Source organism: Lactuca saligna, chromosome 1 (assembly GCF_052625555.1).
Source record: "Lactuca saligna cultivar CGN05327 chromosome 1, ASM5262555v1, whole genome shotgun sequence".
Classification (NCBI taxonomy): domain Eukaryota; kingdom Viridiplantae; phylum Streptophyta; class Magnoliopsida; order Asterales; family Asteraceae; genus Lactuca; species Lactuca saligna.
This window is the reverse complement of record NC_136417.1, coordinates 76,851,986-76,924,074: the sequence shown is the minus strand read 5'-3', so window position 1 is coordinate 76,924,074 and position 72,089 is coordinate 76,851,986. Positions and strand designations below refer to the sequence as shown.

Here is a 72,089-nt window from a genome sequence, read left to right as displayed (position 1 = left end):
TAGGTCGGAGAATTGAGCGCGAGTGATTATCCGACATCTTCGAGGTGAGTTTTCTCACTATGCCTTACCCGATGGGGTGATTATGTGTGACCGGAAGGTCTTATGTGTATGATGAAAATGTGATGTATGTTGTATATGTAATATGTTATGATATGAGTATGATGATATGGACCGGAAGGTCAACAGAGCATGGACCAGAAGGTCAATAGAGTTATGGGATGGAAATCCCCTGAGACACTTGGATCGGAAGATCCCATAGAGCTATGGCTTGGAAAGGCGTATGTGATGTACATGGTATTTTGGGGAACTCACTAAGCATTCTTGCTTACCGTTTGCGTGTTATGTGTTTCAGGTACTAGTGATGATCGTGGGAAGGCGCCGGCATGATCAGTACACACTTATGGTGGAGATGTTTTGAGATTCTAGGGATTTTGATATGCACTTATGTTATGTGAAAACAATTGATACACGTTTTTGAGAATTGTGATTGGAGTATTTTTATTAATTTAAAATGAAAATTTGTTTTGAAATTTCACGATGTTACCATAAAAATATTTTTAGTACAAAACTTTCAACAAGGTATAAAACAAAATACAAACTTGATATTTTACTAAAAAAGATTTTATTCGTAAAATAGTAGTAAACTTGTATTCATTATTCTTGATGGCTGAAAACCGGAGATACTATGCTATTTTTCACAACTTATGATACAACTAGATATGTTTACTAAAGATTATTTATAAAAACTATTATAAATAATTTAACCAAAATGGTATACAAAATAGAATTTCGTGCCAGAAAGATTCACGTGTCATAAACTATCTATCATAAAGTTGTTAAAGCATGAGCAATAAGTTGTATGTCATAAAGCTGTAAAACGCGTGTCATAAAACGTCAGTCATAAATTTGCGCTAGTAAGGTCATTTTCATTATTTAATAATGGGAGTCAAAGTTCGCGTAAATTTGTTAAGGCTCTTGTGAGACATTCCTTCATCGTACCTACCTAGCGTATACCGTAAGTCTTGTAGTTATAACCAGAGTCTCCTGGAGGGAGAGCGAGGTAATTGTGTATAGATTTATACGGGGTTGATACCCCCACACCTGAGTTGTTTGCTACAGCTACACGGGGCGAGTCTTGGGTGACAAATATCTTACCGAAACTGATGCCTAAAGAACGTCATGACATACATATCAGTCATATCAAATATGGTTATAGCGACTCACATAGGGAATAACAATATGATTTTGGTTTAGGGAAACTTACACTTCATAGGTTTTCTTAAACTATAAAACTGCAAATTAATCATTATTCAAGTATTCAGTCTCTTACACTTCTGGTCTTAGGGTTTAAGACTACAGTTTTTCTTACATCAGAAAATATTGGATTATCTGGGAACGTTCGCTTTAATTTTACAAACAAAAGACAACAAAGGACATGCATGCACATATTCACAGTTTTGGAACGAGACTCACAAATCCTTTTCATAGAAAATATCAGATTTTCTGCAAGTACTACGAGAACTATTATAAACAACTGCAAAACCATTTTTATACAAAAATGCTTATGAACTCACCAACTTTTTAGTTGACGTTTTTCAAAACGACTTGTATTCTCAGGGAACTAATGAACAAGTAAAAAATGTAAACTATGTAAGTGTGTATTTTGAATGTATGTCGCTTGGAATGATATGTTTCATTCATATTCAATTGTTATGATGTACAATGAAATCATTTGTCCACGGATGTTTCCACTGTCTTGGTTCGGGGGTGTGACATGGTCATAGTATTCATCAATGAGCATTGGAATCTTCGTAGATGATCCAAGCAATTATGAAAAACTTGACATCGTGTTCATGTTAAAGTTCACCATTTTTGTATGAATAAACATGATATTCGATTTCAAAAAGAGATTTGAAAGGAGAATCAAATAGAAATTGACTAGTAAACACTCGATCAAACAAACATGGTGCATAATCGAAACAAAACAATAAACTGAAACAAGTTTTCTGTTTCAATATTGCGGAAAACTTTGAATCGGAAAGAGCGATTCAAAAATATTGAAAAACATGAGAAAACTGAAATTGGTTGAATGAATCCTGTCTGATACCAATTGAAGAGTATTAAAAATCAAGTAATGAATACGAAATCAATCACAAAAATCAAAAATAACACGTCAAGTAAATAAGATGTGATTGACTCATTTATGTCTGTCAAAAGTACAATTGTTTGAGAGTGTTTACAATAACGAACACCCTAAAAGATACCCTCGAAACTAATACTTACCTTATTTATAGGGTGTTACAGACGCACAAAAAATACAAGAACTAAACGTTCAATCTCGAATTCAACATGTGCCTTGTAAATACCTATATTTCGAAATCAATCTGTTCGCACCCTAACAAATTTAGACCAATTTAGCCTTCTCACTATACATTTCGAACCCTACAACAAGAAACACAAGGAAGCCTCAATTTAGGTGTGAACTCACTCTATCTTGTTCCGTAGTGGACAATATATTTTCATCATCTTCTGGGAACGCTTCTTCTATGTTGTTGATCTGTAAACATTTACAACGAAGGTACATAAGTTATTTATAACAATTGTAATAAGTGAATATTTAGAATTTACTCTATAATATTAGAAAACTAGTTTTTTTCTATCCAGTAGGTCTTCTTGGCTTGTTGTTAGGGCAATCAATTTTTTACCACTGAAAACCAATCCACATGCCACCAACTGAACCAAGAAAGTTGGTAACAAAAATATGTTTGATATCCTACATGTTTTGTTGGTAGTAACGTACAATTAAGTATTCGTTCAATAAAACTTCAAAAACCATGGTAATACCATACCAAAAAAGTTCATTTCTTTTATATATATATACACACACACACACTAAGCGAATGCTCATGCGTTGCGCGGAAACACCTATATAGTTGAAGTCTTAATTTTTTTAAATATAACAATAACGTTGTTGTTAAATTTGATATAATAATTCGTATACTAATTGATATAATATATTGATTATTTTGAATTATATTATAATATATATATATATATATATATATATATATATATATATATATATATATATATATATATATATTATAACTGCATAATCTCAATCATTTGAATGATTTTTACTCGTAAGTTAGACATGAATAAAATTAAATATAATGTATGGTTTAATGTTATTTATAATTGTTGTTATTGTTAATTAATTTTTTGAAATTTATTTGCTTGATGTTTTAATTTTTAATATTATAATTATTTAAACATCAAACATTGTTTTTTTAATTTTAAACGTAACAATATAATCATTTATATAGAGTTATTTTTAACTATTGTTATTGTAAATTCTTTTAAGCTACCTATTTAAAAACTTTAACAATTATAAAAATATCTTAAACCATTATCATAATTTGATACATCCAACAATATACTAAACCTAATAAATTAAGTATAATGTGTTATAAGTTAAAAACATAACTTTATTAGTAGAAGTAAACATATTATTTTAATACTGAAATTTAGTTTATATATGATTACATTTTAAGTTTAATATTTAATTTACCTAATTAACCAACTTATAATTATTATTAGAAAGAAATTGAAAAGTCATGGCAGTTTCAAATTAATGTGGTAAAAGGAAAAATAGATGAGAGTTTCAAATAATGTGGTGCAATGAAAAATGTTTCCTTTATAAGTATATATATATATATATATATATATATATATATATATATATATATATATATATATATATATATATAAAGCTAGGTTCAAATGTGCATTGGCATCTATTGTGCAGACGTGTGGACAGTGTTATTATGTGAGAATGACAAAGAAAATATGTTGCTTAGTAATATAAATACATTCAATCTTACATAACTATTGTCATTCTCACGCATTCTCACTAATTAAATCATCTATAAGGTTATTATAGACTTATTATTATTATTATTATTATTATTATTATTATTATTATTATTATTATTATTATTATTATCGTTCTGTTAGAATGTTTTCAGAATGTTTATTTAGTTGTATTCTGTAAGAATGAAAATGAGGGAAAAACGATGTGTAGGAACAAAAATGAATAAGAATTAGTGAGAATGCAAAAAAATGATGATAGTTGTAGAAGATTGAACGTAGTCAAATTACTAAACAACCTATTCTCTTAGTAATTTTCATGGAATAACACTGTCCACACATCTGTATAATAATTGTCTATCCACATTATAACCTAGCCCTATATCTACACTAATAAATTCTACTCTAATAAATGAGGGTTTTTTTTATCACATATCACACTCTTATTTAATTTGTCAAATGTCATTTTATGGTTATTTTGAATTAATTTTTTTTCCACATGTCATTTTATAGATTTTTATATTTTAATAAATTCCACATAATAATTGAATGTAATAATTACAATAAATATAGTAATAAATGAATAGCAATTTCATTAATGGACTTTATCTTTTTATTTCAAAATTCTTAAATTAAAGTTCATTAGTTTATTTTGTTTATTTGTTTAAATTTAAAAGATAAAAAAAATTAATTTTATTAATTCATTATTTTTCTTATTTTTTTATAAATTCAAAGTTCTTAAATATTTAGACGTTTAATTTTTTTTTTTAATTAACACATGTAATAAATGGGTCTTACACCTACTATATATATATATATATATATATATATATATATATATATATATATATATATATATATATATATATATATATATATATATATATACACACACACACACAACAACAACAACAACAACAACAAAACCCCAAATCCTAGAGGGAGGTATTATGGTTGACAACTTTAGTTGTTTCCAAAAAAAAAAAAACTCCACTCAAGAAAAATAAATAAATAAATAAAAAGTTATACAACATAGGGCTGTCAAATATGTATCATGGAGAACCAACCAACATGTTGTCAATCGAACCAAGAAAGTTGGTTACCAATATATTTGATAGCCATCATGTTTGGTTGGTAGTACCGTACTAATTCAATAAACTTGGTACAGTAATGGTATTAAATTTTAAATACCATGATATTACCGTACCAACCCATTCATATATATATATATATATATATATATATATATATATATATATATATATATATATATATATATATATATATATATATATATATATATCGAAATTTTAAATGTCAAACGTTTACTGTTTACGATTTTAAAAAGTATGATATTAGACATCAGACTTTGTCAATAGTTATTACCACATTAGATTAAAAAACCGAAATGTTACTTATTAAAATTTTTTAGTAACTAGAATAGTTAATTTACTAATTTATATTACTAGACGATAAAAGTGTCTCATATCGTTATTAGTCTTTAACTATTACAATGGCAAATTAGAAAAAAGTTGGTAATATACCATTAATAATTTGTACCAACCAAACTTATTGGTAGGCAAACACGTTGGTACCAAGTATAGTTGGTACGGTACTGGTAGTAAAAAATTTATACCAATTATAGTAGGTATGGTAGACGGTTTGAGTAAAAATCAATTGGTACCGTACCATGTTCAGCCCTAATACAACATAGTGGAAACCGCGTAGAACATGCATATTGCAATAATCATCCCTTCAATATCAAACAATACATAAAAAGAAATTGATATACTAAATTAAATAGATCGAGGATCAATAGTTAAATCTTAAAGGAAGATATGAATAAATAGTGAGATTGAGAAATAGATAGTGCTATAAGAATCATACATACTAACAAAGTAATAAAATAGTTACAATATGGAAGGAATCATACCTTAAGGAGCAAATACCCATGGTAGACTCATAGGGGTAAAATACCCATGGTAGACTCATAGGGGTACAGGCAACGAAAATCAACTCGAAAAGACAACAAAATCAAGTAAAGTATGCTAAAATTGACAATAAAGCATGGAACAATCTTTGAAAAAATACTATGAGGGGAAAAACTAGGGGATACATGAACATAATAAGATGGGGAGAAACGTTAGGAAACAAGTAGAGCCAATGGTTACACATATAGGACTACTCAATCGCTACACCACTACCTTAATCCTATGCCTTTATCATATCCTCTGAAAGACCAAATTCAATCAATTCTAACATCGCACTATCAATATACTTCCTTCATGGCGACCTATCCTCCTCACACCATCGAAAATATTAGTCTCCACCCTCCTAAGCACAACATTTTGTTGTCTCTGACGCACATCTCCTCACCATCACATCTTTTTCCCCTTAATTACCCGGTGATTGCCACCACTCCTAACAATTTAATTGGGATTTAGTTAATGTGTGATTGTGTGTGTGTGTGTGTGTGTGTGTGTGTGTGTGTGTGTATATATATATATGAGTAGGATAAAAAAAACACCTAAAAGGTTGAGAACGCGAGAATAATTTAGGACGCTTAAATTTTCAAAATCTATGGTTGATGTTAATTGAGTAATTATTTAATTTTCCAATTAATTTAAACCTTTTCTATGTTGAAAATATACCAAAAGGATATAAAAGTAATTCCATCCTCAAACTTATTCCTTAAAATTAGCCAACGTTATCTCTCTTTACATACATTCCAACACTCCTTTCGAGAAAGAAAAAGAACCCTAATTGGCTAATTGTGCATTTTTCTCTATCCAGCATCTTCGTGTTCGGAAAAAATGGCGGACCACCACCATCAATGTCCACAACTAACATCATCATCGTACTAACTCACCACGACTAGCACTAACCGTCTGTCAACAACCACCACCACTCAAGACACCATCGTTCACGTCCGTCGTACCCATCGTCCCCTTCTCTTCTGCCCATATTGATATTCAGAACCATCACCGACGTCCCATTTCTTATTTTGTTTTCAAGCAAATGCATCAAGAATTTAAGTTATAGGTTTTCGTTGTGTACCCTTCCCCTTTCTCTTCATATGTATGACGTTTAGTTGCTTTAATTGATGATTATGAATCTCCTGATGGATTAGCAGATGCATCAACATTTTAAATTCTAGGTTTTGATTGATGGTTATAGAAAGTAATCTCTATTCTTGGTTTTAGAATCATGCATGCATTGACTCAAAAAGAAAAAAAATGATTCGGTAACATTGTCCAACACTTAAAACCTAACAATTTATCCTCATTTTTACTTATATTTGCTCTGAATATCTTATAGTACAGTTGTAACTGGAAAAGAATCATAAAGGTGAGTGTTGAAAGTAAAACCAAGTAAAAGTAGGAAATGTGATGCGCGATAATGATGGTTTATTCACTGATGATTCTGATTCTCTTCTCTCATAAGTCATACCTATGTGACTTTACCCGAAACCCCAAAATAAAGTATTTATTTATGGTTTTTATGAATTTTTGTTTAATGAATACATATTGTTTATATTTGAAACAAGACGTATCTTTATTGATGTTACTGTGAATATTAGTCCATAGTGAAGAATGATTATATTATTGTCGTGTGCTAAAATATATTATTCATCAATGAATTAGTATTGTTATTTATATATTTGAAGTATTTGGAGGAGTTTCAACCCATTAACCATTTAAGAATAGAATTGTCATCAATTTATAAATTTAGCTTTGTTCATTGATGAATATAAATTTGAACACATTAATCATCTTTGCATGAAATTGCATCATTAATTTATAAATTTAGTTTTATTCATTTGTGAATAAAGCTTTATTCATTTACGAATAAAGGTGTATGAATACATATATGAATATCATTTTATTATTGGTCTCAAAAATAACTTTGTCAAAGAAATTTTGTTGATGCTATATCGGTCAATGAATATTGCATTGTCTAAATATTTTTCTGCTAAATATTTTTTTTACAATTTTTGTTAACCTTGTTTTATATTGAAATGTTATTTTCGTTTTGTAGAAATTGAAGATGGTAATTGATGATGATAGTAGAACATGAATGATGGTCTAAGTATTATTTCGATCCGTATATATTAGTACCAAGAGTCCAATCATCGTAGTTGTAATCTTATACATGTGTATTAAGGAAATTTTTAATTGTGATCATAGATGAATAGATACTGATTGTATTATACTGAATGAAAAATCCAATCATCATTAAATATTAAGGAAAAATTGAACTTCTTATTCATTCGTAAATATAATTGTATCTAATAAAAATAGAATATAATTAAACATAAATACATTATGTTTTTATATCTTATCCCTAAAAAAGAACAAATTAACTTGTATGAAACGAATAACATAAATACTCTAATAACCATGATAATTTATACATATGTTCTCAAAGATTTTATATAATTGGTGAGAATATATTTTATCTTTTTATATTCAAATAAATAGAAACAGATGATAGTTTAAATCTTATTTGAACACGATCAAACAGAATAGAAAGGAAATGATGATCTTACTTTTTGGAATAAATAAGAAATTAAGAAGATATACTAAGCAATTCAACATACGAGATAAAGATGCGAATTGATTTTTTTGAATGTGATTTCGATAATTATGGAAACTAGATGATAATATCCCATGATTATAGGCAAAAAATAATTATGTTTAGTTATTATTAATTAATTAAATTAAACAATTACTAATGAATCATAATAATCAATTCTTTTGATCTTAAGGATCAAATATGTTCTCATATTCTCTCTTAATTTGGTCTCACATGAGGCATCATATATATATATATATATATATATATATATATATATATATATATATATATATATATATATATATATATATATATATATAACTTAGGTGTAATATTAGAGTTTTAATGTTGGTTCAAAGATTTTCTTAGAGTTACAAGAAACACAAGGAAGCTTCAATTTAGGCGTGAGCTCACTGTATCTTGTTCCGCAGTGGACTATATATTTCCACGATCTTCCGGGAATACTTCTTCTGTGTTGTTGATCTGTAAACATTTACAGTAAAGGAACATAAGTTATATATATATATATATATATATATATATATATATATATATATATATATATATATATATATATATAGAGAGAGAGAGAGAGAGAGAGCTAAGTTCAAATGTAGATTCACATCTATTGTGCGGACGTGTGGAGAATGTTATTCTGTGAGAATGACAAAGAAAATATTTTGTTTGATAATATAAATATGTTCAATCTTACATAACTATTGTCATTAACACACATTTTCACTAATTAAATCATCTATAAAGTTATGATAGACTTTTTATTATTATTCTCATTCTGTCATAATGTTGTCAGAATGTTTATTTATTGAGTCGTATTCTCTCATAATGAAAGTGAGTGAAAAACGATGTATGAAAACAAAAATGAATATGAATTACTAAGAATGCATGAAAATGATAATATTTATGTAAGGTTAAACGTATTCCCATTACTAAACAACTTATTATCTTAGTAATTATCATAGAATAACACTGTCCACACGTCTGCACAATAATTGTTCATCCACATTATAACCTAACCCTATATATATATATATATATATATATATATATATATATATATATATATATATTGTAATACGTGAATATTTAGAATTTAGTCTATGTATATTAGAAAACTAGTTTGTTTGTGTCCAATAGGTCTTGTTAGCATGTTGGTAGAATGAAAACCAACCAACATACTACCAAGTTAACCAAGAAAGTTGGTAGTAAATATGTTTGGTAGTCCATATGTTTGTTTGGTAGTAACATACTAATTGAAAAATCATGGTACAATAATGGTATAAAACTTCAAACATCATGGTAATACCGTACAAACCATTTAATTTCTTTTATATATATATATATATATATATATATATATATATATATATATATATATATATATATATATATATAATATGTTTGGTGTTTAAAATTTACAGAGCATGCTATTAGTTAGTTATTTAGCCATAGTCAATAGTTATTAACATATAAAATTAAAAAAGTGAAAAGTTATTTCAATAGAATTATTTAATAAACTGAAAGTATTACTTCACAAATTTCTTTACTAAACGACAAAATTGTCTCATGCATTCGTTGTTCTTTTATTTATTATAATTGAAAATTAAAAGAAATTTATGTATTAAATATCATTACCAAATTTGTACCAACTAAACTTGTTGGTAGCTAAAAAAATCCGTACACTTGGTACGATATGTTTTGATAACAAGAGGTGCAATTCAAATTCATCCGTTACAAGTTATTGCAAAAGGATATATAAGTATTTAAATTTGGCTAATGTAAAAATAAAAGGAACATTTATATTTTGTTTCTTCTTTACTTATATCATAGACTTATATCATAGTTACAAGAAGCACAAGAAAGAGTTGTAGTAAGTGAAAAGAACTCACCGTATCCGTTAAGTCTCTGCCGTGGTTCAACTGTAAACACCAAAGGCACGTGAGACATACATAGTACTGACATATAGAGCTTTTCAAAATGGAAAATCTTTGAAAAAAATTATCACTTATTGTAGGAGCTTTTTTTAACGAGTTTTCTCAAATAAGCTTTTTTACAATGAATTGTAAAATCGTTACAACTTACAAGTCCTTGTAGAGAGTTTTTTTTAATCATTTTTATGGGCCCATATATAACTTTCAACCAATTGTTTTATAAATTGTAGCCAACTTATATAAAAACAAATGATATAAAAACTAATTAGTGCGCCCCATAAACAATCCAACTATGGCAATTTCCTTAAAATTGATTAAATAAAAGACTTACTTGAATACTTAACGCTTTCTCAATCTTGGCAATGATCTTATCCATCGTAGGACGTTTCTTCGACTCCAAGTTAATGCACTGGTGTGCAATATCGTTAAACATATGAAAAGAATCCATATCAATACGATCTTTAATAACCGGATCAACTAGCTTCTTGAATACACCCGATTCGTCTTCATCATAGTAGCTTCGAACAAGGTCCAGTAGATATTGTTCCTTATCGTCTACAAAGCACCTTGCACGATAAGCTGGCATCCCACTTGAAATTTCAAAGAGTACCACTCCAAATGAGTATACGTCTGATTCTTTCAAGACTTCGTCTCTTTCATTGTAAATGGGATCAAGGTAAAACATCTTACCCGAAACCTCTGTAACAAGATGGGTATATGGCCGATTTCTTGTACCAAATCTTGACAAACCAAAATTAGAAATTTTGGCTTGCAGAATCTCATCCAATAATATATTTGCACTCTTCACGTCTCCATGAATTACTGTGTTGTTCTTCCCTAGAGCCGAATGAAGGTACTTGAGTCCTCTTGCTGCTCCTAAGCAAATCCTTAATCTTTGTGTCCATGTTATGCAACGCCACTTATTCGGGTCTTGGAGATGGCTATCAAGGCTTCCATGGATAGCATACTCATAAACTATGATCTTTTCATTGGCATCATCAGAGTAACCAATGAAGGGAATGATGTTTGGATGGTGGAAACTAGAAACCATGTTGAGTTCCTTATAGAACTCACTGTTTCCTTGATTCCCATTAAAGCGTTTGATGGCTACTGTGTGGTTTTTCCGGTGTTCAGAAAGTTGTCCTTTGTAGATCATACCAAATCCACCATCTCCGATCTGAGTTTCTGAGCTGAAGTTTTTTGTGGCCCGAATAATCTCCTCTAGTGGAATTCGATAGTTTTCTAAGTCTACCCTTGAAGAAGACATTGCTTTTCGATATATTTGATGATTAGGTATGTATGGAAAAAGCAGCTTTGTGATTCTGTTTATATAAACGAGACCAAGTTATCGCTTTGAAGCGCCTACCTGTATTGCACTAGGCTTAAAGAATATAATTATAAACCTTTGACCATAACCGTGTCCATGGTGGAACACGTATATTTGTTCATATTCCTGCCAACCATGTAAATTACAATTCGCATGTCAACTTTGAACAAATAACAAAGAATTAACAAACCATACACATGTAAATCAACAATAAAAAATATATTAAACTTCTTTTATCGAGAAAAGAGACAGAAATTGCAGAACAATCGGCCACTTCTAGACTTCTAGTTGAGTTTTTTTCTAAAATATATTCGACTGAAAATATAACAGAAATGACCTTAATATTTTTTCCCTCGAATTTACACTTTCAGCCCTTTAAGTTTTATTATTTTCACTGATATACCTGTGACCAAAAGTATGCCAACAGGAAGTTGTACACTTGTCCTTGACATCTTTTTCTTCAATTTTCATCACCTCAGTCTCAGCTGCATCACTTCCATTTATTAATATTCCAAAATCCAAACAAAACAATTAACCAACAGCCATAACTTTTTTTTCCGAAATTATTCAACACAAGCTAGAGTTTGAGTGCACAATTTTTAACAATCCTTTAATACTAAAATCCCCTTAATGCAGTCTTGCACATGATATTTCTTTTTTATGCAAGAGTTGTTTCTGGACCTGGTAGATGACTAGATGTGCCCTCGTCCAGAATAAGCAGGTTGTTCGTGTGCAAAGGCCCGGCTAAAATACAACTTGGTCCGACATACATATCCTCCTTTAGTAAACCACCTTGGACCACAATTCTCAACTACACAAGAGTTCCAATCTAGGCTTATGTAACATCTGGTATTGGGATATTTCTTATTTCAAAATGACAAACTTTAATTTGATCAAGAGAAGGGCTTTTAAGGTTAAATTTTGGACCTTTAAGAATAATGTTTTTTGGGTAAGGGTATAAGACTTTAAGACTTAAAGGGTTAGTTTTGGCTAGGAGTGATTTAGGCCTATGTTGTTTTGGGCCATGCTGGATCAAGCTATTCACGGCGCAAATGTTGGTGCATCCTAAACCCATGTACTTAGGGTTTTATCCTGTAATTAAAGGTGTTACCTCTGTATTTTTGGACATTTGCAACCCACATTCATATCAAAGAGCCTCTTTGGAGTACACCTAGCATCCATATTGTCCATCCTCCGTTCCCTTGCAAGTTTTTATGATCTTGGTGCTTTGTTTTTAAGATTGAAAAAGAAGAATGATCTCTTGGTGTTAGAGAGTTGTTTACCTTGGAGTCCATCTTCATCCAACCACTTATGGACTTTGGTATGATACAAAGCTTAGAACTTTATGCTTATTTCTTGCTAGATTTAGGTTTTTGGGTTGTTTTGTAGTATCTTCTTGGTCCTTTTTATGGTGTTCTTGGAGTTTGGAGAACTTCAAAAACATATGAATGAATAAATGGACTTCTAGACTTGCTTAGTGATGGAAAAATGATTGTTCTTGCTTGTCCTTAGGCCATGCATTGAGTTTTGTCATTATAAGTGGACTTTTGGACTAATGGCTTGAGATTTAGAGTTATTAAGCCATTGATATAGAAACGTTGAAAATTTTATCCATTAACTCTGTAACACCCATAAAATTCAAGCAAATTTAAAACTTTTTAAAACATCTAAAACCATTAAGTTATTACTGTTTATTTTCAAAATAGTTTAAACATCAGAGTATCACCAGAGTCAAATCATGAAAAATATAAAGAGGTACATGATCACGCCTTCACTTTCCCGCGATCATCAGAAGTACCTGAAACATAATAAAAAAACTGTAAGCCCGAAACTTAGCGAGTTCCCCCAAAATACCAACGACATACAAATATAATCATATCATATAAACAAACACAACATGCATGATGAGCCATCAGTTTGACTGGACCACCTCACAGGCCATCAGTCTCTCTGTACCACTCTCCGAGCCTTCGGCACGTCTGGACCGCCTCTCAGGGCCTTCAGCCTATCCGGACCACTCGTCGGGCCTTCGGCCTGACTATATGCCCTCTCAAGTATGCAGTTTATCCGGTCCGCCCTAGGTATTTTGGCATATAGCACGAAGCGGGACCTGCCTCAACCCAATCCCCCAAACCAACAAACATGTGCACATACATATAAATGAATAGTCATGCAGATCTAGCAGATCACTAATCATGGAAACCATCCTATAACTAGGATACCGATCTAGCCAATCACTAACATATCAACCATCCTATAACCAGGATATTAATCTAACCGATCTCTAACATAGCAACCATCCTATAACCATGATACTAATCTAACTGATCACTAACATAGTAACCATCCTATAACCAGTATACTGATCTAACCGATCTCTAACATAGAAACCATCCTATAACAGGGATACATATCATAAAGCATAACGTGCAATAAACCTGGATACAAATCTGAAAAGGACCGACATTGGTGCCTTTGACCCTGTTATTATAGTGAGGACAACTCACCTGGCACCGCTGTTGACAGATTTCCGAACTGTCAACATCAAACAATACCCAATTAATAATTGAGTTCCAAGCCCAAGGTACAACTCACACTCCAAATGCCCAATAGTCAAGTAATAAGCCAAATCCCAACATATAGCCTAACTTTCCAAATTAGGCCGAACCCTCTACATGGTATTACCTTAAACCCATCCATTTATTCTAGTCCAAACTCTTGGTATTCTAATGGCCCAATATCTCGTAATCATAAAGGCCTAATTATGGCCTATCTACGGCCTAATTTTCCAAATTAGGCCCAACTCCTTCACATGGGCCTTATCCTAAAGCCCATCCAATTATTTTAGTCTATTTACTTGTTCTTGGATAGCCTATCAATAGTCCAATCACCAAAGCCCAATAGGAAGGCCCAACTCAAGGCCCAAGTAAAATTAGGGTTTTCACATGAAATGATGATTAGGGTTAAGTGTTCCTACTTAACCCATTAAGTCCAATATTGCCTTAAGTTAATTGCAAAGGATTATTAATTAATATTTTAAGTTTATTAAATTATTCTAGTGTGGGTCCCGATCAAATCCCCAAAATTAGGGTTTCATGACATTAGGTTTTTCCAAACCCTAAGTAGGGTTTCCAACCTAAATATTAGCCTATTAGTCACATTGTTAGGCTTTTAGGTCAATTAGGGTTCATTGGGCTCATTAGGGTTAAACAAGTCAGGCACCACCCACTACCACCTCGGGTAGTGGTGATCAACGGCGGCTCACGGTGGCAGCCACCACCTCACGGTGGTGGTTATGGTTTTAGTCCAATTAAGTCCAAGCATCACAAAAGCAAACTAATCACGAGCAAAAGCACACCGCCACCCAACACGGCGGCTAGTGGCGGCAGCTACCACCCCACGATGGTGGTTAAGAGTTTTCTTTTTATTATACTAGCACCGATTACAATTTACAACACAAATCCCAATATCACACACATACACACTAATATAAACACACACAAACACAACCGCCCTGTAGTGGCAGGCGGTGGTCGGAGGTGGCAGCCACCACCTCACGGTGGTGGTAATGGCCCTCTTGTGATTTCCGACCAACTAGCCACGCACACCCACACTTCTTTTGTTCATAAAAGGAGTCCACCCACCTACCTGAAGGCGTAACGAAGCGATGATGGCATGAAATGGCAGCATCAACGGAGTTGACGGCGACGACCATAGCAACACTAACATCCACAATCAACGTTATCGGCGTCGGATGGAACGAAAGGAAGAAAGAGAAGGATGGTGACGGATGAAACAATGGAATGGTGGTGCATCGTCAACCGATGGCAGGGGCTCCTCCACGGTTTACTTTTCCAACATAGAGAGTCGCGGCGTTCGATGGTGGATGCATCTTCGATCGGTGTCAACCGCAGTGGCATGGCGGCTATGACGTGTTCTTCCTCACTCACGACTGATATGGCAGCATCCTACGTTGGTCTCTATCTTCAGCAACCATGGAATGGTAGCAGCAACACCACTCGACATGGTGACGGTTTTTCCGACACCTACAGCTGTGGCAGTGCCGATGGTGAAGGGTGGCGTAAGGGTGGTGCGGTGTCGGGAGTTGAAGAGGTGAGGATGGCGGCTGAAAGATTATACCCAGCGGCTGCTCCTTAGGGTTAGGGTTTGGACAAGGGGATGACAGGTTATATACCCGGCTCTCATAAACTTCTCCCCATAATGACACCTTTAGTCCCTCGTTCCCTCTTTCTTTCAATTTAAATCCTTAATTTACCATTTAAACCACTCCTTCTGAAAATCATTACAAATCAAGTCTGAAATATTTACCAAGCAGCCCCTAGTTGACAAATTCTTTTCAACTTAGGTACATAATTTACCCATTTAGCCATAGCCATCCAAAATCCTTTCATATTAATTCCAAATGATACCCAACACCCCCTGACTACTAAATTTTTTTTACAAAATAAGTCCTGAAATTACACTTTAACCCCCGGAGATTCAAATCTTGTCATTTGGCTCCTCGAAACCAACACCCTGCTAATTATTATTTTATTTTGGGCTGTAATAATATAAAATAATAATAATAAATACCTCTCGAGGTTCCGGGTTTATTATTTAATTATTTTATTTTAAATGGAATGTTACAAACTCATTGTAGGGTACTAGATCTGAGAATTGGAACCTCTGTAATTAAGTATTTAGAGCTTAATGAGTTAATTTGTTTTGATGAAAATCACGGTAAAACTTGTTTAGGGTTACACGAAAATTTTGAAGTGTTCCCAACTATTTTGTCATTTAGTGGATCACGACATGGCCAGTCAAGGGTTGTGGCATGCAGGTCGTTGATCGTTGACTTTGACCTTGTCTGTTGACTTTTTTTACCAATTTGACTTTTAGGTCAAACTTGTAGGTTTTGAACTATAGACCGTGGTTTAGCCTGTGTTTGGTTTAGGTAGTTCGTATAACTGATCTTTTGGGACTATGAGTAGTCGGATTCAGCTATGAGACACAGGTAATTTTTCTCACTATACTATGTAGGACACTAGGTGTCATGGTATGATTTTTGTACTTGTTACTCTTGCATGTATGATTATATGCTTATTGGGTTGGGCCCGCTTGGTTGTAATAGGTCGTTGGGTTGGTCCCGCTTAGTTGAAAAAGACCGTTGGGTTGAGCCCGCTTGGTTCAAACAAACCGTTAGGATGACCTTGTTATTTTTTGTTGTATGTGTCATCTTGGGAAACTCACTAAGCCTTGTGCTTATGGTTTAAATTTAAAGTGTTTTGGGTTGTTCCGATTGTAAAGGAAAGGACGCAGCTTGATTTCATTGCATCCATTGAAAATTTCCGCACTATATAATTTTATAATTTGATACTGTGATATTGGTTTTTGAATTGTCAAACTTATACCTTGGTAGTTATCTATCTTTGGAATGAAATTGGGATGGTTTCCTTTATATTATAAATGAGAATTATGACATGAAATTTTGGACATTACAGCTTACATTATATATCAACCAGACAAATTATACCATTAGTAAGAGATCTTTGGTACTAGAGAAATCTCTGTAACAAGATGACTCAATGATCTCAATGATCATCCAACACTCACATATAGATATATTACTCTAATAAAAAAATAAAGATATGTGGTTAATCTTATACTATCACTAACACACATTCATTTTTATTAGTGCATGTGTAGTGTATGTATATTCCAACTTGTATTGCTTGGCCCATTTTCAAACCTTATATGTGTAGTCGTTTGGTACAATATATGTAATTATTAGGAATAAACGAGAATAAATTACACAAAACGGAAATATTTAACATGGTTTGATCAATGTACCTATGTCCACAAAGCATGATGGAATATTCTTATTCACGATTTTCAAAACGATAGTAAAATAAACTCCTAGCTATCAATCGTATTATATAGGAAAAGTACAAAAGGTGGCCTTAATTAGAATATAGTCAGACTTAACAGCCCTCAACCTTCTTCAAGCAATACTTACATTGTTGATATCAAGCGTTGGGTTTCTTTACTTTACTTGGGTGGGTCGAATACATATTCATGTCGTTAATTCTCAATCCACGTTTAACAATATCCACCTTAACTTGAGTATACTCCAGACTCTAGAAGCTAAGAACTCTCATTCCTTCCATCCATTATTACATTGAACATATTCCAAGTCTAAGTAATGATTGAACTTCTATATGGGCAATGAATTTGTCAACATATCATCCAAGTTCTCCTTAACATCTATCTTTTGAATAGACAACCTTTCTTCTTCTAAAACATCCCAAACGAAATTAATCCTTACACCAATATATTTTGTCTTCACATGATAGACCAGATGTGTTGCAAGACACAAAACACTCTGATTTTCAAAAACAATATAGGCTTCTCATCTTTCAACCTAAGACACTCGACAAGACTGTGTAACCATATACACTCCTTTATTCCTTCAGTCAATGACATGTACTCTGCTTCAATTGTAGACAACACAACAAGTTATAATGTTGACTTCCAACTTATAATACATCTGCTAGAGTAAAAATGTATCACTTAAGTAATCTTCTTTTCACTATATCTCCATAATGGTTTGAGTTTCATAACTTACCAAATCATTATTTTAAGTATTAGCACCATAACCTAGAAAAATGTTAGACGTTTCCTTCAAGTATCACATATGTAGGTTGTTCGTGCGTAAAGGCCCGACTCAAATACAACTTGATCCAAGATATATATCATCCTTTAGGAAACTACCATGGACCACACATCTTAACTACACAAGAGTTTCCAATCTAAGCATATCCACAAGATAAATTATACCATTAGTAAGAGATGTTTGGTACTACATAAATCGTTCCGACAAGAAACCCAATGATCAAAATGATCATCCAACTCTCATACTCCCGATAAATATATTACTATAGTTACGAAAAAAAGAGACTTAATACACTTGTATGCTATCACTAACACACATTAGTTCTTATTAGTATATGCATGTTGTATGTATATCCCATCTTATTTAACTTGGTCTATGTCCAAACCTAGGTCAGTACAATGTAAATATTAAATTAGCAAAATAGATCAACTCATGGGAAATTATTAATTATCATGGTATAAAAGCCTTGCCATATCTCCTAAAAAATATACAATATCATTTTGGGAAATTATATATATGAAAAATCAAAATCTTATTAAAATTTATAACAAAGTATGTGAAATATCAATAAAAAGATACATGTCCAAAGTGGACCTAGTTTGACCGAATTCCATGTTATTTGTACTAGTTAGCTTAACTTGCCTCAGTAAGTGACCTCGCCCGAGTTGAACGAGTTTTACAACACTGCATGTACCTTTCTCTATCAAGTTGGACCCCTTCATTTCCTAAAGTCATTAATACCTTGTCATTTTTTTCCAAAGCACATGTCATTATTTGTTCTCATGAAAATTGAAAAACAACAACAAACCTTGAGAATCCCACTAAAATAGGGTATGGGAGAAGTAGATGTCAATAATTATGCCTCTATAGGGTGTAAAGCGGCTGCATCACAAAGATGATCTTCGACTTATGCAATCGGTACCTATAAAATATGAAAAAAAAAGGAAAGTCATTAAGTGAATCAAAGTTAACAACAGGACATAAACATGAGAGAATGAAATTTAGAGCATATATATGCGATAACCGGTAAAAAAATGCAAACAAAGGGGAGTAAGTCAATGTGCATAGAAAAAAATACATGGATAAATCAATATACCAGACATATGAGCATGAAACATGTATAAAAAATAGAATTAAAAAAAATACAAAGGGGGTGATGCTACCCATTTACCCTGATGCGTAGTCTCCACACCATCCTATTTGAGTTCAACTTCTCAAAAAAAGCAAGTTCTTTCGTGTATAACATCACACTATCCTCCCACTTTCTTTTAGTACATCTCCTCCTCCACTTATCCTTAATAATCATTGAGTTTACCATCTTTATAGTTATTGATGGAAGCCTCATTTGGATATTCCCATACCACCATAATTATTATTCCATCAAAATTTTAGTGATCCAACCACTTGTAATGATTAATTCCTTATAGCAAAATTTCATCCAGAACCATATCTAACAAATTTTTACTGCATTTCCACCTCGACATCCTCATTTATGTTACTTTTATATTTCTATCATTGTCCCTCTTGGTCGGCCCTTGGTCGGCCACCATTCTAATCCTTATATCATGGCAACTCGTAGCAACTACACATATAAAGTTTATCGTTTAGTTTCAATTGGAACCTTTTGTTGGTGATTTTAGTGTTACAAGGACATTTTGTGTAATCGAAACTTACAAGTGAGCTAAATGGCTTCATAATTTGTACTATAATATATGTTTGGGTATAAGATCGAATTAGAAGTCATTTCTGTAACACCCATAAAAAATCATGCCAAATTTAAACTTTTAAAAACATTTCAAGCACGTGATCATTACAAAACTTGTTTTCAAAATAGTATATTGTTAGAGTATCCCAAAACCAAATCATAAATCATAAAATGTGAGGAGTGGTACGATCACACCTTCGCCTTTCCGCGATCATCAGAAGTACTTGAAACAAAATCAACAACTGTAAGCTTGAAGCTTACTGAGTTTCTGTAACATCTCGGAAATTCAGAAGTAAAGTTGAAGGGCTAAAAGTGTAAATAAGAAGGTCGACTCGGCGAGTCGATGGATAGACTCGGCGAGTCAAGTTGCGATTCAGGTCGCGTGTTAAGTGACCAACTCGGCGAGTTGCATGGGTGGACTCGGCGAGTTGGTGCTGTGTGGAGAAAACCCTAATCCCGGGGGTTGAGCCCTATATAAAGAACATAATACCCTCTCCTCAGCCTCTTTACTCTCCCTTAAAGTCCAGAAACCCTAACATTCGTTTGTGAGAGAATTAGAGAGCATTTGGACCTTGAAGGAGTGTTTGTTGAAGAGATCCTTGAAGACTAAGAGGCTTGGAGAAAGGGGATTTGCAAAGTTTTGGCTTATTCTTCTGTTGTAGTTCTCTCTTGAGGTAATGATTCGTTGCTTGAGTTGTTATCCATCTAGATCTATCATTTTGTGGGATTTTTGGGAGTATATATAGTGCTATCTTGAGTTTGGAAGTTGGATCTGAGGTTGCTACCTCAGATCTAGTGTAGTGATGATCCAAAGGAGCATAAATTCCCTGTTTAAGAGCTGTTGATGGAGCCTTTTAGTCCCAAACCCTAGACCTAGAGTATATTATGCTTAGATCTCCTTGGATTCATGTAAAGTTTGCCACTTTACATGATGGATGGCTTGTAGAAGAGTAGATCAATGGGTTTGAGATCCTGCATGGCTTGGAAAGCCTCTGTATGGGTTAAGAGCTAGTGGTACTCGGTGAGTCACATGGGTGTACTCGGCGAGTTGCTTGAAGATAGGCAGCAACTCGACGAGTTGGAAGAACAACTCGACGAGTTGGTTGAAGATAGCCTTAGACTCGGCGAGTCTGTTCTTTGACTCGACGAGTGTGGTTGTGAGGTCCTAACCTTTCCTGGTTGAGCTGTGAATCGGTGAGTCAAGGGATGACTCGGTGAGTTGAGCAAGAAGTGACTCAGAGTTCATGGGACTCAACGAGTCTTGGGGCGACTCGGCAAGTTGGGTCGCGATATGGGAGTGTTCAGAATTGAGGGACTCGACGAGTCAGCGGGCTGACTCGGTGAGTAGGGTCAGTCAGGAAGTTTGACTTTGACTGAGGACTTTGACTTTGACCAAGAGTTGACCAGTTGACTTTTAGGGGTAATTTGGTAACATTTGGTATTTATTGAGTTCGGTCTTCTGGTATTGTCAGTGGTGGAGTTCGTGTCAGAAGTTGGAGCAGCATGATCTTATCTTTTCAGTCAGCAGTTGCAAGGTGAGTTATCCTCACTATATCAACAGGGTCTAAGGCACCAAGGCTGACCCTTTATCGGATTGTGATTCGGGTATCGTTTCTATGTTGGCATCCTGGTAGTTAGGATGGTATATGTTAGAGACCTGGTTAAGGTCGGTATCCTGGTATAGGATGATGCTATGCTAGTGACCGGTTAGGTCGGTGTCCTGTTTTATGTTATGTGATCTGCTAGATTGGTTTGATTGGATGTGAATTGTTATATGATTGTATGCTTATGTGCACATGGGTGTTTGAATGGGGTTAGGTTGAGGCGGGTCCTGCTTTGTGCTGTAGGCCAACATACCCAGGGCGGACCGATTATCCTGAAGGCCCAGCGAGCGGTCCGGATAGGCTGTAGGCCCCACGAGGGCGAACCAGACGTGCCGAGGCTTGGAGAGTGGACCAGGCCGACTGAAGGCCCAATGCGGGCAGACCAGTCATACTGTAGACTCGGAGGGTGGACCAAGTGGACTGAAGGCCCGATGCAGCGGACCAGTCACACAGTAGACCCGAAGTGCATGGCTGTTATGTTCGGTTATTATGTATTATGGGTGGTATATGTGGTTGGTATTTTGGGGGTATCTCACTAAGATTTCGGGCTTACAGTTCTGGTTTAATGTTTTTCAGGTACTTCAGGAGACCGTGACAAGGCAAAGGCGTGATCGTACCGCTCCTCATGTTTATGTTTTACGATATGGTTCTAGGAAGACTCTGATAATAAATGTATTGAAAACCTTTTTGTGATAATTTAACGAAACTGGGTTGTTTTTGAAAAGTTAAAATTGGTTTGAATTTTTAGAGTGTTACAGTTTCCCCAAAATACCAACGCCATAAAGATATAACCATATTAGCCAAACATATAACAACAATACAGCATGCATGATTAGCCATCATCCTGACTGGACCGACTCCCGATCCTCAATCTATCTGGACCACTCTCCGAGCCTTCAACACGTCTAGACCGCCCTCCTTGGGGCCTTCATCCTATCCGGACCGCTCGCTAGGCCTTCGGCCTGACTATGTTTGCCCAGCCCGAGCTTGCAGTCTACCCAGTCCGCCTAGGGTGTCTTGGCACTACTGCACACAACAATCCTGCCTCAACCCTTCCCCAAACCAATAAACATGTGCACATAAATATCATACGCTAGCATGAAATAACAGAGTCACACAGATCTAACTGATCTCTAGCTTAGATTCCATCCTAAAAACAGGATATCAATTAAACAGATTACTAGCATAGCAACCATCCTAAAACCAGGATGAAATATAACATGGCAACCATCCTAGAACCGGAATGTAAATCATAAAGGGCCGACCTTTGTGCCGTAGACCCTGTTGATATAGTGAGGAGAAATCACCTTTCAAGTGTCACACTGAAGTGATAAGCTCGACTCTCGGATCCCCAACACGAACTCTCCTACCTACAGTTACCACAAAATCCTTTTTATAAATTTTCAATCATTGAAAAACATCCCATAGGTCAACTGGTCAACCCTTTGTCAAGTTCCACGTCCACAGTCAAAGTCCATGTTGACCCAACTCATCGAGTGCGTTCCACCGACTCGCCGAGTTCCTCCCAGACTTGCGAAGTCATAAGATCTGAGGTTCACTCGTCGAGTTCTCCTATAACATGTCGATTTTATATGTGTTCAAAGGTTGAAATGACCATAGCTGACTAACCGAGTCTTCGACTTACTCGTCGAGTTCCAGGCAATCTTCAACGGACTCGCCGAGTTGTTCATCCAACTCGTCGAGTACATGGCCATCTTCAAGCGGCTCGCCAAGTTGTCTATGCAACTTGCCAAATCCTTTCAGAACTACATCCATGCAGACACTTTTTAAGTCATGCAAAGGTTCCAGATTATAGATCCAAGCTTCTAAGGCATGATAATCACATAAAGTTGAAAACTTTACATGTGTGCAAGGCCTTAGATGCTCTAAATGACCAATCTAAGCTTTTAATGGGGCTTTACACCTTAGGAGAGTTTCATCCTTGCAAGACCTGGAAGCTTTATTGGCTTAGAAGCCTAGGGGAGTTCAGTTCTGAAGTTACAACTTCAGATCTTAGTTTATACACAAGAAAAAGTTTCCAAACATACTAGGAAAGCCCTAAAATTTTCCCCCAAGGGGTCTAGAATGAAATGGGTTCAGGATAGCGATTTGATACCTTCCATAAGATGCTAAATACAATAGATTTTAGATCCCTCAAGCTCCTTGCTTCCGAATACTTGATCTCCAAGCTCTTTTCTCTAAAAAAAAAATCCTCTTCCAAGCTTAAGAATGCACAAAAGGAGCACACACACACGATTAGGGCTTTAGAGGGACAAGAAGCAGAGAAGGGGAGGCTGGGGAAGGCCAATGATCCTTTAAATAGGGTGAAATACCCTGAAATTTAGGGTTTCATTTGCTAGCTCCTACTCGTCGATTCCCTTTATGGACTCGGCGAGTAGGCCACTAAATGCGCGATGCCACCTCGCTGCTACTCGACGAGTAGGGCAACCAACTCGTCGAGTAGATCTTGCAACCAAATAAACTTTCATTTAATTCCGTACCTAAGAATCGGGGTGTTACAATTCTCCCCCACTTGGACTAGACTTCGCCCTCGAAGTATGCTGGAGCAAACAATGTCGGGTAATGCTCGCGCATCTCCGCCTTCGGCTCCCATGTCCATTCGGATCCCCTATGATGTTCCCACTGCTCCTTCACCAAAGGTATTTCCTTGTTTCGTCAAATTTTCTTCTTCTCCAAGATGGCGACAGGCCTCTCCACATAATTCAGGCGCTCATCGACCTGAATATCATCCAGTGAGACTACCGCCTCCTGGTCCATAACGTACTTTCGCAATTGTGAAACATGGAACATGCTGTGAATTTGGCTGAGCTCCTCCAGTAGCTCTAGCCTATAAGCCACTTTGCCAACCTTGGCAAAGATCTTGAATGGCCCAATATAACGGGGACCTAATTTTCCCCTCTTCCTGAAACGGATCACACCCTTTCAGGGCGAGACTTTCAAAAGTACCATGTCACTGACCTGAAACTCCAAATCTGATCGACGTCCATCAATGTAACTCTTTTGCCGACTGTGAGCGATCTGCAGCCGCTGTCTGATCTGTTGGATCATTTCGGTAGTCTGCAAGACTACCTCCGTCCGACTCATCACTCTGTGTCCAACCTCACCCCAGCAAACTGGGGTTCTACATCTCTTACCATACAACAACTCAAAAGGCGGGGGGCTAGTACTGGAATGATAGATGTTGTTGTAGGTGAACTCTGCAAGCGGTAGGTAGGAATCCCAACTCCCACCAAAGTCAATGACTCATGCCCTCAACATATCTCCGAGGGTCTGAATGGTTTGCTCACTTTGTCCATCGGTCTGTGGATGGAACGTTGTGCTGAAGTGCAACCATGTGCCGAGTTCCTCGTGGAACTTCTGCCAGAATAGGAGGTAAACCTAACATCCCGATCGGAGACAATTGAGACCGGAACCCCATGGCGAGCCACAATCTCGCGGACGTACACGTCGGCCAACTTCTCGGCCGATGAACTCTCCAGAATGGCCAAGAAATGGGCACTCTTGGTCAATCTATCCATGATGACCCAGATGGCATTGAACCCCTTTGCCATTCTCGGCAACTTGGTAATAAAATCCATCGTGATCTGTTCCCATTTCCACATGGGAATCTCCAAGGGTTGTAGCTTGCCGTGCGGCCTCTGATGCTCGGCCTTGACCATCCTAAAGGTCAAGCACCTCTCGACGTACCAATCGATTTCTTGCTTCACGCACAACCACCAGTAGCTCAAACTCAAATCCCAATACATCTTGGTGGCCCCCGGGTGAATAGAGAAGTGAGACTTATAAGCCTCCTCCATGATTGTCTATCTGACCCCACCAAACATCAAAACCCACACCTAACCACATCAAGTTAATAATCCCCAGTTGTTCTGCACAAACCGGGTGTCCTCACCTCTGATCCTTTCCAACTTCCGATTCTCTGGCCGCATGACCTCGACCTGAGCATCTATGATCAAACTCACAAGCGAAGAATCCACTACTATGCTCATACATATCGCTGGGGTGGAAGTCCCAGCTGACTTGCAGCTTAGAGCATCTGCCACCACATTCTCTTTACCGGGGTGGTAAAGGATTTCACAATCGTGCGCGTAGTCCTTGATTACATCCAGCCACCTGCGTTGCCTCATGTTCAGGTTCGGCTGATCCATGATATGTCTCAAGCTCTTGTGATCCATGATCCATGATATGTCTCAAGCTCTTGTGATCCATGATATGTTCGGCTGATCCATGATCCATGATATGTCTCAAGCTCTTGTGATCCGTGTAAATGGTGCAACGTACCCCATAAAGGTAATGTCTCCATATCTTGAGAGCGAATACCACCGGCCCCAGCTCTAAATCATGCGTAGGGTATCTCGTCTCATGCGGCTTCAACTGCCGCAATGCATAAGCTATCACCTGTCCCCTCTGCATGAGGACCGCCCCTAAACCTATGATGGATGCATCGTAGAAAACCACAAAAGCCTCAATTCCTTCCGGGAGTGTTAAAACTGGAGCCTCACACAATCGCTGATGGAGGATCTCAAATGCCCTTTGCTGCTCAGAGCCCCACCATAAATCCACCCCTTCCTCATCAGACGAGTGAGGCGAACTGCAATCTTGCAGAAATCCTGAATAAATCTCCGGTAGTACCCTGCCAATCCTAGAAAACTTCTGATATCCGAAGGAGATTTCGGAATCTCCCACTGCATGACTGCCTCGATTTTGGCCGGGTCGACCAAAATCCAATCCTGGTTAACGAGGTGCCCGAGGAACTGGACCTCTCATAACCAAAACTCGCACTTCGAGAACTTGGCATAAAGCTGCTCTCGTCTCAGAACTCCCAACAACTTCCTGAGATGCTCCTCGGGCTGCTCTTGAGTCTTGGAATACACTAAGATATCATCTATAAACACGATGACCGAGTGATCTAGCATCGGTCTGCAGACCCGGCTCATCAAGTCCATAAACACTGTTAGTGCGTTGGTGAGTCCAAACGGCATCACCACGAACTCATAATGACCATAACAAGTCCGAAACGCGGTCTTCTCCACGTCCTCCTTTCTGACCCGGACCTAATGATATCCCGACCTCAAATCTATCTTGGAAAAGCATGATGCCCCCTGCAACCAATCAAAGAGATCATATATTCTCGGGAGAGAATAACGGTTCTTCATCGGCAACTTGTTCAACTCCCTATAATCAATGCACATTCGGTGTGAGTCGTCCTTCTTCCTAACGAAGAGGATCGGTGCTCCCAATGGAGAACTGCTAGGTCGAATGAACTGCTTGCCCAACAGCTCCTGCAGCTGCGATGACAGCTCCTGCATCTCGGGTGGTGCCAAATGGTACGGCGCCTTGGCAATAGGAGCCGCACTCGGCACCAGGTCAATCCAGAACTCGACCTGCCACTCTGGAGGTATCCCTAGCAACTCCTACTGAAACACGTTGGTAAACTCCCTAACCACTAGAACCTCTGAAACTGAAGTCTGACCTCCAACCTGCATGTCTACCACGTACGCTAGGTATCTTGCACACCTGTGCTGAATATACTACCGAGCTATGGCAGCTGAACAGAACCCTTACCCCGCTCTAGTGCCCTCGCCATATACAATCAACTCTCCCCCACTTAGGGTTTGAACTACCACTCGTTGTACCTCGCAATCTATCATGTCACCGAAGCGACTAAACCAATCCATACCCACAATCACGCATACTTCCCCCCATGGGAATCGGAATCAACTCTATCGGGAAAACCACTCCAAAAATCTCCAGTTGACCCTAGAGGTTGTGACGTCCTTGTTACGCGTATGGGTCCTATGCTTTCTGTAGTACGGGCCCATACTACCTTCCACACCTACCCATATTTGTCTCAAGCATCATCACAACGCCCCAAGAACATACATATACATATTGAGCTCTCAATCCTTACTCCTAAAGGAAGGTTGAATATCTCATACTCGACGAACTCATCTCAAACAACCTATACACTCATGAAACTTCCACCAACCCTGCAACATTAGCGTGTGCTAGCCCTACATAATGTTGGACCCTATAGACTTTCGAATATCCAATCCTACCCTAAGCTCCCAATCAGACAAGAACAGAACATAAGGCCAAATCAAACATTCTCAGGCTATAAGATCTTAATTATGTATGACCGTGATACACACACAAGTAACTACAGTAATGATGTCAATTTCATATAAGGAAAACCCTAGGCTAGCAGGCATCAGGAAATTAGACAATTCTATCATGCAATTCCTGAAGATCCTTAGCCTAGTACTAGCATGTCGTTCTAACATATCAGAATATCAAATACTGAATGGTATTTTGGGGTCTATCCGCGAGCTTCGACTGATCGTACGCTTACGACCTCCTATTTCTATTTTGAAATCATTTTAAGAAAATCGTTGTTTTTTTCCTTGTCCTCAGTTTGAGACTAGAGACACAGGAGTGTTCTCTCCAATTCACTCAAACCAAGGCTCTGATACCAACTTGTAACACCCATAAAAGAAAATCAATCCAAATTTAAACTTTTAAAAACATTTCAAGCACATGATCATTACAAAACTTGTTTTCAAAATAGTATATTGTTAGAGTATCCCATAACCAAATCATAAATCATAAAATGTGAGGAGTGGTACGATCACGCCTTCGCTTTTTCGCGATCATTAAAAGTGCCTGAAACAAAATCAACAACTGTAAGCCCAAAGCTTACTGAGTTTCCCCAAAATACCAACGCCATACACATATAACCATATTAGCCAAACATATAACAATAATACAACATGCATGATGAGCCATCAGCCTGACTGGACCGGCTCCCGGTCCTCAGTCTATCTGGACCGCTCTCTGAGCCTTCGGCACGTCTGGACCGCCCTCCTTGGGGCCTTCAGCCTATCCGGATCGCTCGCTGGGCCGTTGGCCTGACTAGGTTTGCCCAGCCCAGGCCTGCAGTCTACCCGGTCTGCCCAAGGTGTCTTAGCACTACTACACACAGCAGGACCTGCCTCAACCCTTCCCCAAACCAATAAACATGTGCACATAAATATCATACGCTAGCATGCAATAACAGAGTCACACAGATCTAACCGATCTCTAGCTTATATTCCATCCTAAAACCAGGATATCAATCAAACAGATTACTAGCATAGCAACCATCCTAAAACAGGATGAAATCTAACATGGCAACCATCCTAGAACCAGGATGTAAATCATAAAGGGCTGGCCTTGGTGCCGTAGACTCTGTTGATATAGTGATGAGAAATCACCGTTCAAGTGTCGCACTGAAGTGATAATCTCGACTCTCGGATCCCCAACACAAACTCTCCCACCTACAATTACCAAAAAATCCTTTTTATAAATTTCCAATCATTGAAAAACATCCTAGAGGTCAACTGGTCAACCCTTGGTCAAGGTCCACGTCCACAGTCAAAGTACATGTTGACCCAACTCGCCGAGTGCATTCCACCGACTCGCCGAGTTCCTCCTAGACTCGCAAAGTCGTAAGATTCGAGGTTGAGTTGTCGACTTCTCCTATAACGCGTCAAGTTTATACGTGTCCAAAAGTTGAAAGGACCATAGCCGACTCACTGATTCTTCAACTGACTCGTATAGTTCCAGGAAATCTTCAACAGACTCGCCGAGTTGTTCATCCAACTCGTCGAGTACATGGCCATCTTCAAGAGGCTCGCCGAGTTGTCTATGCAACTCGCCAAGTCCTTTCAGAACTACATCCATGCAGATACTTTTTAAGTCATGCCAAGGGTCCAGATTATAGATCCAAGCTTCTAAGGCATGATTATCATGTAAAGTTGCAAACTTTACGTGCGTGCAAGGCCTTAGAGGCTCTAAATGACCAATCTAAGCTTTTAATGGGGATTTACACCTTAGGAGAGTCTCATCCTTGCAAGACCTGGAAGCTTTATTGGCTTAGAAGCCTAGGGGAGTTCAGTTCTGAAGTTACAACTTCAGATCTTAGTTTATACACAAGAAAAAGTTTCCAAACATACTAGGAAAGCCCTAAAATTTCCCCCCCAAGGGGTCTAGAGTGAAATGGGTTCAGGATCACGCTTTGATACCTTCCAGAAGATGCTAAATACAATAGATTTTAGATCCCTCAAGCTCCTTGATTATGAATACTTGATCTCCAAGCTCTTATCTCCAAAAAAAAATCCTCTTCCAAGCTTAAGAATGCACAAAAGGAGCACACACACACGATTAGGGATTTAGAGGGACAAGAAGCAGAGAAGGGGAGGCTGGGGAAGGCCAATGATGCTTTTAATAGGGTGAAATACCCTGAAATTTAGGGTTTCATCTTCCAACTCCTACTCGTCGAGTCCCTTTATGGACTCAACGAGTAGGCCACTAAATACGCGACCCCACCTCACTGCTACTCATCGAGTAGATATTGCAACCAAATAAACTTTCATTTAATTCCATACCTGAGAATCGGGGCGTTACAGTTTCGACGAGAATTCGAGAGCATGGGGGAAACGCCCCAGGATTCGAGGTTTCCAAAGGGGCAATGTCACACCCCCAAACCAAGGATGGCGGAAGCGTCCGGGGGTGGAGGATTTCATGTACAGTATCACAACAACGAATATAATAGTGCTCAAAGTAAATACAACCATCATAAATATAATTGAAAAAGTTACACCAAAGTATATGTTTACATGATTCAAAATCAATTACATTATGATGACAAAAATAAATTGTTGACGGTTTAACGTCCCATCCTCAAAGCGATGATGTTTTCCTGTTTCACTGATTTCCTGAGAATACAAGTAGTTTTGAAAAGTGTCAACAATTAAGTTGGTGAGTTCGTAAGAGTTTTGTTTGAAGTAGAAATCGTTTTCCTTGTAAAATCGATATAGTTTGATTTCCAGAAAATCCGATATTTTCTTAGTTAAGTGTGAATAGAATTATTCCTATATAATGCATTAATGAACCCTAGAATGACCCGTAGAGTTCCTCTATAATCGTTCAGCGTATATAAGTTATATAAGGTTTAAATTAGATAAAACGTTGAATATAGTGGGTCTGCCCTAGGTCCACAACCCAACGAGGAACAGGAGATGAGGCGGGCACCACCAATTCTAGGCCAATCAAGATTAAATTCTTATATGACTCAAACATATACGCTCAGCGACTATAGTTGAAGTCTAACAATTCTAGATGAAGTATAGTTTTAATATCATAATAACTATCTTAAGTGAACCTGGTACTTTGTATCGGTACCCCCTTTTTGTATAGAGACCTGACACTTTGTATTTGTACCCCTTTTTGTATAGAGACCCGACACTTTGTATTTGTACCCCTTTTTGTATAGAGACCCGACACTTTGTATTTGTACCCCTTTTTTGTATAGAGACCTGGCACTTTGTATTTGTACCCCTTTTTGTATATAAACCCGGCACTTTGTATTTGTACCCCTTTTTGTATAAGTATGTTATGTAAATGATCATAAACTATACCTATTATAGTTTATTAAAATGTTTGAAATGTATATGTACCCTAACTATACCTATTATAGTTTAGTATATTTCTTTGTGGTGTTTAAGAATCCCACTCTATGGAAGTCAAATGCATAGTACAATATAGTTATGCTTAATTTGTTTGTCTTGTACTAATGATTATGATGGAGGATTCTTATAAATTCAGCAAGTAATTTCCTATTATTTTTTAAATATATCATAACAAGAAATACATGTAATATATGAAGTTATCAAAGTTTTAACACTTTGCTCAACATGTTACAAAGTGTTTTGATAGTTAGAAGCTGTTAATTAATTCTTAGTCTTTCAGCACTGTTTTAGAAAAATCACAGAAAAATCATACGAAGTCGAAAACTAGATCCGTAAATTCTGAGAGTTCGCAAAATGTTTCTAGTTTACTCATAATTTTATCAAGATTTTTAATGACCTCAAATTTGGGTGAAACAGTCCATAATCACAGACTGGTCCGGATTGATGTTTGAAATGATAGGCAGTTTTGTAAAATTCACCATAAATTGTAGAAAAATCGTATGGAGATGTGCAAGTAGTCATTTTAAAGCTAAGAACTTGAACGATTTGCACCTTGTACAGTTTTGAAAAATAAAATGTTTAAGTTGTCCAAAACAGTCCGTGAATGGAGTTGAACTTTTCTGATGAAGGCTGTTAGAAAAATTTAGTTATGTTCTTGGTGTTTTAACTTGTATTCCCCCCCTGAAAACTTGAGAAAACATGAAAATGTAGGGGTATGAACTCACCTTGAGTGATTTCAGTAGATAAGTGTTGAAGAAGAGAAATGTTCAACCCAAGAACACTTGAAGAATCACTTGAAGATTCGAAGCTCTAACGCTAATATGATGGAGTTTGTGTAAGATATCCATGATTTGAGTAGAATGAAGTGAAATAATCATAAGGAGGATGAATTATACTTACTAAGAGTGGAAGAACACTTGAAAATCAGCCTTGAATCTCGAAATTGGAGTGGAAAAAGTTTGAGAGAAAAGTGGTGTTTGATACTTAGTGAAATGAGAGCAAATGAGAGAAATGAGGAGAGAGGATGTTTGTTCCAGCTCTAAAAATGTGGGAATGAGTGTAAGTTGAGTGTAAGGGACATTGAAGTGACCTAGGTAAGGTGGGGAGGTGTGGTTAGTCAAAGAGTGGGTGTGGGGTGGTTGCTTGTGACATTGGATAAGGCAAAGTCAACACTCCACCTTTAATAATTCACCCATTTGATTTTTATTATTTAGATAATAATTTTCATCAAAATATGTTTAAATTATGAATATTTAGAGTTTATTATGTTAAAATATAATTTCTGGAGAAAATCCCGCTTTAAAATCACGAAAAACGGGCTTAAAATGTTAAAAATATCAAAAATTGGCTAAAAGTGACCAAATTCCGAATTCTGGCTGAGGTTCAGCCTTCTGCTGCTGAAACCGAGAGGAGGGAGGGTAGAAACCGAGAGGGAAGAAGAGAGAGAGCAGGAACCGAGAGGTGGGAGAAGAAACCAAGAGAAGAGAAGAGAGGGAGCAGAGACCGAGAGGTGGGAAGAGAGAACAGAGAGGCACGAGAAGACAGAGAGGAGAGAAAGAGACAGAAGCCGAGAGGTGAGAAGGCCGAGAGGCGAGCAGAAGCAGAGAGGCGGGTAGAGAGACAGCGACCGAGAGTAGGTGAGGAGACAGAGAGGGAAGCAAGGGAACCGAGAGGCGGAGTAGGGAACCGAGAGGGGAAACCCAGAGCAGAGGCTCGGTCCTCGCGTGCCACAGCCAACAGAGGCTCGGTTCTGGTCCTAAGAGGCCTCTCTTCTTGGTTTCGGTTCCTAAAGCCTATTTTTCTCGTTTTCGCCCCGTTTTGAGCCGTTTTTGACCCGGTTAAGGGTCGGAATGACCCAAATGATCCCAAAAAGTTACGGGAACTTTTGAGAGAGATTTGGGAGAGATTTCTCACACTTGGAGAGATTTGACATTCTTGGAGAGATTTCTCATACAAAGAGATATTTGCGAGAGTTTTCACATACTTGGAGAGATTTGGGAGAGATTTGACATTCTTGGAGAGATTTCTCATACAAAGAGATATTTGAGAGAGATTTCACATACTTAGAGGGATTTGGGAGAGATTTGACATTCTTGGAGAGATTTCTAATACAGAGAGATATTTGAGAGAGATTTCGCATACTTGGAGAGATTTGGGAGGGATTTGACATTCTTGGAGAGATTTCTAATACAGAGAGTTATTGGAGAGAGATTTCACATACTTAGAGGGATTTGGGAGAGATTTGACATAGAGAGAGATAGAGTGAAAACGATTGAGAGAGGTTCCATGTGGGACAGTTGTGAGTGTCTGGCATCGCAATGCATGGTTCGTAAACCCTGTTAAGCCTTGTTTAAGGATCTTACACACTCCCAATGAGTAAGCATCATTGTTTTATCGGTTTGGCTTGCCACTTACCGCAGTTTTTAGGTTAAAGAGATCTAGTTGTACGTACTTTTCGATTTATGATTTCTTATCAGAATAGCGAGTTGTTTAGTAAATACTGAACGTAAGTCCTAGTACACAAGGGTTAGTTAAGCTGACCGGTTTGACTTGTTGACTTTATTTGACTTTGAATTGACCAGAATTTGACGGTTGTCACAGGCAACAACCCTTTGGCGAGGTCTAGGGGCAACACCCCTAGTGGGGTCCAAGGGGTAGATCCTTGAGGGGGATTATAGTAAAATTAGGCCTGGTAATTGGGTTAGGTTTGGGTTGGTGGGTTAGAAAACATAAACTCAACCCAACCCAGATTATATATGGGTTGACGAGTTGGCGGGTCACGGGTTGGTGGGTTGGTAACCTCAACCCAACCCAACCCATATAACCCGTTTAAGTATATGGGTTTGTGGGTTCACAAGTTAATGGGTCAAACCCAACCTATATAACCCGTTTAATAATAAACAACACATTTAAAAAAAATGAGGTTTTTTCAACATAAATTCATAAAATGATTAAAGTAATTAACATAAAAAAAGGGTTTTGAACATAAATTCATAAAGTCAATAACATCCAAATAAAAATGAATAATTGAAAAACATTCATAGAAAGTGGATGTGTTCTTCGTTCGTGACTTGTGAAAATAACGACATGTGTTTTTTCTTTTTCTGATTAACGAACCGCAAATACAGATTAGTCACATACCAATGTGGAAGGAATACAATGATACAAAATATTACGAATACGGATGGAAATCAAATTTCATTAATAATTAAATATATCATTTTTTTAATTGTATTATATATATATATATATGTATACATACATACATATATATATATATATATATATATATATATATATATATATATATATATATATATATATATATAGGTTGGAGGGTTGACCCGCGAACCCAAATAGATAACCAACCCAACCCATGAAATAAACAGGTTGGTGGGTCAAAAATCTCAACCCAAACCCGTCTATTTTTGGGTTGGGTCAGTGTCGGGTTACGTGTTGGGTCGAGAGTTGCCACCCCTAAGTAAAACTGACTAAGATCTTCAATTTTGGAAACCCTTGATTTCCTCATTAATTCCGGTTTCCCTTGACTTTTTTCCAAAGGAACCCATGATGGCCAACCCTAAAAGAAAACCTTACATCTCGTTTTCTATACAAACGACTCTCTTCTTGAGGAGAAACAATCACCTTTTTAGCTCTTGTTTTTCTTCAAACAAACTCTGAATCTTCTACAAATTTGGCTTAAGTTTTCTGTTCAGAAGTCTCCCCTTGGGATTATTGTAGGACGAGTTTCTTGTAACCTGGACATATGGTAGAAGTATCAGTTCGGAAAGTGTTTACACGATCCAAGAGATATCCAAATCTCCACTATAAACCCTAAACAATTTCTAACACCTTTTGTTACACAAGACTCACGAGGCCTTCCTCTACTTTAACCGATCATCCTTAATACGATGGGTAACATCTAACTCCACACCTCTCCTTTCTGTATCATGGATCCCAGATACTTGAAGCTCTCGCTCTCGTTAAGGATAATAGCTTGACCCTAAACATACATCTACTCCTTTAGCATTAGACTCCCCACTAAAATTACCCTATAGATACTCCCTTTTAAGTGTATTGATCTCCCACCCTTTATGTGCTAATATCATACTTTGTACGTCTAGCTAGGCATTCAACATAACTCGACAACCAACACTATGTTATTGTTAAAATCAAGGATATGATGTAAGGGCTGAGAGCTGAACCTGATGAAGCCCGATTTTAACATAATCATTTAATCTTCCAAACAAAATCGTTGTAGATATCGCGATTTTGTTGCCACACCACTATAAACTAGATAAATAGAATGTGACTCTAACATAGTCGCACTATTGCCACGACGTGATCAAAATAGAAAATACCGACAAATATAGGCGCACATTCGAAATGGCTTATTACTCCTATTTAATGTTTCCCACTTAACGTGACTAAATTAAATACTTCCACCACCAACAAGGAACTGTGCAACATCATTCTAAGTGTAGGTGGAATTAAGAAGAAGATAATACCTTATAAGAAGTTAACAAAAAATATCGATATCCAACCATAACGAATATGAAAATTTTGATGATTATTTTCACATTATTTTCAAAAAAACTAACCAGTCTAAAACTAAATTCTTACTTGGATAATATTTGATTAAATGCAATTTGAAACAAAATCATTAGAATCTTTACAATACTGAAAGACCTTAAACTTACGATGAGTAAAAGTACAAGGGCCTAAAAGTAAATTGTTATCCACAAAAGGAAATAGCCTCCGGAAGCTTTCGCCCGCTCATTTTCTCTTCATCATCTCTGTCACACATACACAAGTTCACAGTGAAACACACACACACTAACTCGCAATGATCGTCTCCAAGCAGGCTCTGTACGCTAGCCACCACCATCTTTCAACCCATATCCGCGGCGGCGGTGGTTCAAGTTCCATCAAGCTACGGCAACTTTCATCCGGCAAAACCCGCCGGAAAGTCTGTCGGGGCAGCCATATTGGTTACTCGAAAACAACAACAACGACTGCACATTCCTTCAAATTCTTAAATGCGAATCTAAATTCCTTAGGTGGTCGTAATTCTACTAGATCAGTCTGCAAGAATGCTATGAATGGGACTATTAATGGTGGGATAAATGCTGAGGAAGTGTTGTTGCATGAAGAAGGAGGAAGAGTAAGAAAAGTTAAATGTGAAGTGGAGGTAATATCGTGGAGGGAACGTCGTGTTAAATCAGAGGTTCAGGTAGATGCTGATGTTGATTCGGTGTGGAATGCTCTTACGGATTATGAAAGGCTAGCTGATTTCATCCCCAATCTAATTTTTAGGTATTTATTGTTTTCTTCCTTTCCATTTCCGATTACTTCTAACATAAAAGTTTCTGGCATCGAAAACTGAAATATCTGTATAAGTTTCATCCTTCAAATTCATCAGCTCGATGACAATGATTCCTGTAAACTTCTATTGAAATTCTTGGTGTTGGTTTTGCAATTATATCAAGATGATTGTAGTATCATGTTGCTACTGTTTAATAAGTACATGATTTTGTTTCTGTTAGCGCAAGGATTCCATGTATGCATCCAGGAAGGATATGGTTGGAGCAGAGAGGGTTGCAGAGGGCACTGTATTGGCATATTGAAGCTCGTGTTGTTTTAGATCTCCAAGAATTTCCTAACTCAGTAAGCATCTATTTATCTTCTTATTATTTAATGATATTTATAGTTTTAGATTCAGTTGTTAATTCTAAAAATTTGTCATAGTTCAGGCAAATGGTCATGAACTCCACTTCTCTATGGTTGATGGAGATTTCAAGAAATTCGAAGGAAAATGGTGTATAAAACCTGGGAAAAGGTAGAAACATGTCTGCAATAATATGAAGTTTTCTTTTACTTTTACTTTTACTTTTACTTCTACTTCTACTTCTACAACATTATTTACTTCGAAAGATATAATCAAGAGCAATTCTATCTTCCACAGGTCTTCAAATGCAATCCTATCTTATGAAGTTAATGTAATCCCAAACTTCAATCTTCCAGCAATATTCATGGAGAGAATTATTCGATCTGATCTCCCTGTGAATCTTCAAGCTTTAGCACGAAGATCAGAGAGAAATTTTGAAGGAAACGAGAATATAACTACAAAATTTCATTCGGGTTCTGGTTCTAGTTCTAGTTCTACCACCATAGATATTGATGGCACAATTGACAAGAATACCCCTACTGTAGATGTGAAGGAAAATGAACCAAGTTCTAGTTTTAGTCCCTTGTCAAAACCGAGTGCTGAAGTAAACAATAATTGGGGAGTGTTTGGTAAAACTTGTGATATTAATAGCCCTTGCAAAGTTGATGAAATTCATCTTCGAAGATTCGATGGACTTTTGGTAATTTACTTTCTATAAACTATTCTTAATTTCTTAAAAGGTGAGATGTGGAGTTGTTCTTGAACTCTTGTTTGTGTAAAAGACAAGAATGCCCTCCTTATCCTCAACATCAAAAATAACCCTAGAAAGCTTGTTTAACATCATCTTTGTATTTGAAGGAAGATGGAGGTGTTCATCGGTGTGTTGTTGCAAGCATAACTGTGAAAGCTCCTGTTCGTGAAGTGTGGAATGTTTTGACTTCTTATGAGACTCTTCCTGAGTAAGTAACATAATCTCACATGTTGTACTGTGTTTGGTGTGTATTAGACTGAGATTGAGACAGACTGATGCCAATGGGACAAAAAGTTTCAATTTTTTTTGTTCCATCCAAAAAGGTGGTACATGGACTTGCTCTCGATCTCTTGTATGTGTAAAAGACTTAAATACCCTTCTCATCCTCATCAGATTGGAAGATGTATGGTTTGTGTTTGGTGTGTATTGGACTGAGACTAAGACCGAAAAGTTTTAGTTCTTTTGTTCTACCTAAAAAGGTGGGATAAGGACTTGCTCTCCATCTCTTGTATGCGTAAAAGACGTAAATACCCTTCTCATCGTCATCTGATTGGAAAATGTATGCTTTGTGTTTGGTGTGTATTGGACTGAGACTGATGTCAATGAGACAAAAAGTATCAGTTTTTTTGTTCTACCTAAAAAGGTGGGACATGGACTTGCTCTCGATCTTTTGTATGTGTAAAATACGTAAATACCCTTCTTATTGTCATCATACTGGAAGATGTATACTAGACTAGCCTTTATAGAAATATGTTCACAAAAAACTGTTCTATGTTTGTTTTCTCAAAATGCTATGTTTGTGGGAAAAATTGATTTGCAGGATAGTTCCAAATTTAGCTATTAGCAAGATTTTAGCACGAGAGAACAACAAAGTTCGGATTCTTCAGGTAATTTTTAATTTTCCATTAATATGACATGGCAAAACATGTTGTACTGTGTTTGGCATGCATTGGACTGGAACTGAGACTGGAGATTAATGTTAATGGTACAAAAAAAAACAAGTTGGGATAGGGACTCGCTTTCAATCTTTCTATTTGTGTAAAAGACGTAAATGGCCTTCTTGTCTGTTGTTTCTTTATCTAGGAAGGATGCAAGGGGTTGCTTTACATGGTGCTTCACGCACGTGTTGTCCTCGATTTATGTGAACATTTGGAGCAAGAGATAACATTTGAGCAAGTTGAAGGCGATTTTGATTCTTTCAAAGGAAGGTGGTTATTAGAGCAACTTGGGAATCACCACACACTATTGAAGTACAGTGTGGAGTCAAAGATGCATCAAGGATCCTTGCTTTCAGAGGCCATTATGGAAGAGGTATGCTAGTTTGTACTGTGTTTGGCATGTATTGGGCTGATACTGGCACCGAGTATCTCATTTGTGTAGTAAAAGACATAAATGCCCTCATCATCACCAAAAATAGCCCTAGAAGTCTTGTCCTCTTCATTGAATCTTTTCTTGTAGTTCCTTAAATTTAGCATATGCATTTTTATTTTTCCATATCATTTATAAATTCTAATTTCGTGTGACAAAATTAGGTCATATATGAAGATCTTCCATCAAACTTATGTGCAATACGCGATTACATTGAGAAAAAGCAAACGGAAAACTCGATTAGATCCATTGTGATGCATACTAATGACCTTGTTTCAAATGAGCATCCATCAAAACGAAATGATAAAAATCCATCTAGACAAAGAAACCGAGTTGTTGGGTTGCATAAAGATATAGAAGTGCTCAAATCCGAGCTCCTTAAATTTATTTCAGAACATGGACAAGAAGGGTTTATGCCAATGAGAAGTCAACTTAGGAAACATGGAAGGTTTGATATGGAAAAAGCTATTTCTCGGAGGGGTGGATTTAGAAAATTTGCTTCGTTGATGAATCTTTCACTTGCTTACAAGGATCCTAAACCAAAAGGGTATTGGGATCAACTTGAGAATTTAAAAGAAGAGGTCAGTTTGTGTACAATATACAATATACTCCAAATACACTGCTATAATGCACTAAAAGATAAGATTACAATATACTTCAAATACACTGCTATAATGCACTAAAATCATTGAAAATCATTTTCTTGTATTTAAAATCATTGAAATTGTTTTGCCTCTTACAGATTAGTCGTTTCCAAAAGAGTTGGGGGATGGATCCAACATTTATGCCTAGTAGAAAATCATTTGAGCGTGGAGGTAAATGAACTTAAATTTCCATCTATTTTGCTAAGGGCATTTATGTCTTTTTGCACAGACACGAAACCGGTGTCAATGGGACAAAAGTTGCAAACTTTTGTCCTAACCAAATAGGTGGAAGAATGACACTCTCGAATCTCGATCTCTTATCTGTACAAAAGACATAAATGCCCTTGTCATACACTCATCACCAAAACTTGTTCCATACTCATGTGACTTGTGAGTAGGGACCATTGAAAAAGGTGGGATATAGATTGTCTTGTTTGTGTAAAAGACGTAAATACCCTCTTGATTGTGTGTTATTTATTAGGTCGATATGACATAGCACGTGCATTGGAGAAATGGGGTGGCCTACATGAAGTATCGCGTCTTCTCTCACTTAAAGTGAGGCATCCTAATAGAATGAGAAGCATTGTGAATGATGGTGACAAGTCATCATCTAAACATGATGTTTCACAAGACACACAAAAATGGCTTGAGAAACTTAAAGATTTGGATATAAATTGGGTAGAATAATAATAAATGTTTGATAAATCGGTAAATAGTGTTGTCTTGACTTGTATATATATGCTTTTTTTTTTATTTAATCTGTACAAAATAACTTAATTGGGTAAGCCAAAAAAAAACATGGCTTAATGCACCAACCGTTTACCTCTCGGTCTTTATTGATGGATATCACTAAATTTAATGAATATTAGAAATTGTTTGTTGTAATTGATAAATATCATTAAGTTTAATGAATATTATAGAAATTGTTTGTTGTAATATAATGGTAAAATGATCATTTAGTATAAATATAGAAAAAAAGTGTATCAAACTTTACCCTTAAAACAACTCATCATCTTTAGTGGTATGCGAATTACAAGATTTGTAATGTGTCAATTAATATAAAAGTTTCATTTGTTTAGACTATTGGGTGTGGGCAAAGGGGTTATGATGCTAAATATTGTCGCCTCACATTTTCTCATATTTTAACAACTTATAACATGAAGGTGGGGGGGGGGGGGGGGGGGGGGGGGTTCATGTTATAACATAGTGTTAAGAGGAAAGAGAAAGAGAGAAGGAAACAATATGATTGGGTGTTGCATCTCGTGCTTGTTACCATATTTCATAACGCTAGATCCCATAAATAGAGGCGGGGGCGGTGTTCCACCCGTGGTAACGCTGTTAAGGTTGTGCCATGTAGACAATAATGAGCCTTAATGGCCCATACCGAGCTGTGTTAAGGTTAATATTCAAGTAGACCATCGTTATTTTTAAAAGATTTCAAATAGGCCATAAACAGAGTCAGGTCCTAACTGATTTGAGGGCCTAGAAAAAGGGAAAAAAAAACTCTTAACAAAAAAAATGGTAAAGAAGGGCAACATCTTTGGTAAATTTTATTAATGAAAAAAGAATTACAAATAGCAAACTCATGGGTCCTAGCCGATTTGAGGGCCTAGGCAAAATTAAAAAAAAAAAGTATGTAACATTAAAAAAAAAAGTAGTAAAGAAAGGCAACACCTTTGGTAAATTTTATTAATGAAAAAAGAATTACAAATAGCAAATCAATGACTCCCCCGTCTATGGAATGGAAAAAGGCCCTCACACATGCGTGAGGAGCCAAACAACCTAACAAAAAAAATTATATTTACAAGCTCTTTAGATACAAAGTCATTAATAACAATATCAATATCAACATTGTACAATATATCTTTCCCGATATATACCATTCAATCTTCCTCGAGACATTGATGATTTTCAAATAGTTTTTAATAACATCAACTTTGGAAAACTTCTTTACGTTGATCTTTTTGTAATAGTAATAGTTTTTTCAGTATTTTTTTTCTTCTCACTACCAAATAAATGTTTTTTAGGCAACATGTTATTATTTAAAATTATAAAACAATGTCAAAGAGAAAAAACTGTAACGGAAACGGAAACGGAAACGAAAACGAAAACACATAGTTGTGAACTTGTGATGTCAAATCGTTTGACAAGGATAAAGTTTTTTTGAATCATTTTCCAAGCTCCAACAACAAAGATTTCCGAACTTGTAATGTTGAGGTTTCAAGTTGCATATATAATATCAGAAAGAAAACACATAAACAAACTTTTAATCATAAAACTAATATCAAAGAAGTGAAGAATGATAACGAAATCTTACAATTTACACAAATACAAAGTCAAAAATCAAAATTGATGAAGCTGTCGTAAATCAGATTAAGATGAATACAATAAAATAAATACATGCTCAATTTTTTTGAAGAATGCATGAAATCAGATTATAAGAATCGATTTATTAAGAAATATTGAAATAAAAAAATCATAAGACAACAACTAAAATCGAAAATCAAAATGCTACGTGAAAATCAGAATCAAACTGTTATGAATCGAGTTTTTTGTTACTTCAGGAAAAAAAATTAGAACCGACTCATCGATCGACAGTGGTGAGAGGCTCAATGCGAGATTATTCCAGAAAAGCGTATGTCCCTTAGTCTTCTCCGCTGATTTTGTTTTTACTCCATTTTCTTTTATTTTTCTGCTCAGAATATATCTATTTTTGTCTATGCTAACATAATTACATATATAGAATTGACTCCTAGAAACTTGGATGTCCTAGGCCATCGCCCAAACTACCTTCCCATTGAAATGTCCGATATAAACATTCAAGTAAATCATTAATATTTTTAAAAGATTTCAATAGGCCATAAACTATAAAATAATCAAATAGGAACACTATACTTTCAAATTTATCCACCTTTGGTAAAATAGCCATAACATATTTTTTTGAGGTCAACACACAATAATGCAATTTTTTTGAGGTCAAAACACAATAATGCAATTTTTTATTGACATGATTTAAGAAATGAACTTTGAAAAGAAACAACATTGTCATGGTTAGTGCCTTTGTATGTGTAGGTCGTTCTAATAAAGAACTGAACACAATACATATAACATACACTATACATAAACATTTGGTATAGCCTTTGTGCCATATTATCCTGTTTGTTCTCCTAGGGCGTGTTTGACAAAACTTACAGGTACTTGGTAGTGTTTTGTTAAACGTTACATGCAATATTTTTTTAAATTTGGAATGTTTTGTTTAAACTAAATGATAAAATCTTGTAGTGCCAAACGGATGTTTTTGTTTAAAGTGGAGTGTGTTATCAAACGCTAGAAGCTAGAAGATAGAAGCTCAAAAAGCTTCCAAACGTTTTGTGTTAAACACCCTCATAGTCTAAATAGAAATACATATACATGATTAAATAATAAATTTTTTTTATTCATATGTAGCATATTGTGTGGTATATAACTTGTAACAAACGTACTTTTTTATAAAAAATTAATAGTGAAATACTTTATTAGATTGTTTATATAACCAAACATATTAAGTTTTGACTTATGAAAAAAAAAAAAATTGGAATAAATATTTTTGTTAATTTGAAGGGTAATTTAGGAAAAAACCAGTTCTCCCAAACATATAAAATGACGATTCTTCTACCACCAACGGCAACTACACACTCCACGACATTCTCCTGTGTTCGACGGCAACCACCTCCTCTTTGCCATTTCCCTCAAATTCTCAACGAAATTCAACCCGTATATAAACCATAGGTTGTGTTATCATCGCAAATCGAGTTGTTGTTGGTTCATTATGTCGATTGCCACACGTTTTGCTTCGAGAATTTCCAGATCAGCTTCAGCGAACGGGAAATTGAGTATAGGGTTTTGTCAACGGAGGTTTATGAGGGTTTTGACGTGTGAAGAACAGGAATTGGTCAACGACAGTGACAGTGTCAAGAACCAGAGATTTGTGGCTGTTTGGGGAAATGGCGATTATGGGAGATTGGGTTTGGGTAGCTTGGAATCGAAATGGAGGCCCGCGGTTTGTTCGGCTTTTGGAGATGGAAGTCTCCGAGAGATTGCATGTGGTGGAGCTCACACCCTGTTCTTAACAGGTATAGTTGTTCATACTTAATTGCTGCTTCTGTGAACGTTGTGCATAGTATATGATCAATACAACATACAGTGGAATTTTTGAGACTTTTGATTCAAAAGTACCAATAGTTTTGCCAAACTCTTCCTTACAGATAGGGGTACTGAAGGATTTACTCATGTATATCCATTGTCAAAGTTTTTTTCACTTCAGTAATTTAGTGCAAGATCAGGGTGACCTCTGATTGTGATCTCAAAGTATCTTATTAGTATGACAATTTACAAAGCTTATTTTTTACTTTTGGCTTTAAAAACATGGATTTGGTACTGCATTAAGTCATTATAGGGCTAAAGGCATGAAATATCAATGCAATTTCATTTATTTGTGTATTGTAGCATCTTACATCCATTTATGTCTCTTACATCATTCTACTTATAATTTTTCTTTTTGAAGGCATTGTACTTGAAAAATCTACCCAATTGTAGCAATGCAAATTGCTTTGTATTTGAATGAAGTTCCTATAATTGGGTAGATTTTTGGGTAAATTACACGAATGGTCCCTATGGTTTAGGGTAACTTACGTGTTTGGTCCCTAAATTATTTTTCTAACTCGGAAGGTCCCTACTATTTGTTTTTGTTACACGCTTGGTCCCTGTCTTACATAAAAAGTCTATTTTTCCTTTGATTTTTTAATTTATGTAAATAAACACACCCCAACCTCACCCCTCACCTTACCTTACCTACCCTACCATTTTCCCAATTTAAATAATTGTCTTTTTACGTAAGATAGGGACCAAATGCGTAACAGAAACAAACAGTAGGGACCAAGCGTGTAACAATAACAAACAGTAGGGACCTTCCGAGTTAAAAAATTAAGTTAGGGACCAAACGTGCAAATTACCCCAAACCATAGGGACCATTCGTGTAATTTGCTCTAGATTTTTTTGAAGTATAATTCTGTAACATGAAGAAATGAAAATACGATACTATAATAAACAAATCAATGAAACTACATTGCTATTTCTTGCATTTAACTGTATATAAACCTGCTGAATGAGTCCATTTTCCACAGATTCTGGTAATGTGTATGCTTCTGGACTCAATGACCATGGACAACTGGGTGTTTCAGATGATAAAGGCTACACAATTGTAAGATATCTCATACTTCTTGTCATTTCCCACTAGAATTTCAAGTAAAAAGTCTAAGTAAAAGTTCTATTTTGAAAGCATGCATGATGGAAGAAGCTTTCTAGTTTCTATTTAGGCAAATAATAATCCAGAAATTGATTTCTTACATGCTTTTATCCTGATATTGCAACCCTTATTTTTTCTTTTTCCTCAAACTGTATCAATATATCTTTTTAGTCTGTATTATGTGGTTAAAATTTCATAAATATCTTTTATTCCCTATCAAGGGCTTATCTTTTCGGTGTTCCCATATCATTCTCTTTATGTGACATTGATTGTCTTGTGATTGCAGGATCCAGTAGAAGTTTCTGGACTTCCTAACAATATTGTTAAAATTTCAGCTGGATATTATCACTCTTCAGCTATTACAGGTTTTTAACTCCCAATTCAGTATATAAATATGAAACTTCAAAGGATCCTCATATGTTCTTTAAAGATTCTATCTTTATGCACTCTTTTTTTCTCTCTATTGCTTAATCATGCTTCTGAATTGCAGAAAGTGGAGAACTTTATATGTGGGGAAAGAATTCCAGTGGTCAACTTGGACTTGGAAAGAGTAAGATGCTTTCTTTCAGTATCTGTAGCTCTTTCATTATTTTTCTTGCTAAAAATTACCACATTTATCAAAATTCTGATAGATAAGAATTAAGAAGAATCTTTATTAGTCCTTTTTTATGCAGATGCTTATTCTTTTATGAAATTTAGTCATTTTCTTTCTATAATTTCATTTTTTTTAAGCTGAATTCAAATATTTAACTTTGTAGAGGCAGGAAAGCTAATTCCATTCCCATGTAAAGTGGAATTCCTGAATGGAGTCCCCATAAAGATGGCTGCTTTGGGTTCTGATCACTCTATTGCTGTTACAGGTTACAAAAAATATATAAATAAATAAATTTGTTACCTTTCTTTAATATGATCTTTTGTATATTTTTTTATTCTGATATTTGTTAGAATGTGTTTCAGAAACAGGTGATGTGTTAAGTTGGGGAGGAGGAGAATCTGGAAGGCTTGGTCATGGACACAAATCGAGCCTCTTGGGCTTTTTGAGTTCTACAAGGTTTGATTTAAAAATTGACATTAAGTGTAAAATGACTATTTTGCCCCCTGTTTGACTTTGACCCTCTTCATATTCTTCAGTGAAAACTCTAAAAGTATTCCTCGTATCCTTCATCTTAAACCCTAAAATCGAACTAAAATTAACCAAAACGCGAAAAATTAAGCTGAATTTATAACAAAATCAAAATCCAAAATTAAAATTAAAATTTTATGTTTTGTTTTGATGCAGTGAATATACACCAAGGCTCATTAAGGAACTTGAAGGAGTCAAGGTAATGCTTATAACATTTTTCATTCACTTTTTTAAAAAAAAGTGTTGTTCTCAGAGTATAAAAGATTAGGATTCTTTTGATTGTTTTAAAGTTTTGATACATTGATATAAACTACTTTTGTCAAAATATCTCAAAAGATTATCTAAAGATAAATTAATAAAAAATATAGTTTCATGTGTAAAATTTCAGTAGATATTTTTATACAACATTTTTTGAATCACACCCATTTAATCAGAAAAATAAATTTTTAGTAAGAGACAAAATGTTCTTGGAAACATGTGGAATTGTAATTAAGTTTTATACTAAATATTCCTTCTGTTTTCTTTGAGAAACATTTACCTTATTTCTTCTTTTTCTTCTAGGGTTCATCTAAAAAACGACCTTATATTTTGTGTTTTTTCCGGATTAAACCACAAATTTATTTTTTGCCTGAAAAAGACCTTATATTTTTTCATTTTTTCCGATCTGGCCCTTTTAATCATTTTTTACCAAAAAAAAAATTGTAAAATGTGAGGGTTTTTTTTGAGAAACATTTACCTTATTTCTTCTAGGGTTCATCTCAAAAAAGACCTTATATTTTATGTTTTTTCCGGATTAAACCACAAATTTATTTTTTGCCTGAATATATATTTTCGTTTTTTCCGATCTGCCCCTTTTAATCATTTTTTACCAAAAAAATAAATTGTAAAATGTGAGGGTTTTTTCGAGAAAAACTAAAAGAGCTGAGGGTTTATTTGGAAACATTTAGAAGTTTGAGGGTTTTTTTTTTTCGGAAAAAAAATACAAAGTTGAGGGCTTTTTCAGAAAAAATGAAAAAATACAAGATCTTTTTCAGGAAAAAAATAAATTTGAGGTTTAATCCGAAAAAAAACAAAAAAGTATAAGGTCTTTTTTGAGATTAACCCTTTATTCTAAAGCAAAAAGCACAAGGAAAAAAGAGTCATTTAAATTTGCATAAAATGCAGATTATAAGTGTTGCTGCTGGGATGCTACATTCAGCATGCATTGATGGTATACCTTGTTTTCCATTTTTTATTTTTATTTTTTTATGTGTTAATTTAATCTATTTAAAATCAATGTTACAAGTTTCATGTTATAACTTATAACCTTCAGTTTTTTAAATCCCAGATAATGGTTCCGTATTTGCTTTTGGGGAAAAAGCAGTAAAAAAATTGGTGAGTCTTGTTCCACTTTTTTTAAGGGCATTTACGTCTTTTCCACATACTAAAATCACAACCTATGAAACTTTATGTAGGTGTCAAGAGAAGGAAGCACCGATTCAACTCCTTCTGAAATAAAGGAATTGCCATTTTCTGAAGAGGTTGCTTGTGGTGCTCATCACACATGTGTCATCACATGTAATTAATTTCAAATTTTCAACACCCTTTTACTCTTTTATTACTTTATCATTCTAATTAGAGTAAATTACACGAATCGTCCCTATGGTTTAGGGTAATTTGCGTGTTTGGTCCTTAACTTATTTTTTTAATAGTAAATTACACGAATGGTCCTTATAGTTTGGGGTAATTTATGTGGTTGGTCCCCAACTTATTTTTTTAACTCGGAAAGTCCTTACTGTTTGTTTTTGTTACGTGTTTGGTCCCAGTCCTACCTAAAAAGACTATTATTTAAATAGGAAAAAATGATAAGGTATGTAAGACAAGATGAGAAGGGTGGGGTTGGGGTGTTTTAATTTAAATAAATTAAAAAATCAAGCTAAAAATAGTATTTTTAAGTAAGACAGGGACCAAGCGTGTAACAAAAACAAACAGCAGGGACCTTCCGAGTTAAAAAAATAACTTAGGGATCAAATGCGCAAATTACCCTAACCCGTAGGGACCATCCGTGTATTTTTTTTTTTTAATTATTTTTATTTATTTTTATTTTTTATTTATTTATTTTTTTTTAACTCGGATGGTCCACATTGTTTGTTTTTGTTACGCGCTTGGTCCCTGTACTATTTTGCCCTTGATTTTTTTAATTTATTTAAATAAACACACCCCCACCCCCACCCCCACCCCCTCACCTTATCTTACCTACCCCAGCATTTTTCCCTATTTAAATAATAGTCTTTTTAGGTAAGATAGAGACCAAGCACGTAACAAAAACAAACAGTAGGGATCTTCCGAGTTAAAAAAAATAAGTTAGGGACCAAACACGCAAATTACCCCAAACCATAGGGACCATTCGTGTAATTTACTCTTCTAATTATTTTCAATCCTTACTTCTTTCTAATTTCTAACTTTAAACATGTTTCATGACTTTTTTTATCTACAAAGGTGGAGGAGAACTGTATACATGGGGCTCGAATGACAATGGTTGTCTTGGTACTGGGTATGCATGTATTCAATACTTTATCCAAGATGTTTATTTACTAATATGCCCCTCATGTAATAATAATTATTACATTATCTTGTCTTAGTGATACATATACTGTTCATGTGCCCGAAAGAGTTGAAGGTCCATTCCTAAAACATTCTGTTTCCAAGGTGAGTTTCCTTCTTCATCTATGATGTGTGAAAAAGACGTAAATACCCTTTACACGTTTTGATTGGTAGGTGTCATGTGGATGGAAGCATACAGCAGCTATTTCTGGTAAATACTTTTATGTTAAGTTATTTTATAAGTAGTTTTATGAGTAAATTACATGAATGGTCCCTATGATTTGGGGTAATTTGCACGTTTGGTCCCTAACTTATTTTTTTAACTCGGAAGGTCCTTACTGTTTGTTTTTGTTGCGCGTTTGGTCCCTGTCTTACCTAAAAAAACTATTTTGCCTATGATTTTTTAATTTATTTAAATAAACACACTCGAACCCCACCCCCACCTCACGTTATCTTACCTAAAAAGACTATTTTAATTTATTTAAATAAGGGCATAATAGTCCTTTAAGGTAATACAAGACCAAGCACGTAACAAAAACAAACATTAAGGACCTTCCGAGTTAAAAAAAAAAAGTTAAGGACCAAACGTGCAAATTACCCCAAACCATAGGAACCATTCGTGTAATTTACTTTAGTTTTATTTATTTTGTTTATAATTTATAACATCCAAATTTCATTTCTTCCTACTATGATATTGTAATTTGAAAAACCTACCTAATCATAGCTATGAATTGGTGGTTTTTTTTGAAAAGAAAAAAAATTGAAAGTAAATTATATATATCTTATTGCTAATTTTGGTGTAATGCAGATGGAAATGTTTATACTTGGGGTTGGGGTGGGGCCATGGGGACATTTTTTGAAGCCGAACATTCTTCTGGTGGACAGTTGGTTTGTTCCCATTTTTCAACTACCATATTTCCTATATTATCAGTATCTTTTTGACTTAATGCAGAAAGAACGACTTAATACAGAAAATCAAGAAAAATGAAGCTTTCCAAATTAAATCCTAACTTTTTTTACAATAATTATAACTTTCACTCAAAACTTGTATGTGTAGGGCCTAGGAGATGATGTAGACTATGTTGAACCAACGTTGGTGGACTTTGGTGAGAATGTGAAAGCAGTACAGATCTCGTGTGGGTTCAACCACACGGGAGCTGTACTTGAATACAACTAATACTCCAGTCATCCGATACTCATATCGCGGATAACTGACTGATTGGAGCAGTCATTCGAGATACTGATATATCGGATGACTGTTCCAGTCATTTGAGTCAAAATCGAATGTGTTGGTGCAAATCAAGCGTAAATAACCATCATACAAAATAAAGCGATACATACATTTATGATTCTCAAGAGTATAGTGTTGTTGTATATGAGGTTCTTGTTTATTCTAAAAAACAAACGTGTTATGGTTTATTGATGTTTAATCTAAAAATAACCTCATTTGTATGTATTTTATGTTCTATATGTCTTTGCATAAAAAACAGTTCATGGCTTTAAGGCGACTCCATCTTTGCAAAATTATTAGTTAATTTGTTTATATTGATTACCATTATATGTGGGTTCATAACATGATATATGTCTATTCTCCTTATGATGCTTTAATCTTGGAAGGAGAGATTGTGGGAATGATTAGTGGTGTTCAAGGAAAAGAGTAAATTGACCCTTGTAGACTAAGGTAGATATATTTCGGATTACATTAAGACTAATATACATGTGAGTAAGCGCATAATAAAAAAGAATTCATAAAAAAATTTGATTTTAAATAGCAACATAAACCTTACATACAAGTAATAGTATAGAACATGAAAACTACATATAATTATACAAAGTAACCACATGGATCAAAATAAACGCATTTATCAAAATAACCATATAGATAATAGAAATCGTACAAATCATATAAGCCATATAACATAACTAATATACTGCTAACAGTATATTATATAAAATGACAAAAGAAAGCGTGCATATGATAGTGCAAGTAGCATGTGAAAACACTTGATTTGATAGAGATATGTGCGGAAAAAATTCGTGTACTATTGTCACATATGAAGATATTCTGATCCTATATATCTTCTTCATTAATCAGACTTTCCTAAGAGATCAAATTCATAAAATGAAAGGATGGTTCAAAGATATACCAATGTTGGAACCGATTGAACGACTAATGTGCAGAATAATAATAAATTAAAATGAAGTTAACCGGCATAAAAATGATTAACAAAGATATGAGTAATCAAATAATCAATAGATAGAAAGACAGAAAGAGTAAAATATCATACTAAGGAATTCTTTACCATTCTCTCTATCTAGACAAGACTATATTTTCGTGCACACTAAATAAAGGACCACTTCCGCTCTATTTATAAGAGAGAAATGAATCTTTCCTAAACACTTGCATAATATTTTGACCTATTTATAATTGAGCATTGTAGAGCATCTCATTCTCCCACAACGATAAAAGGCTAAAATACATAGTATCCGAATAGCAGGTGTGATGTTACATGTTGAGATGTCTTTAGAACTCTAATGCTGTGGTCATGAAATCTCTAATCATCGATGGTGTTTGACTTCAAAGGTACCAACTCTCACATAGATAATGAGATCCAAATCTTCAAACTGACCATAAACACCAATTATCAAGTGACAATGTTTTAGAAGATGCTAGTGGTGATGCTCAAGCTGCTATTAATCGTCGCAATATTATAGCACAAATACGGAGTCTTGATCAGGCGGATTTGAAAGATGCTGTTCAGAAGGCGAAAGTGAAATGGAATATTGAAGCTGATGAAAACTCTATATTTTTTCACGGGCTTATTAATCGGCGATGACATCAGCAAAGGGGTCTGGATCATGGACCCGATGTCAGTTAAAACACACAGTTTTTTTTTTGACTTTTTTGCAGAGAAATTTCAGCCTGCAATCATGATTACTCAGCGTAGCAGCAGCTTTAGGTCTCTCTCAGCTTCTCAGGTGGCTGCAATTGAAGGTCCGGTTACAGAACAAGAAGTTAGGAATGCGGTGTGGGCTTGTGGTTGTGATAAGTCACCGGCCCTGACGGTTTTACGTTTGCTTTTTATAAGCGATACTGGGAGTTGCTGAAAGGTGATGTGATGAATTTTGTGGGTGAATTTTTTCAGACAGGGAAGATACCTTCGGGATGTAATTTGTCTTTTATTACATTAATTCCTAAGGTGGCTAGCCCTATGGTTGTTATGGACTTTCGACCAATCAGTCTTATAGGTGGCCAATATAAGATTATCTCTAAACTTCTAACTCTTCGTCTTGCTCCAATAATGAATTCGATCATTAGCTTAGAACAATCAGCGTTTGTGAAGGGTAGACAGATTTTGGATGGTCCGCTTATGGTTAACGAGATTGTCGATTGGTGTAAAAAAAGGAAAAAGAAACTCATGGTGTTTAAAGTAGATTTTGAGAAGGCGTATGATACAATTAATTAGGATTACTTGTGTCAGATGATGAATTTTTTGGATTTTGGGTCCAAATGTATCAATTGGATCCGTGGTTGCCTTTTCTCTGCCAAAGCATAAGTCTTGATTAATGGTAGCCCTTCTATGGAATTTAAGTTGGATCAAGGTCTTTGTCAGGGTGATCCTTTGTCCCCGTTACTATTTATTATGATAATGGAAGGTCTCCATGTGGCCGTGAAGGATGTTGTAGAGGCAGGGATGTTTCAAGGTTTTAACATCGAGTCTATTACTCTATCTCATTTCTTTTACGCAGACAACGCGTTATTTGTGGGTGATTGGTCTCGACGAAACATTAATTGTTTGGTTGATCTGTTGGACTATTTTTATGGTGCGTTGGGCCTTAGGCTAAACCTTCAAAAATCAAATCTTTATGGGGTTGGGGTTGATTTTTTGGAGGTGAAAGCTTTAGCAGCTGTTACAGGATGTAGAGCGGAGAAGTTCCCTTTCTTTTATCTTGGTCTTCCGGTAGGTGTAAATATGGGCAAAATTAAAGGGTGGAATCCGATTGTGGAAAGCTTTAAAAAAAAATTTCCAATTGGAAGGCTAGCTTATTGTCTATCGGAGGTCGATCGATATTGATTACTTCAGTTTTGGGTTCTTTGGGGAATTATTATGTCTCTTTTCCCAATGCCAGCTCAGGTGAAAAAACATTTAGAGGCATTGCCAGCCAAGTTTTTCTGGGGTTCGGGTGAACACAAAAAGAAGTTGGCTTGGGTTAACTGGAATATGGTGATGTCTTCAAAAGGAGAAGGGGGTCTTGGATTTGGGAGCCTAATGGCCCTTAATTGTGCTTTGATTCAAAAGTGATGGTGGCGATTTGTAAATGAAGAAGGTGCTTTATGGGTTAAGTTGATTTCAGAGGTACATGGGTATAATCCAGGTGATTCTCTTCAGAATGCTAAGATTCATATTTCTGGAGTTTGGTCTCGGATTGTGGGTTCGATAAACATGATGCATGATAAAGGTGTCATCCCTTATTCTTGCATTCGAAAAAAGTTGGTAATGGTCGAAGTACTCGCTTTTGGTCAGATGTTTGGATAGGGGATATGGCTCTGAATTTGAGATTTAATCGTATTTTTCGTCTTGATCGAAATTCGAACACTTCCATTGCAGAAAGGTGGTCGAACGGTTGGTTGTGGTCTTGGAGTCATCAAATATGTGGAGGTGTTTTGCAAAGACAATTTGATGATTTGATAAACCTTATTGGCAATTTCCAACCCACAACTGAGAAGGATTCTTGGAGATGGGATGTTGATGGTGTCATGGGGTTTTCGGTTCATGATACTAGGCAACTTATTGACAAGGTTTCGCTTCCAGATGGTCTGTCAGTTACTAGATGGAATCGATGTGTGTCGCGAAAGGTAAATATTATGTTTTGGCGGGTTTTGTGAGATCGACTTCCTACAAGGTGGAATTTAAGTCTTAAAGGTTTGGAGCTTCCTTTTTTGGTTTTCCCTATGTGCGATGATCATGTGGAGAAAAATGATCATCTTTTTCTCTTATGTAATTTGGCGGGTTCTATTTGGCGAAGGGTTTTTAGATGGGTTGATCTAGTGTTGCTTGGTAGGGATACGTTACAAGACATATTTGATTGGCTAGATATGGTCTCGTTATCCAGAGAGAGAAAAACAACGTTGGAATCGATTATTCAAAAGGTCATTTGGGTGATGTGGAGATTTCGAAATGATATTATATTTCTGAAGTGGTTCCATCTAAAGTTTTTATTTTTGATGATATTGTTAATATGTCATACAATTGGTTTGTGCATAGAAACAATAAGGTTAAAGCTACTTGGGTTAATTGTGTAACAACCAAAAAAATTTTGTTTAAAAAGTACTAAAAGCTAACAATCATCAATAATATATGTAATGAAACCGTACGCCACAAATCCCAAAAAGTTATAATAGATGTGTCATGATAAGAGAACTGTATCAACATATCTAAACAAACTCCCAGGATAAAAGAAACTGAAGTTGTGGTGTGTATCTAAACAAACTCCCAGGATAAAAGAAACTGAAGTTGTGGTGTGTGTGATTCCATCAACCCGAGATCTTTCCTTTGCTAGCGGAAGTACCTGAAACCAAAACTGAAAACTGCAAGCACGAATGTGTGAGCTTCCCCATACTACCACATACCATACAATAACATATATAGCACATATTGGGCCTTGCCCACTGCATCGGACCGAAATCCGGAAACTACATCGGACCGAAGTCCAGAAACTAACCAGGGCCTTGCCCTCTGCATCGGATCGAAGTCCGGAAACTGCATCGGACCGAAGTCCGGAACTAACTGCATCAGACTGAAGTCCGGAACTGGTTGCATCAGACCGAAGTGCGGAACTGACTTGGACCTTGTCCCCTGCATTGGACCGAAGTCCGGAACTAACTGAACATAACATAGCATAAACATATCAAATAGCTTAAGCACATATACTGCATACTTGTCACACCCCCAAACCAGAACGGCGGAAACATTCGGGGGCGGAGGACATCATATTCAATATTATAACAGTTCATAGAAAGGAAAGTACACACCACCATATATATTAAAGTTTCCAAAATGTTTACATAATTGTATTCATTACATGTTCAAAAGTTAAATACATAAACATCATTCCAAAAGAAGTAATTAACGCCAGCACGTTAATCCCAAAAGTTGATTTCCAAACCTGCTTAGCGATTTCCTGAGAATACAAGTTATTTCAAAGAAAAAGTGTCAACAATTAAGTTGGTGAGTCCATAAGTAGTTTAGAAAAATTTGATGCCATTCCAAAACGGGTGTATGTTTTCCAGAAAGCGTAGCATTTCAAATGTAAAGAGTTCTGATTTGTTGTGTTGAAAATGAATGCATTAGATCCAGAAAATCCCATATTTTCCCTAATAGTTGAAATACGAATTGTTGTGTTTTCCAAGAAAAACCCTTATTTTCTTATAAAAGTATGAAATGCATATAAATATTCGTGTTATAAGTTGTAAATGATTGCACCGGGAAAATCCCTTATTTTCCTATTAGTGGTTTGGTTTGTATGCAGGAAAAACCCTTATTTTCCTCACACAAAATGCTAGTCTCTAAGACTGAAAATTGCAAGAAACTGACGTTTCTCGTAAGTTGCATCATAGTTTTATATATAATAAAACTACACGAAGATCGAACCGGTTGGATGAAGAATAGTTTTAATAGCTACTCATTCATCAAAACTGAATATCATAATAATTGTATATCCGATGAGTTCTATAACCATACTAAACATAATATGCCTGTAACGACGTTCTTCAGGCGTCGCAGTGCTATGACAACTGTCACCCCAAAAGACGGACTGTAGCTAACAGTCAGGGCGCGGGATCATGACTTCCCGTATAGATCTATACACATTTGACACGTTCTCGTCGCGGGAGATTCTGGTTATAAACAGGCCTTACTGCAGTACTTTCTAATAAAGAAAAGTAACGTTTGAAGATGTACGCATCTCATGGATTCTCAATTAAGTTGATATTAAAATGATAGTTTTGTATGCAAAGTTTATCCTTTTTCACAATGTTTGATAAGCAAAATCATGAGTTTTTAGAATGTATAAAATGTTTTAACAATGAAGATCATTATACACTTCGTATAAGTCTAATGCACACAAAGTATGACAAGAGTTTTCCATAATAGTAATGAGTTCCAAGTGGTTTATTTGATAACACAAGTAAAGTGAAACTTTATAAAATACACGATAATAACCGTATGTTTACTTGTATCCCCCCCCTAAAAGAGTATAAAAGCATTTAAAAATGTATTTAAAGTGTGTTTGAAAGGGGTATGAACTCACATGAAAGCTTGAAGATAGCAAGATGGAAAACCGGGCAGAGTTTCGTCTCGGGAAAGTGGATCTCTCGAGATTCTCGGGAAATCTCGGGAGTCTCGGGAGTGTAAAACTTTCTTCCCACCTTGGATATGAAAACCGGGCCTTTGGGATGATTCCGAGGGTTGAAACGCAGAGCTTCGACGCGAGAAAGGAAGGAAATTAGCAATTTTGGCCGGCACCCTCGCATGCTATTTATAGGGGTCTGAGGGGGTTGCGTTACGCGGGGCGTACTTAGAGTACGCGCTGCGTACTCATACGTCATGCATGAGCGCATCCTCGGTCGAAACATTGGAGCGACGTGGACGAACCGGAGCCTAGCATCCGAGTACGCTGGGCGTACGAGGGGTCGGACCGGTGACTCCTCCTTCGGATAATACCGGGATTTAATTTAATTTATATTTAAATTAATTAACAAACTTCAAAAATTCATATCTTTCTCATACGAACTCTGTTTTCGATGTTCTTTATATCCACGCGAAGGTGAGACTACGATCTACAACTTTCGTTTAGACTCCGTCGGCTAGTTTTGACTTTATTTTTAATATTATATTTTTAATAGGTCGGGACAGGAAAAGTCCGTTAAAGTTCCATAACTTCTTCATCCGACGTCCGTTTTCGTCAGACTTTTTACCGTTGCGCTAGAATTGTTGATCCCTTTGATTCTCATTTAGGTTGTTTTGGCCAAAAGTCTCTCAATCTCTATTTCGAGTTTTTAGCTGTCTACTGCTATATCTGTAACTTAGAAAAATCACAACTTCCTCATACGAAGTCAGATTCGGACGTTCTTTTTATGTACGGTTACGGTTTGCCGATATCTATGACTTTCATTTAGACACCTAAGGTCAAAAAGTGTTTTGTTGAAACTTTGCGTTTTTACGTAACTTTGTATTGTCGGTTTTTGTCGGGAAACTTAGAATGGTCATAACTTCTTCGTTATAACTCGGATTTTAGTGTTCTTTATATGTATGAAAACCTTGTTACAATATCTACCACTTAGTATACTTAATTACGGTTTTATAAAATTTTAAATTTAGACCTGAATTTTGCTGTTGTTACATTATCCCCCCGTTAGAGAGAATTTCGTCCCGAAATTCGCATTTTGACTGGGACTCCAATACTTGCAGGCAGGCGTGAGTGTTTATGGTCTATTTGTTCCTCTTGTTCCTTTATGAATCTAGATCCTAATGTGTGTTTCAGCGGACCTTCATTACTCCACCTATCACTTCGACCGATCGGGATCGTGCGGTTTTGGGTTTATTTACTTATGTTCTTCTAAATGTTAGCATATTCACTCGATGAATTAGGGCAGCCATGTTTTGAAGTTCATGGTTGGATTCAATGCTAGTTTCTGAGCTTGGATTTGACTTGTTGTAAGCGTGGTATTTCTAAATGATCTGTTGGGGGATACTACGGGAAAGTTGTAATGATTCCTCACATGAGTACTTCGGGGTTTTGAAAGTAGGATCCATACCAGGTTCGTCAATCATAGTCTCAGGTATATGAGCCGTATATAATTAGGCTTGAAACTGTGGGTCTTTGGATTGAACTTGACGTACTACACGTGTGGTACTTCGGGGCGGTTTGTTGAATTTTTCTTCGGAAAGGATGAGAAACAATAAGTTCTCTATGCACGAGTACTTTGGTATTCTAGAATGACGGCTTTGCTAGAAAGAGAATTTCGGAGGAAGAGATGTACGTATGAAGCTGTTTTTGTGAGGATAAAATTGAATCAAGTCATATGATAATGTCAGAATCATAAGGAAACTTAAAGACATTGGATTTGAACGTAAGATGTTTACAAACAAAACATAACCGTGCAACCATCAACAGAGTTACAGCACTTTAGACTACTATAAGACTATTGCTGCAAATAAGGTATACTACAAAAGGTAAGCATACGCAGTACGAGCATCCCTATACCGACGGGATCCCGCAAGAGATAAGACTCTAGTTGCACTAGTTTTAAACATGTTTTAAAAAGACATACATAATACTGACGATTGGAAGTTAACGCATACTATAGTAGGTTCTTTCGTTGCTTCTTTCCATTCTGAGGTCAAACTCCTCCGGATTTGCCGTCGTCCTTCTCTGTTGGACAGTCCCTCTTGAAGTGTCCCATTACGCCGCATAGATGGCATATTCGAGAGATTTCGACATTGGTGTTTGAGGTAATGTGTTGGGTCCGAGCCCAACAACAATTGGTAGTATGTCCGTTCTTGTTGCATTTAAAACAGTGTAACGGACGACAACTACCTAGATGATGGAAGCCGCACTTATTGCATTCCGGTAGGTTTCCAGCATACTGCCTAGCTGTTGTAGCGACAATTGGGATACCAGAAGGGATGGTAGTAGGAGGTACAGATGTCGTGGCTGCGAAGGTTGCCACATGTTGTCGTCTTTTGCTCGTCCCTTGGGGTGATTTTCCTTTAGCTTTAGCCCAGAGCTTTCGTTTGTTATTCTTGGGCTTGGGATTCGGGGTTTCGTGGTAATTTGTTGCCCGTTGAGGTATTTGATTGTTACTTGGATTGGAGTTATTGTTAACAATCCCGCTAACATTCGCGCTGTTAGCGTTAAGGTGGGTCAGAACAACTGATACGGCAGCCGAGACTGCAGCTTGAAAGGTAGCTGCATCAATCTGAAGAGTTGGTGTTTGGTTGATGGGTTGATCGTTTTTCTTTGGCGACATGATTCTGATAAAGAAATAACAAGAAGAACTATAAGTTTTAATGATTCGAAAATCGCGCATTAGTGTTTTGTTATATCAGAAGTTTGGTTTACCCCTGAATAGGGTTTTGAGTTCGACTTATAAGGAGAGTAGATAAGGTCATGAATTGGAGAGGTATGCAAAGGGTTTAATAAAGGAAATACATTATATTATAAAACATGGTGCATTACATTTTGTAGTTAGGAAAATTTAACCTATCTAAAGGTCTCCGATTATGAGGTTAAGAAAAGTAAGGACTTTATCCGAGGTCTTATGCTATGACAAAATTTTGAAAGTCAGACAAGTATTATTTGTTACATGAGCTGGCTACATGGGTCTTAGATTCTGCCAACTGACGCTCCATCTCGAGCATACGTTGTTCATGTCTTGCCTGGCGTGTCCGAAGTTCTATCACTTCGGTTTGAGTTGCCGCTAGCTCTCTCTGCAACGCTTCATTTCGATTTACGATTCTCTCGTGAGCTAATCCTAACTGTCGGATGCGAACTGTGTTGACTCCAGTGTTCGCATCATTTTTCTCAGTTCGATGGATGGTCGTCCGTCCTTGTTCATCAATGCGGGAAATCCGACGAACCAATATAGGAAGGGCTCTGTCTGCTGAGCCTCCCTCGCTTAGGTTGTAGAAGCTTCGGTCTCCGTTAAATGGAAGGGGTTGATCCTGTTCGCGACTCCACCTATTCAGGTTAATTGTCCAAAGGGGCGTCGAGCCATGAAATTCCGGTCGAGGATTAGGATTTTGAATTGGAGCCGTTAAGGGTAGGTTATTGTTCTCTGGATTTGAGTCTGATTCTTCTTGCATTCCTTCTTTAGGATCATTCTCTATCACTTCTCCATTACTATGGTTGGGGTAGTAGGGGTTACCGGGGTGATGGAATCCAGCCATTTGAGTCTATACGAGAATAGGGTTAAGAATGGACTATAAGCTAAAGCACATGGAATTTACTCTTAAGTTTAATGGTTGTAGGCACTCGAATACTCCCTTAGTATTCTTTAATGATATGCTTTTGGCAAGTTTTAAATTTGTTGTCCATTGTAGACGTTCCTTGGCATACGTTAGTCGGCCCTTGGACAAATGTAGTTGATCAGGCTACATTCTTCCCAGTTCCGATTACATGTCCCAAGGCATACCTGCACTACACAACTTATATATAATACTTCTATATTGTTTTAATTATGACACTGACCATGTTATTGATATGAAATGAATGCATGTCTACTTTACAAAAACTAAATAAAATTTAATTTTTAAAAGTATGACTCTTACTCAGAGTGTTTTTGCCCAGTTGAGTTTATAGTTGTATACCAAAAAGAAATGGTTTTGATATACTTAATTCCCTATAAACAATGCTCTGATACCAATCTGTCACACCCCCAAACCAGAACGGCGGAAACATTCGGGGGCGGAGGACATCATATTCAATATCATAACAGTTCATAGAAAGGAAAGTACACACCACCATATATATTAAAGTTTCCAAAATGTTTACATAATTGTATTCATTACATGTTCAAAAGTTAAATACATAAACATCATTCCAAAAGAAGTAATTAACGCCAGCACGTTAATCCCAAAAGTTGATTTCCAAACCTGCTTAGCGATTTCTTGAGAATACAAGTTATTTCAAAGAAAAAGTGTCAACAATTAAGTTGGTGAGTCCATAAGTAGTTTAGAAAAATTTGATGCCATTCCAAAACGGGTGTATGTTTTCCAGAAAGCGTAGCATTTCAAATGTAAAGAGTTCTGATTTGTTGTGTTGAAAATGAATGCATTAGATCCAGAAAATCCCATATTTTCCCTAATAGTTGAAATACGAATTGTTGTGTTTTCCAAGAAAAACCCTTATTTTCTTATAAAAGTATGAAATGCATATAAATATTCGTGTTATAAGTTGTAAATGATTGCACCGGGAAAATCCCTTATTTTCCTATTAGTGGTTTGGTTTGTATGCAGGAAAAATCCTTATTTTCCTCACTCAAAATGCCAGTCTCTAAGACTGAAAATTGCAAGAAACTGACGTTTCTCGTAAGTTGCGTCATAGTTTTATATATAATAAAACTACACGAAGATCGAACCGGTTGGATGAAGAATAGTTTTAATAGCTACTCGTTCATCAAAACTGAATATCATAATAATTGTATATCCGATGAGTTCTATAACCATACTAAACATAATATGCCTGTAACGACGTTCTTCAGGCGTCGCAGTGCTATGACAATTGTCACCCCAAAAGACGGACTGTAGCTAACAGTCAGGGCGCGGGATCATGAATTCCCGTATAGATCTATACACATTTGACACGTTCTCGTCGCGGGAGATTCTGGTTATAAACAGGCCTTACTGCAGTACTTTCTAATAAAGAAAAGTAACGTTTGAAGATGTACGCATCTCATGGATTCTCAATTAAGTTGATATTAAAATGATAGTTTTGTATGCAAAGTTTATCCTTTTTCACAATGTTTGATAAGCAAAATCATGAGTTTTTAGAATGTATAAAATGTTTTAACAATGAAGATCATTATACACTTCGTATAAGTCTAATGCACACAAAGTATGACAAGAGTTTTCCATAATAGTAATGAGTTCCAAGTGGTTTATTTGATAACACAAGTAAAGTGAAACTTTATAAAATACACGATAATAACCGTATGTTTACTTGTATCCCCCCCTAAAAGAGGATAAAAGCATTTAAAAATGTATTTAAAGTGTGTTTGAAAGGGGTATGAACTCACATGAAAGCTTGAAGATAGCAAGATGGAAAACTGGGCAGAGTTTCGTCTCGGGAAAGTGGATCTCTCGAGATTCTCGGGAAATCTCGGGAGTCTCGGGAGTGTAAAACTTTCTTCCCACCTTGGATATGAAAACCGGGCCTTTGGGATGATTCCGAGGGTTGAAACGCAGAGCTTCGACGTGAGAAAGGAAGGAAATTAGCAATTTTAGCCGGCACCCTCGCATGCTATTTATAGGGGTTTGAGGGGGTTGCGTTACGCGGGGCGTACTTAGAGTACGCGCTGCGTACTCATACGTCATGCATGAGCGCATCCTCGGTCGAAACATTGGAGCGACGTGGACGAACCGGAGCCTAGCATCCGAGTACGCTGGGCGTACGACGGTACGCTGGGCGTACGAGGGGTCGGACCGGTGTCTCCTCCTTCGGATAATACCGGGATTTAATTTAATTTATATTTAAATTAATTAACAAACTTCAAAAATTCATATCTTTCTCATACGAACTCCGTTTTCGACGTTCTTTATATCCACGCGAAGGTGAGACTACGATCTACAACTTTCGTTTAGACTCCGTCGGCTAGTTTTGACTTTATTTTTAATATTATATTTTTAATAGGTCGGGACAGGAAAAGTCCGTTAAAGTTCCATAACTTCTTCATCCGACGTCCGTTTTCGTCAGACTTTTTACCGTTGCGCTAGAATTGTTGATCCCTTTGATTCTCATTTAGGTTGTTTTGGCCAAAAGTCTCTCGATCTCTATTTCGAGTTTTTAGCTGTCTATTGCTATATCTGTAACTTAGAAAAATCACAACTTCCTCATACGAAGTCAGATTCGGACATTCTTTTTATGTACGGTTACGGTTTGACGATATCTATGACTTTCATTTAGACACCTAAGGTCAAAAAGTGTTTTGTTGAAACTTTGCGTTTTTACGTAACTTCGTATTGCCGGTTTTTGTCGGGAAACTTAGAATGGTCATAACTTCTTCGTTATAACTCGGATTTTAGTGTTCTTTATATGTATGAAAACCTTGTTACAATATCTACCACTTAGTATACTTAATTACGGTTTTATAAAATTTTAAATTTTGACCTGAATTTTGCTGTTGTTACAATACTGCATCGGATCGAAGTCCGAAACACATAACACAAAACATGCTTGAATCACAAAGACATCAAGCACTCTAAATACTGCATCAAACCGAGGTCCGAAACTACTGCTAACTAGATGGACCGATATTGTGGCTGTAGACCCGTTCCTACTGGAAGGAAACTCACCTCGTAATGTTGGATGCTGAGATGCTAACTCTAAAAGCGGTTGACTGCTGCTTCAGGACTATCCGGCTACAAATCCCAAAAACATTAGATCAGGTATGTATAAATGCCCTCAGGGTAAAATGACTGTGTTACCCCTGGTCAAAGTCAACTCATAGTTTACTGGACTTGCCGAGTCAGGGCGCAGACTTGCCGAGTCTCTCCATTACTAACTCTGACTTTCACTCACTGAGTCCCTTCCCCATTCACTGATCCACTCTGAACTCACAAATCGAAGAAATACAGGGGACTCGTGACTTGATTCTTCGAGTCCGAAGAACAACTCGTTGAGTCCTAACATGCAAATTTCATACAATCGATTCTAATCCATTATAGAGCATCTAACCTATAGGTCTAAGCTCCAGGGACCATCTGAACACGTAAAATTGCTAACTTTACGTGTAACTAATGAGGAATGAAGCTATTTCACTCAAACTCTACTTTAATCGGGAAAACTCATCCGACTCGCCGAGTTGTATGAACAACTCGTCGAGTCTAAGGTAATCTTCATTGGGCTCGCTGTGTTGCTCATCCAATTCGCCGAGTCCACGACTATCTTCATATGACTTGCTGAGTCAACCTTGCGACTCGCCAAGTCCATTCAATCCTTTTTCCACACACACTTGATTTGAGCCATGCAACAACTCCAAATCACAGATCCAAGCTCCTAAGGCATGCTTATCACGTAAAGTTGCAAACTTTATGTGCATGCATGGCTTTAAAGGCTTCAAATGCCAAATCTAGGCTCTTAATGGGGTTCCAAGCTCAAGAGGGACCTCAATCACAACCATAACTGAAACTTTACACTTCTAGAATGCAATGAGGGTCCAGATCTTAAGTATAACCCGATCATAAGGTTTTATCACAAAGGATTTGGGGTTTTTGGGCTTAAAAGAAATGATTTGGGGACAAACAAGATCTACTAGATCAATAAGCAAGATGGAGACTTTATTACCAGAAAAGATGACCACAAATGAGTGTGTTATGGATCTACTTCCTCTTCCTTGAACTCTTAAACCTTCTCCTTCGTCTACTTGCACCAAAAGTTCCATCACAAAGTAACAATCACTCACAAACTCTTTAAGGGGGCTAGGGTTCGATAAGGGATGCTCTGAGGGTGATGGAGGCGAGGTTGGGGCGCATTAATGCGTTTAAATAGGGTGTAAACCCTTAAAACTAGGGCTTCATCCAGACAGACGGACTCGCCGAGTCCCAGCATATGGACTCGTCGAGTAGCCAACTCAATTTGCATGAATATCCCGTCTCCACTCAACGAGTCGGGCTACAAACTCGTCGAGTACCCCTTAACAAATGAAAATACTTTATTTACATCACATACCAGAAATGAGGCATTACATCTCTCCCCCAATTATCTTAGACATCGTCCTCGAAGTCTGCTGCTGCTACTGTATCTGAAAATAATTCTAGATAATGCTCCCTCATCTCCCCCTCGGACTCCCACATCCACTCTGAACCCTTTCGGTGCTGCCACTGGACCTTCACTAATTGAACTACCTTGTTCCTCAAGGTATTTGTATTTTGATCTAAGATCGCCACTGGTCTCTCGATATAATTCAGGCTGCTATCAACCTGAATATCATCCAAGGGTACAACTGCTAACTCGTCCACCAAACACTTTCTCAACTGAGATACATGGAAAGTGTTGTGGATCTGGATAAGATCTGCCGGAAGATCCAACCGATAAGCAACCCGACCTACCCAGGCCAAAACCCTAAAAGGACCAATGAACTTGGGGCCTAACTTGCCCCTCTTCCGAAACCTGATAACGCCCTTCCAGGGTGATACCTTCAGGAGGACCATATCGCCTACCCAAAACTCCAAGTCCGAACGCCTCCTATCTGCGTAACTCTTATGCCTACTCTACGCAGTCTGCAGTTTGCTACGAATGTGCTGGATCAACTCTGTGGTCTTGAGCACCACCTCGGTGCTCCTGATGACTCGCTGACTAACCTCGCCCCAACAATTCGGGGTCCTACACTTCCTTCCGTAGAGAATCTCGAAAGGAGGACAGTCAATGCTAGCGTGGTAACTGTTGTTATATAAAAATTCTGCTAGTGGAAGATACTTATCCCAACTACCACCAAAGTCTAGAACACATGCCCAGAGCATGTCCTCGAGAGTCTGAATCGTCCTCTTGCTCTGCCCGTCCGTCTGTGGGTGGGAAGAGATGTTAAAATGAAGACGAGTCCCCATCTCGTCATGGAACCGCTTCCAAAATCTGGAAGTAAAATGAATATCTCGGTCTGACACTACCGAAACAGGCACTCCGTGTCGTGCCACTACCTCGCGCACATAGATGCCGGCTAGCTTCTCAACCGATATGCTCTCCTGGATCGGTATCAAATGCATGCTCTAGTTCAGCCGATCCACTATGAACCAATTCGAATCCGCTCCCCGTGCGGTCCTGGGAAGCTTAGTGATAAAATCCATGGTAATGTCCTCCCTATTTCCATACGGGAATGTCTAAATGATGCATCTTGTTGTGGGGTCTCTAGTGCTCTGCCTTAACCTTCCTACAGGTCAGGCATCTCTCCACATACCAGGCGACATCCCACTTCATGCAAGGCCACCAATAGTCAGGTCGAAGATCTCTGTACATCTTCATCGCCCTTGGGTGAATGGAAAATCAAGACTTATGGGCCTCGTCCATCAACACCTGCCGTACACCACCCCAGTATGGTACCCAAACCCTCCCATGAAGGGTCAACAATCCCCGAATGTCGTAATCAAAGGAAGCTACTTGGACCACGATCCTCTCACACTTCTGCCTCTCCTCCTTGAGGCCCTCGACCTGTGCCTCCCTGATCTGCTCCAACAATGGAGTAATCACTGTCATCCTCAGTCATATATCCCTGATCAGGGCTGCTGCTGCTGTTAGGTGCTATTTGTGCACCTTTTTGCGCACCTTTTAGTCCCATTTTATGCATATATGTAGCACAATTATTCTTCCTTTTCCTTTCATTTTATCATATTCATGTTAGTCTCTAGAACAACCTTATTTGCACACTTTTATATATTTTTCAGGTAAACCGGAGGTTGGAACGCGCTTTGGGAAGTGTCGGGAAGCATTGGTGAAGATTTCGGGACGATCGGGCGAAAAACGAAAAAGTTGGAAAAATCAAGTTTGGAATTGGAGTCAGAGAAGTACACGGGGCGTGTTGAATTTACACTGAAAAGTGAGCACGAGGCGTGTTTGACCAAAATAGGAGCTGTTGACCATGCTGAACACGCCCCGTGTCAGTTTAATGCAAATCAACATGTGGCGTGTTGCTGAACACGACCCGTGTCATTTTAGCCTATTCGAACACAGGCCGTGTTCGACCCAGAAACCAACTTTTGGCAGTTTTTCCTATCTTTCATAGTACGGGTTAAGGGTCATTTTTAGGTGTGGAGAACATATGAAAGCACCATTGGAGAGAAGAATTCGAAGCTTTTTGCAAGGGTTTGTCCGTTAATCATTTGGAAACATTAATTCTTGTTTTTGTAAGTTGTAATTACACTTAATTTCATCTTTTAGACTTGTGATCTTGTTCTAGCCATGTATGGCTAGAACCCTAATTTCTCCAATTTCATGTTTTGACTTCTTGGTAGTGACTTCATTCATATGACATGATATTTGTTCTTAATTTCTATCTAATGAATTTGATTTTGCTTCAATCGAATGTTTGATTCTAATTATGATTCTTATTGGCCATTTGAATTAGGGTTAGGTCATTCAAGTTATCTCTTTTACAAAATCCGTAATTGTTTTGTGAAATTGAACAAGTAACAAGCATTAAATTGATCTCTATTGAATGAGTTTAGTGTAAATCTTATTTATACACTTTTACACTCCCGAGCTTATGAGGAGTATTGGGTGTTGTTGGGAACATTCATATAAAGCTTCATGCAATCTTATAATCTAATTCTAAGAGCTTGTTTAGATTAGGTTAATAAGGTTAGGGTTAATCAAAGAGCTTGTTTTGGTTAATTAATATGGTGAATGGGAAGTGCTAGAGCTTATTAGCACTTTCAAGTACCAACTTGGATAGAATTGAACGAATATTGTGTCATCTTTGAGTTAAATTGCTAAATTGTCATACATGGGATTGGAATCCTTACAAATTCTGAATTTAATTCATGCTTTTTAGTTGACTGCTTATGTTTTTAATTGTTTGTCTAATCATTACATTCTAAACCCCCCTCTCTTTACTATTGGTGACCACAATACCTTGTGAAAATAGGTATAGACCAATTGTCCTGTGTCTCTGTGGATCGACCCTACTTGCCTTGTACTACCTTTTAGTGCAATATAGTGGGATTATTTTTGAATATATTGTACCCCTTTATTTGTTGGGTTTGACACTCCTAACAGCCGCCTTGCGGCTCAGGGCGTCAGCCACTACGTTGGCCTTCCCCGGGTGATAAAGGATCTCACAATCGTAATCCTTCACCACATCTAACCATCGACGCTGCCTCATGTTAAGATTCGGCTGGTCCATGAGGTATCTCAGACTCTTGTGATCCGTGTAGATGGTACAACGGACCCCATAGAGGTAGTGTCTCCAAATCTTGAGGGCGAACACCACTGCCCCCAACTCCTAATCGTGCCTCGGATAGTTAGCCTCGTGAGGCTTCAACTGTCTAGAGGTGTAAGCTATCACATGCCCCCACTGCATCAACGCTGCTCCCAAACCTGTGATCGAGGCATCATAGTAGACTACGAAATCATCCACTCCCTCTGTCAGGGTCAGAATTGGTGCCTCGCATAATCGCTGGCTGAGAGTCTCGAATGCTGCCTACTACTCAGGCCCCCAACGAAACACCACCGAATTCTTGGTTAGTCGGGTGAGTGGAACTGCTATCTTGGAGAAATCCTGGATGAATCTCCTGTAGTACCCCGCCAATCCTACGAAGCTCCGAATCTCAGATGGAGACCTTGGGACCTCCTACTGCATCATGGCCTCGATCTTGGCTGGATCCACTAGAATACCTTTCTGGTTGACGAGGTGACCAAGGAACTGCACCTTGCCCAACCAGAACTCGCACTTGGAGAACTTCGCACAAATTTTCTCCCTCCTTAGTGTCTCTAGCACCTCTCTCAGGTGCTCCTCGTGCTGCTCCTGGGTCTTGGAGTAAACCAAGAGGTCATCGATGAATACTATCACAGACCGATCCAATATCAGCCTTCATACGCGGTTCATGAGATCCATGAACGCGACTGGAGTGTTGGTGAGTCCAAACGGCATCACCACAAACTCATAATGACCATAACGGGTCCTAAAAACTGTCTCCTGAACATCGTCACCCTTGACCCGCATCCGATGATAACTGGAGTGCAGATCAATCTTGTAAAACTAAGATGCTCCATGAAGCTGATCGAACAAGTCATCTATCCTCGGGAGTGGGTAACAATTCTTCACCGTTACCTTGTTCAACTCCCGGTAGTCTATGCACATACGGTGCGACCCATCCTTCTTCTTCACAAACAGGATCGGGGATCCCCATGGTGAACTACTCGGTCTGATGAAACCCTTGTCTAGCAGCTCCTGCAACTGAATAGATAACTCCTGCATCTCTGGAGGAGCCAACCGATACGGTACCTTGGCTATCAGTGCCGCACCAGGAACCATATCAACCCTGAACTCAAATTGTCTCTCCGGAGGTATCCATGCAATTCCTCTGGGAATACATCCGGGTACTCTCGCACCACTACTATATCATCTACTGTCGTCTTATCCTTATCCCGGGTGTCCATCACATATGTGACATAACCTGTGCAACCCTGCTGGAAGTAGCACATCGCTCTCACTGCTGAACAAAGAATCGGTCCGCGCTGTTGTTGAGAGAAAAACTTTGAGGCACACTTGAACAAACGTTAGAACAAGTATATTGCAGAATAGTTAATCTCGAAGGATCTAAAGCTCAACAATAATATTTAGAGTTAGATGGTTAGAGAGTTAGTTGCAGAAAAGTAAAGAAATGGAAATGACAACAATTGTTATATCAAGTATACACATAAGTTGATTCATAACTAGGAATGTATTCAAACCCAGTTAATAAGTGGGATAAAACTTAGTGATTAAGTCACAAAAGACTTGCTCCGAAGAGAGATTGTAATATGTTATTTGAGAATAAGAAGCGTAAGTAAGAAAGATAGAAAATATAACTTTTGAGATGTGTATTCAGAATAGACGCGTAAGGTTTTTTTTTTTTTTTTTTTTTTTTTTTTTTTTTTGAATACAAGAGAATGAGCTCTATTTATAGAGACTCACGAATTACACTAGATTACATCTCTAAGAGTAGCCATGCAAGGCATAGTGGACAATAGAGAGTGTTACAATAAAAGACAAGTAAAGTAATCTAGTAAATGACTGCGGTAGATAGAGACTCCAGATGCGGTTGCTGATGAAGGAGCTTGACTGCGGGTGCTTGAAGGCTGCGGTAGCTGAAGTTCAAGAGTGTCACTTTTTATGTTTCAACAATTTCCCCCTAAGTGACCTATTTAACTTTTGATCAGCTATCAAGTTCAAGAATCTTGATCAGGATCCACCAAAACCTCCTGATGTTTTCCAACCAGATGATTCTCCTTAAAATCTCAAACTTGACTTCTGTAGTAGTGTGCTTCGATTTTTCAACTACGGTTCGACAAATGTCAAGCTGCTTCCTAGTGAGGCGATGCATGGCAGTCATAGGAATGAAGTATTTGACATTATCGATCTTCCTTTTGAAAATGACTCCGAGTTCAGGGTAGTTGGTTGCACCTAATGATCTTTCTTCATAGCCTTCGGTAGGCATTGGTGCAGGGTCGAATGGTGGCAGATCAAATTTCTTGGCAATGATGGGGTAGATGTCTGCGTCGATTTTAGCAAAATCACAGACGGTTTCCTTCAAAAAGGTATTAACCCTTTCAAGTGCAATCTTCATCTTCGGGTGCTTCTCCGACTTGTTATGGAACACCTTTGCAATGAGAAAGACTTCTTTCGGATTCATACATGGGATGTCAACTTGGGTGCGGACATAGTCGTGTTCCCTTCTAGTAAGGGTGTACTGGATGAATTCAACCTTCTTAAACTTCTGAATCTTGTTGTTCTTGACTGCGGATGGTCTATTGATAAACCATATATTCTTAATGGGAGAGGCATGCTTAGCCTAAAAAAGACTAAGTCTCTCAAATTCCATTGGAAATCTTTTGAGGTCTGAAAGGCTGTGGTAGAATTTCTCAAATAATGTGAAGTATCTGGCATTGGGAGAGATTGGGACATCCCAGTAACCATCGGGGGGAAGTTCGGCATATGTGAGGTGAGGTGTGTAATCTTCATCTAGCAGTCTGCTGCGAGGATTGATCCAAGAGTTTATCAAGGATTCATCCATAACAATATCAAAACCGCATTCTCTCCATATGAGCTCTGCAAGTTTAGCTGCTTTCCAATCTTTTTTCCTTTGGGTGGTGGTAGGAGAGTCATTTGAGCTTGGAGAGGACATGTGCTCCACAAGATTTTTAAAGTGAGGGGGAGTCTCTAGTTTCTCAGGAGTGATCTCCTCTTGCGGTGGAGTGTTATGAAGTGGAGTATGATGAGATGGTTGTGGTGTAGGATTTTTTTCTGTAATTATGGGGGGGGGGGGGGGGGGCTTTGATGTTGTGAAATGGAGTGATTGGAGTGATAAACTTCTTCTTCACTTCCCCCTCTTGAGGAGTTCAGACCCAAAGACTCCTCAAGCCATTTTCGAAGGCCATCAACTTTGGCAAAAACTTCTTGAAAATGAGCTTTGAGGGCATTTGCCAGTTGTTGGTTGTTGGGAGTGGTGGAGTTGATGAGTAGTCTGTGAATTTCCTTGGTGAGTTGAAGGATTTCGGGGCCATGGAAATTTGTGGACAAAGATCGCCACAGGCGGTTGATAGTAGCTTGAAGGACTGAGATTGTTGAATCATAGGCAGTGTGAGTCTCAACAATCAGCTTTTGAGATTGAGAGGCTTGATCCACAATGGCTTCTTGAAGGTCTTTCTTGATTGCGGTTATCTTAGAGATGAGGCGTTCCGCAACAACCATGAAGTCCTTGTGATCTGCTTGACTATTGTTGTCAAGGGACCGGATTCCCATTTCAACTTTGAGAGAGATACACTCAGAAACTAATCTTTCACGAGTTTCCAAGTGCTCTATTCGTTCAATCACCGACTGCGGTCCAGGAGTGTCTTCTGGTTGCGGTTGAGTTGGTTTGACCGCATCAAGGATTTGATCAACTTTTGCTTGTAGGCTCAAAAATTCTTTTAGAGTGACAACATTCTTCTTCTTTTTCTTCTTTTCTTTCGGATTTGAAGTTGAATGGTAAGAGCCACTGGATTCTTCTTCTTCAACAAGTATCATAAGATCATCATCAGAGGGAGAGGGTTTGTTTACCTCTTGTAAATCATCATCATCAAGACCGAAGGTGGGAGCAGAGCTCACTTTGATTGCGGTTCCTTCATCTTGTGATCCTTGGACAGTGGGAGTGGGAAGAACTTTGGAAGCATTTTGATCAACAGTTGCTTCTTGAGCCTTGTGGAGAGTTTCGACCATCTCAGACATCCAGTGTTGAACTTTCAATACGGTGGCTACGGTATTGGCATTGTTAATTGCATCTGCCTAATACTTAGCCACAGCTTGGAATTCTTGTTCCTTTTGCTGCTGCTGCTTGATTTGTTGATTTTTGCGTGCTTGGAATGCCCTACAGAAAGTGGCATATTTCTAAATCTCAGCATCAATTACCGGATTGTAGTTTAACCAAGAGTCATTCGATTCTTCACCGTCAAATCCTTTATATCACACCGAAGTGTCCTTCGGGTCCACGGATCCTTGCACATTTGTGCCCACCGTGCCTAAACCACCTGTTACAGATGTAAGCAGAGTAGGATTTCTTCAACTTCCTCGGTCTCCTTGACCTGTGGTCAAGTTTGGCCTCAGCTCAGTTCTGGCATGGGCGGAAGAAGTACCCTGCGGTTGGGAAGGTGTTTGAAGTGTATGGGTTACATTCAAGAGGATGGAGTTCAACTCCTCAGGAGAAAAGACATGCAGTCGGGAAGCCCTGGAGACCTTAGGGCGAGAACCATTATTATCCACTTGGGAGTGAACAGGGGGAGTCTCCACGATGTGGTGAATCAGACTCACTTTCTGAGCTTGATAGGTATTCGATGGTGGTGTCGAATGGGTGTGCGGGTACCCCAAGGGCTACCGGAGCCTTTTAAGAGGTTGAGGTATCAGTCCGGTCATGCATTTGGGTAGTGGGATCAGTTTTTTGTTTCTTGAGGATTGCAATTGGTTGATCATCCTCGACAGAGTCACT

General features: G+C 37.1%; 4 protein-coding genes across 6 annotated transcripts; 3 read left to right on the top strand and 1 right to left on the bottom strand.

The window, feature by feature from the left end:
• Positions 1–2,452: 2,452 nt before the first annotated feature.
• LOC145040146 (putative receptor-like protein kinase At5g59700) lies at positions 2,453–11,742 on the bottom strand. Of its 2 annotated transcripts, none has more exons than XM_078988122.1 (3): positions 10,729–11,742; positions 10,356–10,385; positions 2,453–2,557 (listed from the first exon to the last, which is right to left on the bottom strand). In XM_078988122.1, the coding sequence occupies exons 1-3, from the start codon at positions 11,662–11,664 to the stop codon at positions 2,468–2,470; spliced, it is 1,056 nt and encodes a 351-aa protein (XP_078844248.1). In that variant the 5' UTR covers positions 11,665–11,742; the 3' UTR covers positions 2,453–2,467. The 2 variants fall into 2 exon arrangements, with proteins under 2 accessions (XP_078844248.1, XP_078844252.1); XM_078988126.1 differs by lacking the exon at positions 2,453–2,557 and adding an exon at positions 8,763–8,931 and having other exon boundaries at positions 10,729–11,735.
• A 24,264-nt stretch (positions 11,743–36,006) lies between these two features.
• Positions 36,007–40,552, top strand: LOC145040137 (polyketide cyclase/dehydrase/lipid transporter). The gene is made up of 10 exons (XM_078988115.1): positions 36,007–36,552; positions 36,783–36,903; positions 36,990–37,075; positions 37,202–37,604; positions 37,763–37,863; positions 38,476–38,542; positions 38,739–38,966; positions 39,188–39,604; positions 39,766–39,838; positions 40,149–40,552. Exons 1-10 carry the CDS (start codon positions 36,083–36,085, stop codon positions 40,352–40,354), a joined length of 2,172 nt encoding a protein of 723 aa, XP_078844241.1. The 5' UTR covers positions 36,007–36,082; the 3' UTR covers positions 40,355–40,552.
• Positions 40,553–43,319: 2,767 nt separating this feature from the next.
• RUG1 (Regulator of chromosome condensation (RCC1) family protein) lies at positions 43,320–50,113 on the top strand. 2 transcript variants are annotated; one of them, XM_078988110.1, is made up of 15 exons: positions 43,320–43,779; positions 44,830–44,906; positions 45,238–45,316; positions 45,442–45,501; positions 45,710–45,811; positions 45,909–46,002; positions 46,231–46,273; positions 47,239–47,284; positions 47,402–47,448; positions 47,529–47,631; positions 48,553–48,607; positions 48,696–48,762; positions 48,832–48,868; positions 49,466–49,545; positions 49,715–50,113. In XM_078988110.1, exons 1-15 carry the CDS (start codon positions 43,476–43,478, stop codon positions 49,832–49,834), a joined length of 1,314 nt encoding a protein of 437 aa, XP_078844236.1. In that variant the 5' UTR covers positions 43,320–43,475; the 3' UTR covers positions 49,835–50,113. The 2 variants fall into 2 exon arrangements, with proteins under 2 accessions (XP_078844236.1, XP_078844233.1); XM_078988107.1 differs by having other exon boundaries at positions 45,897–46,002.
• A 2,194-nt stretch (positions 50,114–52,307) lies between these two features.
• On the top strand, positions 52,308–52,733 carry LOC145008759 (uncharacterized). Its single transcript, XM_078967373.1, has one exon. The coding sequence runs from the start codon at positions 52,308–52,310 to the stop codon at positions 52,731–52,733; it is 426 nt and encodes a 141-aa protein (XP_078823499.1).
• Positions 52,734–72,089: the final 19,356 nt, after the last annotated feature.

Bases quoted from the DNA above. Each gene is read 5' to 3' on its own strand.
- LOC145040146 (XM_078988122.1), bottom strand. From the start codon at position 11,664: ATGTCTTCTTCAAGGGTAGACTTAGAAAACTATCGAATTCCACTAGAG. The intron at 10,386-10,728 runs GTAAGTCTTTTA...TGGTGTTTACAG, and splicing joins AGAAAGCGTTAAGTATTCAA to TTGAACCACGGCAGAGACTT. The intron at 2,558-10,355 runs GTGAGTTCTTTT...AAATGTTTACAG, and splicing joins GCAGAGACTTAACGGATACG to ATCAACAACATAGAAGAAGC.
- LOC145040137 (XM_078988115.1), top strand. From the start codon at position 36,083: ATGATCGTCTCCAAGCAGGCTCTGTACGCTAGCCACCACCATCTTTCA. The intron at 37,864-38,475 runs GTAAGTAACATA...ATTGATTTGCAG, and splicing joins TCTTATGAGACTCTTCCTGA to GATAGTTCCAAATTTAGCTA. The intron at 38,967-39,187 runs GTATGCTAGTTT...TGACAAAATTAG, and splicing joins CAGAGGCCATTATGGAAGAG to GTCATATATGAAGATCTTCC.
- RUG1 (XM_078988107.1), top strand. From the start codon at position 43,476: ATGTCGATTGCCACACGTTTTGCTTCGAGAATTTCCAGATCAGCTTCA. The intron at 47,449-47,528 runs GTGAGTCTTGTT...AACTTTATGTAG, and splicing joins AAAAAGCAGTAAAAAAATTG to GTGTCAAGAGAAGGAAGCAC. The intron at 48,608-48,695 runs GTATGCATGTAT...ATCTTGTCTTAG, and splicing joins AATGGTTGTCTTGGTACTGG to TGATACATATACTGTTCATG.
- LOC145008759 (XM_078967373.1), top strand. From the start codon at position 52,308: ATGGAAGGTCTCCATGTGGCCGTGAAGGATGTTGTAGAGGCAGGGATG.